We start from the raw sequence: 59358 nt of genomic DNA, 5'->3' as shown, positions 1-59358 counted from the left end.
TCGGGGTTTTGGTTCTGTCGGTGTCTGAAACTCGTGCTACAGTGCTAGGACTTCGAGAAGGCTCTAGGGGTAACTCATGGTCCCAGCCTTGAGAAGCTAGGGTTAGGGGTAGATCCCTTCCGTGGCGAGGAACAGGACCATGCCTGGACGGAGTGATGGAGGACGCACCTGGTCATACTCCCTATCTCTCATTGGTCTCTCTCCCCAGTGCACAGCAAGAGAGGGTTCCCCAGGCCACCGGAGCAGAATGGAACATTACCGGAGGGCTGGCTCTGTCGAGCTGCCGGCCCCGATCCTCCCCGATACCCCAGCTACCTCCCGACACCCTGGAAATGAGAGTCCGAGATGGAAGCAAAATCCGAAATCTGCTCGGACGGCGCTGGGTCGGCTGGAGGGGGGAAGCACAAGGCACGTGGTGTTCTCAGGCTCCGGCCGGGCTGCGGGAAAGGCCGTCAGCTGTGCGGAGATTGTTAAAAACCGGCGGGTTCCCGGCCTGCACCAACTCACACAAGCTTCGCTTCCTGCAGACTGAGGACAAGCTGGGTCCCAACCTCACCAGGACACGGGCCTAGACCCGCTTACAGTTCGACGTCATGTGCCGGCAGTGTGGGTACATGCTCAGTCGGGACCCCTTGGACCCCAGTGAATGTGGCTACCAACCTCCGGCGAGCAACCCCCCGGCCTGGGCTCCATACCCTAGTTCCAGCTGTGGTCCCAGACCCCGAAGAAGGGCTCGGGACACCCGGTCCTGAAGACCGGCCTGGACCTGACTGGACTCTAGACCTGAATATCTGTGCCTTCTCTCGGAAGCACTTGTGTGGACATGCCAGCAAGGCTTGCGACCACTGAAGTCCTGCCTCCCTTCCCCTGGAATGTGGGGTGGCACTGCGGTGAAGGGCGGGTGGTGGGGTCAGCGCGGAGTTAAAGGACTTGCCCTGAGGAGGGCTTCTTCTGTCTCATCTGCAGTATGTCTGACTTGCCTGTTTGGACATCAGTCTAGGCAAGGGAAATAAAGATTGTGCTCATGTGTCTGGCCTGCTCTGTGTACGTGGGATTGAAGGAGTGTGGGGCCCGCCTTTCCCCGGAGCTCCTGGGATGGAGGCAGAAGGGCTAGCTAGAGGCTGGTGCTGGGTGGATCTGGTATCAATAAACTTCAGGCAGTAGCCTGGATGGCTTTTTGCCACCTGCTTTAAGCTGGTCTGGGACTCGGCCAGGTCAGGCATTTCTCCCATCTGTGATGTAGGCTTTAGTATAGTGGATCGTGAAACTCAGGCTTTGCCTGTCACGGTTTAATTCTAATTCTGGCTCTCCCACTCACAAGTTACTGCTTTGTGTTTCGGATAAAGTTACTTAGTGGGCCTTAGTGTTCTTGTCTGCAAAATGGGGATATAGGGTGTGCTTACCTCATTAAGGTTTCTTTCTTAATAATTTATTTAAATTATTTTATGTGCATTGGTGTGGAGGTGTCAGATCCCTGAAACTGGAGTTACAGGACAGTTGTGAGCTGCCATGTGGGTGCTGGGAATTGAATTTGTGTCCCCCTGGAAGAGCAGTCAGTGCTCTTAACTGCTGAGCCATCTCTCCAGCCTTCTCATTAGCGTTCTTTTTTGTTTTCTTAATAAATTATTTATTATGTATACATATTCTGTCTGTGTGTATGCCTCTGCTGTCCTGTCTGGGTGAAGGCCAGAAGGAGCACCAGACCCCATTACAGATGGTTGTGAGCCACCATGTAGTTGCTGGGAAATTGAATTCAGAACCTTTGGAAGAGCAGGCAATGCTCTTTAACCGCTGAGCCATCTCTCCAGCCCCATCATTAGCATTCTTATAAAGAGGCGTACATATTGGACACTTAGACATCAATCTGAGCACCTGGTGGCTATATAAATGTCATAAGTGACTTAAGTTTACAAACATGCTGTTGTTCTCTTATCTTAAAAGTAGACCTCAAGAGGGCCGGGCAAGTGGTGGTGTTACAACACCTTTAATCCAAGCACTTGATGGCAGAGGGCAGGAGGATCTCTGTGAGTTCGAGACCAGCCTGGTCTACAAGAGCTAGTTCCAGGACAGGCTCCAAAGCTACAGAGAAAACCCTGTCTTAAAAAAAAAATGGAGAGAGATGGCTCTGAGGTTAAGAGCACTGGCTGCTCATCCAGAGGTCCTGAGTTCAATTTCCTGTACCACATGGTGATTCAACCATCCAGAATGAGATCTGGCCGCCCTCTTCTGGCAGAACACTATACACAATTTTTTTTTTAAAGGCCTCAGTCCCACATCTTTGTCTGGGTAGCACTCTTTCCTTTCTTCCCATTGCTGTTTCTTCTGCCTCACTTTGCCTTAGGTTCAGATTTACCGCAGGAGAGAGATTGGTTATATTGGTAGTCAGCTGGCTACAAGTCATAGAGTGGGATCGTAAGCAGCAGAGGTCTCGAGAATGATCAGCTACACTAACTGTGAGTCAAGGTTTTCTCCAGTGTGTCTGGTAATCTGGATGTCCAATTACGAAACAGATAGAATTGGGGCTCTTCTGGGTTCCTGTAGCAGTCTGGGCAGGAGAGATGGCATGACGGGGAGTTGGGGAATTCAGGACTCGATATGGATTTCAAGGAGGGATGAGTGACCATAAGACCATCGACTGTGACCTGGACTTTAACACCTCCATCCTTTGCTTTTCAATAGGCTGTCCCGCGGTGAGGAGGAGGGCGCTAGGAATGGGGCAAGACGATGATCCTGGGCTGTTGGAGAGGTAAATCTCAGGAGCTACACTCTCAGGTCCTTTAAATACAGAGGGTCCGAGCCATCTGACATAACTGGCCAAAAACAGTTAAAGCTGCTGCCGTACGGCCAATAGACTGCTGGCCTCCATTCTCCTTGAGCTAAATCCAAGCCTCTGGCTCCTCAGCTCCTACCTCCTGCTCTCTTGTGACGTGTGTGTGTGTGTGTGTGTGTGATGACCACGCCTGCTCTGAATATCTTCACTTGTGTCTATTTTGCTATCTGCAGTTTCTACCGGAAATTTGGGCCGTGTCCTTTATAGGGTATCGGTATTTTTGACCTAGCCTCCAATCCTGATCACTCCATCTGGCGTGTTGAAGAGATCACATGTACCTAAAACAGACTATAGCTGGAGGGTGACTGAGCAGGATAGCTGCGAAGCTCTGGAGGTCAGGAAGGGATTTCCCAATTGGCTGTTTAATTAGAAATCATCCAGGAGGACCAGAATGCTGGAGAGGGAAACACTTGTAGTAAGAAGCCTTTAGGACAAGTGCTAGGGTGCTTTCCCTAACCTTTGGCCTCTAGAGAGTCTGCCTGACTCTGTCATCTTCAGGAAATGGAACCAGAGGTGAGGCCTGGGGAGTGAGCTCAACCTTAGGAGAAAACCTGAGCATTGTACGTGACTCTCTCCCGATTCCTCCTTAATCCGCTATTGTGACACTTGCTTCCATAATGTCTTACAAAAGCTTTCCCTTGGGACAGAAGGGGAGGTTGGGGAGTTGTGGGGATCTCTTTCAGGAGGTGAAGCAGGCCCAGGGGGTTGCTCTGCTCTGCCGGAGGACCCCAAGTTCAATTCCCAGCGGCTACACGGCACCTTACAACCAGCTTTAACTATAGAACCGTAAGACCCGGCGCCCTGTTCTGGTGTTCAGATGTACAAGCAGACAAGACAGACACATACATAAATAAGGAAAACAAAGCCAAAAAGCACAAAGTCAGCTCACAACTGCAACTCCGATCCCAGGGCATCTGATGTCCTCTCCTGACCTCAGCAGGCACCCAGGCACCTGTGATTCCCATACAGGCTGGAGCAGGGGTCAGTGAGATAGCTCAGAGGATGGACTCTTTGTTCATCATCGATCTTAACCTGGTTTCGACCCCGCCGGCACCCACGTGGAGGAGGAAGACTGACGCCCACAGGTTTGTTCTCTAGCCTCATCCCCACGCACACACGGGCACATTTAAACAAACAAACAAACAAACAAACAAAATGTTTAAGTAGGAACAAGGATTGATTTCCTGTATCAGAAGGGAAAGAGTTGAGGGCAAGCAAGCTTGCAGATGGTGTGGTGGCTATGGGAGAAGCTCAGAGTCCTTTCTCGTGAGGCAGGAGGGTTTTCACGGATGGGAAGGAAGCCTGAGATCGTTGCAAGAGGAGAGATGCACAGTCCTGCGAGGCTCTAAACCCAGTGTGGGCTGGTGACCCTGAGCTTGGAGTGTCAATAGCAGGATGTGGGCTCCAGTAGCATCTGAGAGGACAGGCGAGGATGCCCATTTTCCACCAGGAGCCAGTGAAGGAGGAATAGTAACAGAGAGTAGGGCCAGGTGCCCACGCTGAGTGGGAAGGAAAGCTAAAAGAGCACAGGCTTCTGTTGCCCGGAATCCCTGAGCTGCCTGGATGTGGCGAGGTGGAATACCACAAACCATGGAAAACACAGCTGTATAACTAAGTGCCATGAACAGTCAAAGGGCATTTTCTATTTACTATATATTTATTTATTGGACAGGCATGGACTGTGCCATAGCTCACAGAGGTCAGAGGTTCAACTTGCCAGAGTCATTTCTCTCCTCCCATCAAGTGAGGGCCTGGGAATCAAATCTAGGTCTTGGGCTTAGCAGCAAGTACCTTCCCCAGGGAGCAATCTTACCAACCCTGCCCCCCTTTATGTCGTGCTTTTTTTTTTTTTTTACCTTTTAAATATAATTTCCTTCTTTAAAATAGTATTGTGGGGACCTGGCAAGGTGACTCAGCAGGTAAGAGCACTGGCTGCTCTTTCGGAGGACCCTGACTTGATTCCTAGAACCACATGGTGGCTCAAAACCATCTGTAACTCCAGTGCTAGGGGGGTCTGACGCCCTCTTCTGGCCGCCTCAAGCACCAGTCATGTATGTGGTGCACTGATATAAAACACCAGTCGTGTATGTGGTGCACTGATATAAAGGCAAGGGGGAAAAGGCCATACATAAATTTTTTAAAAAGTAAAGCATAAATGAAATAAAATAGAACTTTTATTTATTGTCTGCTGCTTAGAGTGTGAGTCTAATGGTAAGATGTCTGCTTCATTTGCTGAGGTAACCTAGGAATCTTGTTTTTTTAAGATTTATTTATTTATTATGTATACAGTGTTCTGTCTGTATGTTTGCTGGCCAGAAGAGTCACTAGAGGTCACCAGATCTCATTATAGATGGCTGTGAGCCACCATGTGGTTGCTGGGATTGAACTCAGGACCTCTGGAAGAGCAGTCAGTGCTCTTAACCTCTGAGCCACTCTCTCCAGCCCCCAACCTAGGAATCTTGAATGTGATTTGTAGACAGTAGTTGTGCAATAATCATCCCATGAAGGGGTGAATGTTGAGCCCCAAGCGTGAAGACACACCTAGGCTCTGACTCTGTCACACCCTGTTTCCCTTGGCCCTCCTTCCCAGATGAGAGGACAAGACCCAGATTTATTCATGGACTAGCCTTAGGGACCCTTGCCTGCCGTCTTTGTCCTTTGTCTTGGTTCTTGCCCTCTGGGTTGAGCACACCGATACCCCGCCTCTTCCAAGCATCATTAGATTTTTTTTCCTCTGATCTCAGACATCCTCCCTTACCAAATTCAAGACTGTTCAAAATCAAGACTTGGAAGTCCAAACCCTAGCACTTGGAAAGCTGAATCAGGAGGATTGCCATCTGAGGCCATCTGGGCAACACAGTGATTGTCAGAGACAATGTCCCAAACTACCTGGAGAACTTTATCTATGGCCACAAGGTGGCAGCATTCACCAAGGGATAGGCCCAGCTAGCCTTTGTAAATCTACTTGCTTAGAAGCCCCCAAACAGAAACAAAACAATCTAGTCTGAAAATTGGTTCTTGTGTGACATCTCAACTGTTCAAAAAGACAGTAAATAAAAGTCCACAGGATTGCAAGCCTAGTCTCTGTGCTCATAACCTCCTGTCTTGTGTGATCTGTAGACCTGTTCCATGATTTCAGCATTTCACCTTTAGCTGAAATGTGACAGGCGTAAAAGGCACACAGGTTCAGGAACTTCTTCAGTGCAGAAATAAGAGCCCTAGTCCAGCACTTAGGGGCGGGAAAAATCTTGAAGGAAAAGGAGGTAATGCCTGGGGAGAAGCTTGGAGACCAATTGGCTGGGAGAGACACGGGAAGGACCGGGATGAAGGGAAGTCGTGAGCTGAGGTATAGGAGCAGACAGGAAGAATAAACAGAATTTGGTGAACGACGCTCAAGGAAGGGCCTGTGAGGAGTGGGTCTCAGGGACGGCTTGAGGCCTCACTGTATACAGAAGGAACCGCATGCCTGGCCATACCTGAGAGTAATGAGAGGTCCCAGAAAGTCCCTGAGAGGGCTGAGGTAAAATGCCAAACTGTTTTAGAATGAGACCTCTGGACGCTACGGACTTGCTGCATGGAGCAGGCACAGGGCTGAAATAGCAGCGAGGAAGCCAGGAAGATCGATATTAGGCACGCCAAAATTCTGACTGGGGTAGGCCCTAGGGAGTCGTTTCCAGCCCACAGCGCCTCTCAATGCCTGTTCGCTCTTCTGAAAGTGCTGTTACCCCCAAGCTCCCTCTGCCCCAGGCTAGGAGCTACTGTACCATCTGTTCTTTTGAACTCTGCCCTAGCTCTTCTGGCTATTTTGGCTAGAACCAGGGTCTTGGTCAGCTTCCATACTGAGAGGCCACGGCATCTCACATTCCTGCCCTTAGTAGATCTGTCGACTTTCAGCTCACTCTCAGTGACCCTCACAGTGCCTCAGTATGGCTAAGGGGCCTCCTCTACCAGGGAGCCAGAGTTCTAGCCACGCCCTGCCACCTTCGACCACCTTCTACCGGAATACACTCACAAGCCTGCGTGAGCATGCATACTGATGTCGAGGAGAGCTCCCCCCCAGGAAGAGGGGCACAAGCCTAAGAGAAATGCCCGGAAGTGGGAGAATAAAAGGCACATTTGGAGGGGGAAGTGGGAGGGAATGTCGTCTGCCAGGTCTCACAGGTTCAGGTCAGAGCCATAACCACGTACTTCCAGCAGGGGGCACCAGAGTCAGCCTGTGAGTTGGACTTGAGGAGTCACCTTCATTCCGTCTCATGAATATGCACAAACCTGTTGAATTATGCAGATAGGAAGGATGTAAATGTGTATGCAGATTGGTGCTGTCCTCGTGGTTGCTATGGAAACAAGTGAATAGCAAGGAGGGGCACACCCTGGGGAGACCTGGGCGGAGAGACTGAGACAGGAGGACTTTGCTGGGCCCCTTTCTTCCCCACCATAGTGCTTTTGATCTATTTCTTTGCTTCCTTCTGTCTTTGTCTCTCGGCCTGACTCTCCTTCCACTTCTCTACCTCTTTTGATCTCTCTCTCTCTCTCCTCGACTGTTTTTTTTCTTTCTCTGTGTTTCCCTGCCTGAGTTTCTCCATGCTGTTCTCTCTCTCTCTCTCTCTCTCTCTCTCTCTCTCTCTCTCTCTCTCTCTCTCTGTCTCTCTGACTTCCGGTCTCTGCATCTGGACTGCATGACTTTCCCTCCTGCGTCTCCTGTCAGCCTGCATTTGTTTCACTTCTCTGACCATGTCTCTGGTGTTTGTGCCTGGGTCTCTGTCTCCTTTCAATTGCTCTTGTCTGCCTTTCTGGACCTTGTGTCCCACAGCTTGTCTCTGATGGGAAAGACAGGATGCTGCACATTATGTCCTTGCCTGATGGGATGCACCACCCGGACCCAGCTGCCCACATGTCCAAGGATTCCTAAGCACTTTCTCCACATAAAATCCTGGTTTGGATCTGGCCCCCTGTCACAGCACTGCCACAAGATCCCGTGAACAGGCCTTGGCAGGCTGCCAGGATAGCAGGTCTTCTGTCCCCAGCCTTTGCCTGCTGTGTGACTGTACCCAGCAGCCCTGGCCTCTCTGGGTTTGTCTTCCCACATGTGCGCCTTGAAGCCGGTGGGCACCTTGAGACAATGATGTACTGAGAATAGGGAAATGAGATCTGGCCCTCTGCCCAAAAGCTGGACGTGAGGAGGCTGGCGTAGGCCCAGGTGTGGAGGGTGTCTGGGGCCAGTTGAGACCTATCCTGGTCCCAGTAAAGACTCCTGACTGAGCCACAAAACTGAGCGGCAGCCTCTCTGTGGGTCTGCCCATGCTCCCTGCCTGCTGTCCCTCGGTCATCCACTTCCTTATTTAGGGCCCTCTAAGCCTCTGTCAGTCACTTTACACCATGGCCCCTGCCTGTATAGGGGCCTCGGTTACACAGGTGAGACCTGCAGGTTTTGTGCCTCCACACTAAGAGGAGATCTTTGCCAGGTGAAGAGCCTCCCCCCCACACACACTTTGCCTCTCTCTGGCAGCCTGGTTTGGGAATATAACAATGCAGATGCAAAAGTCAGGAGCTGGAGAGATGGCTCGATGGTTAAGAGCACTGCCCGCTCTTCCAGAGGACCAGAGTTCAATTCCCAGCATCCACATGGCAGCTTACAACGTCTGTAACTCCAGTTTCCTGGGATCTGACACCTTCACACCAATGCACATAAAGTGAAATAGTTATTTCTTAAAAGTCGTTGGCTCAGATTTGAGAGACAAAAGAGGTCTAGGAGGGACACTTCCATCAGTGTTTGGAATGGAGAGTGGAAAGTTCCAGAATGTTTTGAGAGTAGGAAACCACTCTATCTGAAGGTAGAGGGCTTCCCCCTCAGCTCTGGGCAGGTTGCCCTTACCTCCAGGAAGGCACTAGTCGTGGGGATCTGGCCTGGACCCAGGTTGTGGGGGCGGCTGAAGCAGTCAGGGACAAGTCCCTCTCCTCCAAGAGGTGGTGGGGCCAAAGCCCCCATCTCTCCTACCCGTCCAGAAAGAACCATATTCTTGGGTACTCGAACCACCATGATTCACCCATGTTCAGGCCCAGGCGTGATTCTGCTACCAGGAATCCCATGACTGAAATTTTAAAAGTCCCCACCTTGCCCCAGTCCACCCGAGCTGTGCCAAGGGATACCAAGAGAGTCAGACAGGGCTATGGGTGGGTGGAGTAAACAGGTCTGTAGAGCCAGACATAGAAAAAGCAAAAGATCGGGAGAGGAGATGGAGAGATAGAGACAGAAACAGAGATGAGAGATAACAGACAGCCGAGAGAAAGATCGACAGAGGAGACAGGGATGACGTCACCTGTGGAAGGCTTCAGTAGTGGCCAAACCTAGTGCTAATCACCCGACCGGGCTGTCTCCTTTAACTGAATCTTTACAGCACTCTCAGAAAAGAGGGTGGTGCTGTTATGATCCCCATTTTATTCCTGGGGTAATTGAGGCTCATTTTCCTCCTAAAGTAATTGAGGCATTAAAGTCACTTGCCTGAGGCTTCAAAGCCAGAGAGCTGTTGATGCAGGTATTCGAATTTTTTAGCTTGCCTGAGAGCCAGGGAGAGAGACAGACATAGAGACAGAAGTGGGGACAGATAAACTCCCATACCAACCCTCTTGGGTAATCTGGGAATCCGGGAATCTTCAGGCAGCTGTAGGGGAGGGCGTTCCCACCAAGCTGACAAAAGGAAAAGCAACTCCGGGTCTTCTTGTCAGTGATGGAGGAAGGGAAGGAGGGAGGAGAGGAGGAGAGAGAAAGGAAAGGCCCTCACATCATGGGATTCCTTAGCTGACCCCTTCTCCTCCAGAGCTGCTTTAGAACAGCCAGCCAAAGCCTCCTTGCGAAGGGCCCCTGACTCTGGGAGTTCTTCCTTCTCCATGTATTTATTGAGCCACCTGCTGGCTGCAGGACACTCCTGTCCCCACACCCACATCTCCTTTCGCCTTTCCCCTTCACTCTAGAGAAACCCTTATTGTCTAACTTCACGCTGCTCCCAGCATAACCTCTGCAAAAAGCAATTAAGACTAGAATCTGGGACACCTCAAAACAGGAGGTTAACCTGGTATACACTAGGATTTCTTGAAGCACAGAGGAGAAGTCCCCAAGTCTGACTTGGGTGTCTCTGGTTGGAGGTCCCTTCTAGTTAGTTTGGAGAGGAGGGTCAACAGCCCAGCTGGTGGGGGCCTGAGAGAGCCAGCCTGTCAACAACAGGGGGGATCGGGGTGAGAAGAAAAACCAGGAGCTATCCTGGGGGAGCCCGGGAGTTGGCGTTATGGTTTCTAATGTCTTAGCCCTGGTTTCAATTACTCTCAAGGTCCCCAGGGTTTCTTCCACCACTGCAGACAGGCTCCTGAGCTTGAAGAAGGTTCAGGAGTCTCTTGGGAGGCTAAGAAAACTAGGGGCTCCGGGGTGTAGAAGCCCAGGCCTGGAGGGAGTGTTTTCATACTCTTCCACATGACTGTGTGAGGCCCTCAGACCACACAGGGCTCCCAGAAATAGTGGGAAGCTGGGGAGGAGCGGTAAACACGGTGCCTGTGAGCAGGGTCCAACTGGTTCCTTAGCTCCATCTTGGCCCTGCTGCCATCCAGCCCAGTCGTGCCGCTGCTGACAGCTAGGGCTCCGTCTCCCCAAGCTCTTTTTCAAGCCTCATAACGAACCCTCATCCCAGGCCATCACAACTCTTTTTTTTTTCTGGGAGTCCCACATCTTCCTCTTCCTTCCTTTTCCTTTTCTTTTTCATTGTTGTTGTTAAGTTGGTTGTGCTTTGCTCTTCTGATTTTTCAGGTAAGATCTCACTTTGTAGCCCAGACTGGCTTCGAATTCACAGCCATCCTCCTGCCGCAGCCTCTGGAGCACTGGTGGTTATCTATTCTGTGACATTTGTTTTAAGATGGGGCTCGTGTGGTCCAGGCTTGCCTCGGGACTCACTGTGTGGCTAAGGCTTGCCTTGAGTTTCTGATACTCCTTCCTTTACCATTCAAGTGCTAAGATTGCAGGTGTGCGCTACCATATGCGCACGCACGCGCGCGCACACACACACACACACACACACACAGAGAGAGAGAGAGAGAGAGAGAGAGAGAGAGAGAGAGACTCACTCTGTCTGTCTTTCTTGGTCTCTGTCTGTCTGTCTTTCTCTCTGTCTGTCTGTTAACCAAAGTTCACAGTTTCTATCTTAACCCTCCCCCATCTCTTGTCTCATTCCACGCCTGCTCCCCTTATTCAAATCTTGCCATCCCCAGCACTGCCATAATGGCCCAGGTCAGTCCAGGACTTCGGTGCATACCTAAGCCTTCCCATGAGCTGGCACAGAGGGCCCTGGGAACTGTGAGTTGGACCACACACCTCCAGCTAGCTTGCCCTCACTCAGCTCTGAGGACATTCTCTCCCTCCCTAGCTGTGTCCCTGCCTAGCCATCATTCCACAGACCCTTGGGCTGAACATGTCAAGCCTTGTGAATGGCACAGCATCTCCCAGTCACTCATGCCAAACGCCTGGGAGTCGTCTGGTGCTTTTGGACACAATGTTCCCCTCTGGGCCTGGCACACAGTAGGCGCTAATAAATGTCTGTTGAACTGAATTTAACCTCAATTTTCTCTCTTGGACTTCCTCTTCTGCCTCTGCCTAATCCCCTGGTACTTGGTATGTCGCATTAGAATAAGTCTCCAGATCTTTTAATTGCCTCGGTCTCCCTAATCACCATCATTGAATTTGGGGGGAGTCAGCGCTTCTTTCCCCCTTATTTTCTACCCAAGGAGTCACAGGCTCGTCAGGAATGAAGGGGAGGCGAAGGGAGAGAAACAGTCTTGAGGACCTCATTATCAGCAGTGGGGACTCACTGCAAGGGGACAGTCCCTTGAGGACAGATGATGTCTCCACTGTGAAAACTTGGAGGGGGGATCAGAGCCCACAGGGGCGGAGAGGCAATTTCTGAGTAGTGAGTTAGTTTCATGCGAATTTTTGCAAAATGAAAATTTCATCTGTGATTTTGCAAGTCTGTGTTGTGTCCCTGTTTTTGACTTCCAAAAAAGAAAGGAAAGAAAAGAAAAGAAAGAAAACAAAAATAACATGAAGTTCCCTGGTCTTAATTGTCCTTGCTCTCCTTGGTCCTCTCCATCTTCTCTTCTGGATCCTCTGCTCCCACCAGCTTCTCTTTCCAAACTTCCCAGACCCCAGGATCAATCACCGTGGGGAGGTCCTCAGGAGAGTTGGATTAGGAATCCAGGGGACCTGTCCTCCGTGTATACCTGACATGCCACCCCCCCCCCCAGGTTCATGGGGGAGATCCTCAGGAGAGCAGATACTGGATTAGGTATCCAGGGGACTTGTCCTCTGTGTATACCTGACATGTGACCCCCATGCCAGGTTCATGATAGAGGTAGGGAAGATATATGAGTGGCTTCTCCCCACCAAGGCCCTGACTGTCCTTTCTTTCCAGCCCCAGGCTCTTGTCCATGCCAGGAAATGTGACCTTGTACGCAACAGCTTCTAGATTCTCACTAGTCAGGAGCAGGAGAGACGGCTCAGTGGTTAAGAGCATTTACTGCTCTTTGCGGTAGATCTGGGTTCAGTTCTCAGCACCCCCACATGGTGACTCACAATCATATGCCACCAGTTCTAGGAGATCTGATGCCCTACTTCTGACCACCACAGGCTTCTGCATATGTTGTGGTACATGTACGTTCACTCAACACCACATACACAGATATAAAATTTCAGAAAGATCTAACTGTTCAAGTTCTATAGTCTATCTACTTTATGCCTTCCAGACCACCATGGGTCTTGGCACCAAAGGTATTTTAGGATGTGTCTCAGAACCACTGCTGCCTCAGCCTGCCTCCCAGGCCTCCTCTTAGTCCTCATTGAGGCTTACGAAGCCTGCTTCTCATCAGTGATGGCAAGAAGCCCTTACACCAAGGCTCGCACCCCCCCGTGCCACCTCTCACAGGTCAGAGCTGTCCCACTCCCCTCATGCCACACACTCATTTGATCTTATTTTGAAAGGATATTTCTGCATTTAAACATCGAATTAGATTATTTAATTTATTTCAAACGAGTCTGGGGGACTGCAAGATGCAAGTCCGTGATCCTGGCTACTTGGAAAGCAGAGACAGGAAGGTCCTGAGTTCAAGGCCAGACTAGAGAGTGACTTCAAAGCCAGGCTGAGCAATTTGGTGAGATTCCCAAAATGGAAAATTAAAAAGAAGAAATCTGAGGTGGAGCACACTTTTAATCCCAGCACTCAGGAAGCAGAACTGGAAGATCTCTGAGTTTGAGGCCATGCTAGTCTAACATAGTGAGTTTCCAGGATAGCCAGGTCTACATAGAGAAATGCTGTCTCATAATAAATAAATCATTAAATATAAATAAAAAGAGAACTGGGGGTATAACTCAGTGGTAGGCAGTTCCTCCAGGATAATACACACAGAATCCCCTGTTTTATGCCAGATCCAGCACTAGCCATAAAGGCTACAGGACCCACCCCACCAGAGTTCAGAGACATCACACAGTTTAACTAGGCAATTAGCTAGATGCCACATTAGGCATTAACTTAGGACTTTGCACTGACCATATTAGGCAAGGAATATGGTATCAGGAGAGGAAAGGAAGGGTCTTAGGCCATGCCTCTCTTAGGAGACATCGAGGCTTTGCTTCTTGTCTGAAGAAGCTGGAAGTTAGCACTGGGAATTTTGCATGGGCTAACTGTACAATTATCTATATTTTCTTTTTAAAATATCCATCTTTTTTGATTAGAATGTGAACCCCATGAGAATGGTAAATTAAAAACAAATTGAGGCAAAATGTAAACAGTAAAGGGCACAAATTTTAAGGATATATTGTTCAAATACAAGTTCACAACTCTAGCTTGCTTGTTCTCTGAGTCTTTTCTCCTCTTTGCTCGGCTTTTTGCCTGAGGTTTGCCCATGGTGTCGTGCATAGCTGTAGTTGGTACGTTTCCATTGCTGTGACCAGGACACTATGTATCTTTTGGGTTTGTCTCCAAATTTGGAATTAATGAATAAAACACATTTGATCCTTTCTTTGGGGCGTGTATCTGGAAACAGAATTGCCAGGTCCTGGGATCCTTGGCTTGTTTTAGTAGCTCCTGCCATTTTCTAAGATGTGCCGAGTATACCAGCAGGAACCATGCATGGAATCTACTACATCTTTCAGAGGACAGCACTTATACCAATGCCTGGCACACAGTAGGACACACACGCGCACTCAAGAAAAGGACGGTGCCGTCATCATTGCTTGTATGTTGCTCTGACTTTTTACTTGCCCAGTGGCTGGCAGCTGTCTCCCTGATTTCGGGATCTTTCCCTATCTGTAACAGAACAAACCGATACCAAGGGCCCCCACTGCCCAGTGCCAGCTGGGAGCTAGGAAAACTAGCTACCTGTTCATCCACTTATCTCACTTGTGCTGCTTAAGGATGCCATCTACTAAGTGCCAGCATGCAGAGGGGGGTGACCTGTGACATCCCACTGACGGCCTCTTTTGGGGTCACCCAGGGCCAGGGTCATTGCCTATCAAGTCCCTAACTCATCTTCCCAGAGCCGCCTTCTCCTTCCTGTCCAGCCCTGACCCCAGGCGGGGGGACGGGGTCTGGACTGAGTCTGTGGATGGAAAATGTGATTAATAATCAAAAAAACATCCAAGAGGAAGAGACCAGGAAAACAACTTCGGGAAGGCTCCTTGCCCAGGGGAGGGGGGCCATGTCCTGGGCCTTGGGACAGCTCCGGCCACCCTTTCTGGGAAGCAGCCACAGGAGTGGGTAATTTTAGCCAAAAGCAGAAAGAAAGGAAGAAAAAAAAGACATTTTAATGACTTATTTTGAAAGATGCCCCCAATGTAAGTTATGCTTCCTCTCGGAGCTTGCTCTCATTCTGAGCCCCTCCTAGTGGTCCCCAGCTCAGGCATATCGGGTGGGGGAGGGCAGAGACTCTGAACTGGGGATAGAGGAGGAATTTAAACATGAAATGTTTTGTTCATTAGCAGAGAACATGGGAGGAAATTCCCTTTCTTCTTGGGTCTGGGCAGCCCAATTGGACACTCAAAAGCTATTGTGAAAAACAGAGCCTTGGGCTGCAGGGTAGGGTAAGGGCTATATAGAAGACCTTAACAGGAGCGGACTCAGTCCTCCATTCAGATTTCTGGCTTCCTGGGGGTTCCTAGGCCTTAATCCTTCCTCCTTCCAGGGATTTGATTCCCAATGCTTCCATCTGTCCTCAGAATTCTTTCTTAGCGAAGCAGGAGGAACTATGATTAGACTGGAGTTAGAACTTCCTGACGGGAGCAAAGAAAGATTAAGGAGGCCTTGGGTCTATTGAATAATTTAGGATTTTGATAGGGTGTGTTGGAATTGGTAATTTGGTAGGTAAAAAGAAAAAAATCTGACCTGAGTTTAGGACAGTAGTAGAAGCCCATGTATCAGTGTGGATTTAAAGGCTCTAGTAGGGTGGGAAGGGAAGGTGGTTCCAGGGAATCTGGGTGATTTCACTTTGAATGCTTAGGTTCGCTACTGGGACTCCCGTCTCTCCCACCTCCACCTTCAGAGAGAGAATGCTTGCCCTTTTGAGGTACTAGAGATCGTAAGGGTAAGGGCCCAGAGGGGCAGCGGTCTCCACAGTAGGATTCCAGGAGGGGGGTGCTGTTGTGAGTGCGCTCCAGGTGCTGCCCCAAGATGGTGCTGGAGCTGTTTCAGGATCGGGGGGCGGTGAGTCGCCCATGGGGGTGGCTGGGCTGGTCCCTGACTTGGGGGGGGCTCTGGGCCCCCCTCCCTGGCTCGGCCCAGGGCTGTGTCGGGATCGGGTTTCTCGGCGCCTGGAGCCTCCGCGAGGCCGAGCTGTTCCCGGGCCCCGGCCAAGCCGCCCCGGGCGCTGGCACTGTGCGAGGAAGCAGGGGGGGGGGTAAGGGGGAGTGAGGGGGGGCTGCGAGGGCGTTTACGTAACTGCCTCCCAGAGCCCGCCCCGACCCGCCAACCCCAGTGTGATTGAGAGCGTGTGTGACACACAGCATACCATGGCTGTGCCTTCAATGCTATGCTGTGGGTTCAGTCCCATTCTTCCAAGCAAGGGTCCCACGACTCCTTCTGTACCACAGTGAGGTTGAACGTTCTGTGAGGCTGGGCGTGTGACTTTATGTGACCCCTTGTTTGGTTCTTTTAAAGTAGCCCGTGTGAGCATGGAGCTCTTAGCCAGGAGGCTGCCTCGCTATGGAACCTTCTGGTGCATAGCTGGTTAGAAAGAGGAAGGATATTCTGTAGAAGCACTTGGAAAGGTGAGACCACAGAAGTCGCCTTCCTTCCTGGAGACAGATCAATATAAATGGGAAAGTGTCAACGTCACCTAAAGGCCTGAGATGACATAGTCAACTCCAGCGGTGGGGGATTTTGCTTAGGTTGCTCTGCCAGGAGGGTGAAATCTAAAGACCCGGCCAAGTGCTCTATACACCCCAGGGAGGTGAGGGTAGCTCAGTGGTAAGATCACTTGCCTGCCTCCCTGGGTTCAGTCCCTACAAGGACAAGAGCAAAGACACCTAAAGTCAAGGAAAACTTCTCCAGTGTCCCAAGGCCTCTCAAGCTTACAGATTCTGGGGATATCACCCCCATTATTGTGGGGACTGTAGTCTGAGGGTATGACTTCCTGCCACTCTGTCACAGGTGAGGCAGATGGTGAAAATGGAAGGACAATGAGAATGGCTGAGGGAAGGTGTCCGTGAGTGCGGTCGACCTTAAGGATAAGAGAAGGGGCTGGCGGGGAGATGGGGTGGCTAACTCTTTTTCCAGGAGAGCTGGGAAGGGGGTGACCAGAGGTGAAGGCCTGTCCAAGCGCCTCAGGCTTTCACAAGGCCGAGGAAGCACAGAGGCTAGGGAGTAGACCGGGCATCCGAAACGGCAGTAGCGAAAAGCCACCAGTACTCTGCTGGCCCGGTTCAGAGGAAAGATCGTGGGTTCTGAGCTAGTCGACCACAAGATGGAAAGGGGATAGACCCTCCCTGGTTCCGTAGATCCCCAAGGCCTCAGCGCCCAGCCACAGTCGCAGCCCAAGAACGCACGCCCCGCTCTGCCCACCAGGTGTCGCTGCGGCCCCGGGGAAGCGAGCGCGGTTGCTGGTCCGGCTCCAGGAGCTGCCAGCCGACAGACGTCCCCCACTTCTACCACCCCGGGTCCGAGGTGCGTCCCTCCTCGTCCTCCCCCACACTGAGTCGTATTCCTGGACTCGTGACATCTGGTGCGAACCCTGACCCGCACCAGGTGGCTGCGGCAGTGATGACGGCAGCCTCCCTGTGCTCTGCTGTCGTTTGGGGACGTCTGTCGTCGGGGCGTAATTCCTGACTGCCCTCAACCTGCAGAAGGATTATCTGAAAAGCCAAGTCGGCCCACTCAGGACCCGCCGATCTCCGTGTCCGTTTATCTGCCTGTCCCGAGTCTGATAGCAGCGCATGAGTTCATCAGCAGTAGCCCCTTCTCCAGAACCTAACCTGATCCAGGCCTACCATCAGCACAGAAAGACATTCGTGTGTGTGTGTCCCCCATCTCCACCGCTCCGTGTTTCGTTGCACCTCCTGCGCTCCTTCCCTCAGCACACTATCTTGCCTGTCTGTAGCCTGGGGACCTGAGGTGGGCCCAGAGAAGTCAGGAAACATCTGCTGTCGTCGGTGGTTATGCTCTGACCTCAGCTTGGCTCGTCGTCGTCGCTGTGAGTCCTTAAGCCCTGGCCCACCCTCTCTGAGTTTAAGTCCTTCCTGAGTCCAGACTGCGGCACGGTGGAGCCGTGGAAGTGAAAGCGAAAAGCCCCAGCAGTGGCGGGAAGGTTTTTCCTCTGCAACAGAGTCTCTGAGGCATTTGTTGGGAAAGGGCCCGGGCGCTGTAGGCAGCCTGCTGGGGAAGGGTGTGAATAAACAGCGAGATCTTTCCCTCCCCTCGCCCTCAGCCGTGGAACAGTTCCCCGGAGGGGCAAGGCCCAGGGATTATGGGTCAAAGGCCACTTGAAAAATCCAAGGGGGTGGACCTCTGCTTCTCCGCCTCTGGCCTCCCTTTTCTATCGCGCTTTCGTGTGGCCTCAGAAGTTGATCAGGTTGTCTAACCTTAATCTCCCATATTGTAGCCAGAACAGAGGCCTAAGTCCAGGGAAGGGAACACCCTGCCCCCATCCCCAGGGCCCAGGGTGCAGGGGGGCAGGGGGAGATGCCAGAGCAAAGCTTAGCTAGCAGAGAGGTGTACCCTGCTCTGGAACTGTCCGGTCAGGCACTTAAATCACAGCCTCCCTACCTCTTTCTCGGAGGCTGCTCTCCAGGCCCGGTGTCCCGGGGACGCAGGACAAGAGTAGTGGTGATGACAAGGGCCTGGGCATCCATCCTGGTCCATTTCGAGTCATGGGAGCGTAAAGCCCGCAAACCCCCGGACGAGGGACTAGGAAGGAGGTCGTTGATGAGGGTGGTAGGACAGGGGAGGAGAGGGCTGGTTTCATGGGCACTGGGGGGCTCTGCCTCATACTCCTCTCGGGGATGCTAGAAGGACCCTGAAGTTGATCTCGGGTGTGCCAGAGTGTCGGTGCGAGACACCAAAGAGCAGAACGGACGAGAGTGTGTGCAGGAGAGACCTGGCCAAAGCTGAGTGTGCTGAGCGATCCCGGGGGTGGGTGCGCGCCCCGCCGCCCTAGGAGAGCGGGCGGAGTGGGTGTGGGTGTGTGCGCGCGCGTTTTCGAGACCCGCGGCCCGGGCTGCGCGTGAAGCTCGGGGTCCATAGGCGTCCTGAGGGCGCGCTGGAGAAAAGGCGAACGCGAAGGGGCCACGCGTGCCAGTGCGGGCGAGCGTGCCAGCGGGGGGTAGGACGCCTGCTTGCGCGGGGCTAGTGGGAGTGGGGGCTCACAGGCCTGCGCAGGCGAGCGTGCCCCCGCGAGCGTGCCGCGCGTGCCAGGCGCGGGAACGTGCCAAGGCGGGGGCGCGCGGGGGCCGAGGCGGGGAGGGGGGTCGTGGCGCGCTGCCGCGGGGAGACAAGGCGAGAGGGGGAGGGGAGCAAGGGCGCGCGCGGCCGAGCGGGCGCCCGCGGTCACATGGGCGAGGGAAGGAGGGAGGGAGCGCGCGAGGGAGGGAGGAGGATGGGGGGGGTTAAAGCCGCGGAGAGCCGAGGAGCCGGTGCAGAGCGGGCGGTGGCGGCGGCAGTGGAGGCGGCGGCTCCAGCCGGCGCGGCGCGGGGCTCGGCAGTGGGATCCGGCCGCGGTGCTAGCTCCGCGCTCCTGCCTCGCTCCCCGCCTGCAGCGGCCGAAGGGCGCGGCGCGGAGCCCGGGTGGCTCGAGGGCGCGGTGAGTGTTCCGTGGCCGTCTGCGCGAGGCTAGACCCTCGAACGCTCAGGCGGACGGACCCGCGGACCCGCGGCCCTCGTGCGCGCGGGTAGAGAGAGTGAGGGGACACGCGTGGACCCCGCGATCGGGGGAGGTAGGAAAGTTCATGAGAAACTTTGCCCGCAAACTCGGGGGCGGGGGCGCAAGAGCAGCAGCCCCCCACGTCCGGGCGCGCCAGGGGTTGGGCGTGGTGGTGGTGGTGGTGGTGAAGCTGGGCAATCGGCTGGAGGGAGGTGGCCGGGGCGGTTGGTCCTAGTGTCCCTGTTCTTCCCACCCTTGAGCAGCACGCACGGGGTCTGGGAAAATTCCAGAGCTGGGGGATCTCAGTGGCCCCCCACGCACCGAAAGCTTGCTTCTTTTTCGGAGAGAAAAAAAATCTGCACTTGAAAGTGCCCGGGAGTGTAAAAGGATGGCTGCGCTTCTTCCAGTGCCCGGGTCTCCGTGTGAATCCGCGTGTGTTTGTGTGTGTGTGTGTGTCGGTGTGATCCTGCTGTGGTTTTCTCATGAGTCCGCCTAGATGTATCTCCACGTAGTGGGTCCCCTTTAGTGTGTCTCTTTGTAAGTCCTGGTTTGTGTGATTCCATGCCTGTGGCATACCCCCAAGTGTCTCTTCTGTGAGTCTGCCCATGTGTGCCTTCTCCGGTGCGGCTGGGTGTCCCCAGGTTGTTCAGAGTAGTGTATCTCCCGGTGCGTGGGGGGCTGGGCCGCGAGGAGGTCACCAGACGGACAGCTCTCCTCGACTCCTCTCCTCTGCCGAGCTTCTCCAGCGTCTAGCTCGCTGGCTCCCTGGGCCCCCTCCCCCTCCAGTAGCTTCAGGCGGGCAGGACTATTTCACGCCTTGTTGAAAATCCAGGATTTTCTTTCTTTCTGTCTAGTCTCTCTGTTTGAGAATTCATCCCCCTCACCCCCGCATGTATGTATGTATGTGTGTGCAAGCGTGTCTGGCACCTTATCTTGTCGGCAACACTGGGTGTGGGTCTGTATTCTGTGTCTTTAACACAAGTTGTTTTGCCTGTGATATATTTGTGTCTGTGTCACAGGATGTATTTGTGTGCCATATTCACCGAGGTGGTAAGAGCTGGGAATACTGAGTGGGTTTGTGCATCAGTTGTGGGTCCTGGAGTGAAACATAGGGTGTATTTTTGTGCATCTAACCCAGGGTGTCTGTCATTACGTGGAGATGCAGGGCTAGCTTGGATCTGGGAGGTGACCAACCGGTGAGTCTCACGTTTTGCCCCAATCTCCACTCTCACAGCCCCACACAAATCCTTTCTGTCGGTTCCTGCAGCTCTAGGAAGGATTAAGATGGAGCTGAAGGTTCAGCCCCTGTCAGAACTGATACTCCAGTTGGGACTGAGTCTACCCAAAGAGTAAGAGTTTAAAGTTCACACTCAAGACTTCCTGGGGTTCTGGAATTCACACTGATTCACACTGGAACACTTTCCAGAGACTTGGGGATTACACTCATGGATTTGCATTCAGAATCACACCAGGATAGCAGGGTTCACGTTCAGATTTACATTTCCTTCCTGGGGTTTGCACTCCTATTGGGTCTGCTCTCATTTGGGGCTCATGTGTGCGTGTGTGTATCCTTTAGCTTGTAGGTTTACGTGGAGACCTAAGCTGGCTCACAGAAGCTCGCTGGGGCTCAAGGACTAGTACTTTGACTCCTCCTAAAACCATGGGGCTTCTTCAGATTGACGCTTTTATTCTGAGGTTCTGTCGCACAGAGGTTAGAGGCCCACATTCGTACTCACATAAAGAACATGGGACCCAGCCAGGCGGGGTGGTGCACGCCTTTAATCCCAGCAGAGGCAGATGCGTCTTTGTGAGTTCGAGGCCAGCCTGGTCCACAGAGCAAGTTCCAGGACATTGAGGGCTACACAAAGAAACCCTGTCAGGGGGTGCGGCGGGGTGTGGGGGGGACAGCCCATATGTGAACTCTAGGACTCTTTGGGGACTCTGCAGTTCCAGTCAGGCCCACATGCTCTGACTTTCATCTCTGCCAAATGGGCTAAGCGTTCAGATTCAGCAATGCTCACACTCAGATTCACGTGGGGGAATCGAAGCGTTGAACTTGAGGGGGTAGCCTTAGACTCGTTCCCTCCAGCTCAGGCGATCCTGACTCACACTCAGACCCACAGAAGGATCTGAGAGCTCCTACTCAGGCTCCTAATAGAACTCATGTGCCCACACTACGGATTCTCGTTTCTGTCCTGTAGATCGAGTAGAATGTAGCGCAGGGACTCCAGAACACTGGAATCTACAGAGACACCGTGGGGTTAACATTCATCCTTAAAAAGGGAAGCTTGGACTCACACCCAGACCGACCACCTCGAAGGCCAAGAGCTCACACTGTTTAACACGGAACTGTCTGGGGCTCCCAGGACTCAGTTAAACTCTCTGTGCTCACTTTCTGACCCCCTGGGGCCTACAGTCCAGCACACCTCAGGACCTTAGTTCTTGGGTCTTCAGCACTGCCAGAGAACCAGCCAAACAAATAAACAAAAGAAACCCACACTTGGGCTGCAGAGTTCTCACTCAGACTGACGCTAGAGCCTGGTGCTTACACAAAACTCATACTTCTGTCCTGTGGCTCGTATTCAGACCCTCACTAGGATCGCGATGTTCACAGTTCCGGTTTGGAACATAGACTTAGTCACGTGTGTGCTCGTGTCTTTCTTCGGGTAGTGGCGCTGCGTCAGGGCAATCGAGGCAGCGGAAACAGCCATCCTGAAGCCTGGAGGAAGATGGGGTATACTTTTGGTTATGGTGGTGAGAAACGCTGAGTGGTCAAGCCTCCCTAGCAGCCTTCCACAGCCAACTAAGCCCTCGGCAGGATGTCTGAGTGGTTTGTTGGTACAAGGGTCAGTGAACCGTCAGATTCCTCCATGTGCCATGTACATGCTCCACAAATAGTTGTGGGCACCATTTCCCTGGAAGAAAGGAGCAGGGTGAGGTGGGGGCAAATGAGGCTCACGTCCTCCCCAGACATCCCTCCCACAACCCACTCATCCTGGCGGGGGGATGGGGTGCACCAGGAAAGTTCCCAGGTGCTGCATTCGTGATGCTAAGAGAGGAGAGCTGCCCGTCCTTCTCTTCTTACCTCTGCTCGCTGGGAGAAGGGCAGGGGCCTTGTAAGTCTCGTGGCTCCAGTGTTTACGCAGGAACTCTCCCCCTCTCCCTCTCCCCCGCCACCGCCACCCGTGCACGCTCCCTCCCTGAAAGAACAGTAGCCCTAGGGAGTCTGAGTTGCAGCCAGCCCTGGGACTCTACCTGCCTTAGAGAAATGATCCTAGAATTCACAAGCCCACTGTGGAGGCGAGTGGGTGGGGCCACCTGAGGCATACTGCCCCCACCCCTAGGAGCTTATACAGTTGAGTCGTGGTCCCTGGAGGGGGACACATCAGGCTGAGGTGGTCAGGCTTTAACTGCTCCACAGCCTTGAAGGACGTGCCCCTTTGGACACGTGCTCTCCAGCTCCCCTATAGGGGGAGGGGGCTCGGAGGCGAGGCGTCCTGCACTCTGCCCCCCCATGGCGAGTTGAAGTGTAAATGAATCGGAAACATATGGAGTGGATTTTCTTTGAAATGCAGATTGGTTGTGGGGGGGACCATGTGTTCTTGGTTGGGGGGGGGGTCCCAGAAAGCAAGAAGGCTGAAGTGAACTGACCCCTCCTCCAGAACTCTTACCGTGTGGGGGAACTCCCGTGGCCCTGGGTGACCACACCCACATAGGTTCTGGTTTCCTCTGGGAAGGGACTATGGGTGGAGGGCAAGGGGTCATTGTCCCCCCTTTATCTTTGCAACAGGCAAGGGGAGCCCCTTAAGTATGGGCTGGGGGTCCCCAGAGGCAGGATCTCTGGCTGCCAAAGGGTGAAAGGAGGGGTTGGGGCTGGAGCTATGGCAGAAGCAACTGAAGTCAGACCATGGTGGTGAATTACCAGGACCTGTGTGGCGAGGAGAATGGGCTGAAGAGCCCATGAACCTGTGGGACAGATCTCCACAGAGCATGTCCAGCCAAACCCCTGTGTATTCTTTCCTTGCGTAGCTCAGCGAGGTGGTAGTGTTGCCTGTGAACTTGGTGGGCTCTGGGTCTGGCTGCTTCTGTACTGTACCTACTGTGATACAGATGTGTATATAGTAGGAGAACAGTATCTTTTCTCTTAGGTCTAACAAGGTGCTTCTTGTGAGCAGCACCGTATTTGCTGGAAATAGGTTCTTAATAAATGATGAGGCCTGATTATGGGGAGAAGAGTTTGGGGTTCGAGGCCCAGCAGCTCCTTTTTACAGCCCTCTTTGGTCCAAAGGTTCTATGAGTGACTTGCAAGTTAGAAATAGGAAAAGCTTCCCTTTACTTAAAGAATGAGGGTGGAAATTAGCCTCTTCTTTCATTAGGTCTGGTTGAGAGCAACAGGACAAATCAAAGGCTCCGTCTCTCCTGCATTTCCCACCCAAGCACGCCTGGTCCCGAGGCGCTGATTGGAGGTCATTCTGCCCCCTCCCCACCTAGGCAATTTTTCTGATGATGGGATAGAGTTGAATGTATCCCTCACTCCCTGTAAGTCCAGAGAATGGAGCCCAGATCCGAGTCACCAAAACTTGGCTCTGAAGCCTGGTAGCTGCTTCAGGCGGGGTGGACTGTCCATATTGATCATTAATGTCTGAGAACACAGCATTTAGACCGTAGAAGTATTCAGTCCTCCTGGATCCTGCGAGTTACAGGGGGTGGTGTGAGCATAGCTGCACCTTAGTTGGAGAGAGAAAAGGAGAGACACACACACCCAAGTCACAGTGAGAGTCTCCTAGGGAAAGCTAGGGGTGGGTGTGAGCGTGGGGAAACCGAGCGTGCTCGGGTGGGCAATGCAGGAGAGACGGAGCCTTTGATTTGTATGGAGCAAAAGTTTATAAAATCAGTTGTGTGAATTAGTCAGGCTGTGGCAGCTTTCAGGGCACTTGGCGGTCGTAAACACCGCAGGACTCCCTCCTTAGCAGGCCGAGAGCACCCAGAACTAAACATTAAGTTGTCAGTAGGCACCTTTTCAAGTTCTGAGCAAGTGTGTGGTAAGTAAACAGACTCCCTAAGTACCCTCTTCTGAGGCGTTGAGCATCCCTGGCCCTCTGCTCAGGAGGAACTACTCTGCATGGTGGTCCCAAAGAAAGGAAAGAGGAGTCCAGTATCAGAAGGCAGATGCCACGTGACCTTGGCCCGTGACCTTTCCAGGCCCCTCCGTGAAATTGCAGGATGGGGGGGCTGGGCCCTGGCCCAGGCCTGGAGAGAAGGCGGTTTTGGCACCCATCCAGGCCCCTGACGTCAATGTCTCTCCAAATAATGGAATCAATATTGGGGTGGGGGGGCAAGCGTGAACCAGGCCCCAGCGATTAGAAACAGATCAGCACAGACCCGCAGCTGATTCTGATAGACATGCTTTGGAGCTTTAGGGTAGGAGGCCTGTAAGGAGGTAGACTGGGGTGGGGGGCATAGGGAAGCACTGAGGAGTGGGGAGCCAGAGCCACCCAGCATTCAAAGCTGGAGGGTATACAAGTGGGCCGAGTGCTGGTGTGGAGTGGGGAGGTCCCTTGTCCTGGTGCCTCTTTCCTTTGAGCCTTCCAAAAGTTTCCAAGACCAAGTGTGGGTGGTGCCGCCTGTCTTTAAACCTATGCCTATGGTAGGCGTGAGAATTCACCTGCCTGCATCTCAGCCAGGGCCCCTTGGCCACATTAGCATCAGGGTTCTAACACAGGTGTGGGGGAGGTGCGCGTGAAACTAAGTGGGATGACGTCTGCCTTGGCACCTGAGGGCATTCGGCCAAGTTAGAGAGATGGGTGGCCCCCTGCAGAGCGGGAATCTGGCCTGTCAGCTCACATTCTCAGTCTCCTCCTCGAAAGCTGCAGGTGAGGCTGGAGAGGGTCAGGGGTCCGCGGCGGGAGGGAGGGGGCTGGCCTGGCGGCAGCTGACAAAAAACAGGAAGAAGGGCTGGGGGAGCAGCTGTAATTACAGGGCATTTATTATTAATCAGATGAAATTGCTGGAAGCAGCTGGTGTAATGTGCGTTGCGATACTGCATGCTTCTCCCAACACGCACACACGCACATACATGCCACACACAGGCAGCTTGAGCCTAGCTGGCTTTTTTTTTTCTAGTGAAGGTCAGATGGCTCTATATTTGTCTGTGTCTGTATATCAGTGCGTATCAGTCTTTGTTTTCATGTTAGCCTGTCCCCTCTGTGCTATTGTCTCTTTGTCAAGCTACCTGTCGTTCTTCAGCTTGCTGTCTCCCTGTCTTCCTTCCATCTCCCTCTCTTTGGGCCTTGGTGTGTTGGTATCTGTCACCACCAGCCAGCCTGTCTCTCTAACACACTGTTTTAGTTACTGGCCTTTTCTGGTTAGTGATGTTTCTGGTTTCTGGGCAGGATTCCATGACAGAGTCCTTTTCCTCACGAGCGTGCATTTAGGCCCCTAATCATACCTTTGGCAGATTTATTCTGGAACCTGTTGAGGAAGCAGTCAGACCCTGGATATCTCCTGGGAACTTGTAGAAGGCCAGGGGTCTATTGAGTGGCTGGATTTCATGGAAGCTTTTCGATAACCCTGAACTCCAGGGCCCTTGCAGTGGCCAGTCATGCAATCTGGGACAAGCTGCCTTTGCTGTCTCAGGGTTCTCACGATAGAATAGGAATAAGGTTGTCGCCGAATGCTGTTTTGATGATTCAGCACAAAAATCTAAGTTAAGGGGCTTGTGAGATGACTCAGCCATGAAGAGCTCCTTCCTGATCTTGCAGAGGATCCGGGTTCAGGTCCCAGCACCCACATGGCTTGTGACTTCCGTTAAGGGAATCTGATGCCTCTGCTGATTTCTGCAGCCTCCTGCATGCATGTGATGCGCGCACACACACACACACACACACACACACACACACACACGACATAAGTTAAGGGCTGAGACAGGACTCAGTGGTTATTAAAAGCATTGGTGCTCTCACAAAAGACCCAGGACCCACATGGTGGCTCATGTGTCCCTGGAACTCCAGTCCCAAGGGATCTTCCGAGCTCCAGAAATATGCACACTCACATGGTGTGCACAAATGCAGGCAGGATACTCACACACATGAAACAATAAAGCAGACAGCTCTACAAAAAGTAAAGGGAAAATACAGGCCAGTGGTGGTGCACGCCGTTAATACCAGCGCTCGGGAGGCAGAGGCGGTCGGATCTCTGTGAGTTCGAGGCCAGCCTGGTCTACAGAGTGAGTTCCAGGACAGCTAAAGCGACATAGAGAAACCCTGTCTTGAGAAACCCAAAAGACAAAAAATTATAAAAAGGAAGAATATCTGTAAGTTAAGCTGGGTGTAGTGGCACACACTTTTGGGGGGCAGAGGCAGGAAGCTCTCTTGAGAGTTTTAGACCAGCCTGGTCTGTATAGTAAGAGCCTGTCTGAAAAACCAGGAGTCAGTTAAGGACTTAATATAAAGTCTTAGCTGACGGGTCGTGGGTGTAGCTCGGTGAGTGTCCGTCCTAGCACGGGTTCCCCGGCACTGCAGGCATGAAGAACTAATCCTAGCGGTTTGTGGCTCTGGAAAGGCACTGTGTAAGTGGGTGGGAGCCAGAGAGGCAAGCTGGTAGAAGTAAGGCTTCAGAAGGGGTGCCTAGGCTCCAGGAGCGGTCAGCTCGACAGTTATTTAACATCTTTGAACACCATGTTACTTTTTAGCTGTCAAGTGGCAAGACACTTTAGCACCTAGCTCGTGAGAGATCACCAAGAGGGGATGGTGCAGATGAACGTAACCTTTCCTGGCACTTGGTAGATGCTCAGCAAATTGTGGTGGGCATGGGGAGGGTATCAGAATGATGCCCATGGTGCTCGCTGTCTGTCAGTCTCCCTTTCTGTCGTGTGTGTGTGTATGTGTGTGTGTGTGTGTGTGTGTGTGTTAGGGTGCGCGCACATGTGTATCTGCACAGGCACGTGTGGCGGGGAGCCCTGCATTTGTGGGAATTTGTGGTATGTATCTATGAGTGGTGTCAGGCCTGTCTTGTGCCCTTTATTTGCCCCTGTGGTTTAGAACTGAAGTCAGCGAGGAAGCGGTAGAGGAACACTATACTGTTTTCTTCTCTTCCAGGCATATCTGCTTCTTGCAGATATATGATAATAACAGCTAGCTTGCGGGGATGGGCAGTGCTGGGGAACCCACGCTAGGTACACATTCTCACCGAGCTGTAGCCCCAGCTCATCCACTGGCAAACGCTCAGGCTCTTGTTTCAGCAGACATCCCAAGTCCTACGGTTACATTTTTGTGCTGAATCACTAAAACAGTGCTCCAAGGAAACTCTGCTTCCCTTTCCCAGATAAGAACCCTGAGATGGCCTGTCTCCCCCTCAGTGGGCCTTTGAGGATGGAAGGAGCTCCCTGAGACCTGTGGCTTCCCTGTGACCTGACCTGTGTCCTTTGCCCTTCTAGAGACCCGCCACACCATCTTGTCCTCTTGGTGTTGGAAGTCCCCAGAAGAGTTTGGTCTGGAGAGGAGGATAATATTGGTGTGCTTGCAGTACAACTGGTGTTAAAGAGGTAGGTGCTGAGAGCCCAGGCAGGGCTGGAGTCCCCGTTTTAGACCCCCGAGAAGGAAAGGGCACCACCAGGTCAGAATACACTTCTGCGCCAGGGGAGCCGAAGGCCAGATTTAGGACCGCTTGTTGCTGTCTCCGTGTCTTCCACATCCTTCTCCCCGCTCAAGCATCTCCCTGGCCCTCAGGGAGCAGCTGAACTAGGAGGAGGTGGACCAGCAGGTGGGAAGGCCCCAAATCTTCTGAACCTGACTCCCCTTGCCTCTCATTCAAGCCCGGCATGGCCCCTGGATTGGCAGCCCCGGGGTGGGGGCATCTGAGGAATTGAGGCACTGGAGCGGAACGGAAGGGCCTATTGTCCAAAACCCGCCAAAGGCCCACAAAGGCCAGAAGCCCACAAAGGCCGGCTAGGCTTTTCATCTCAGTTCCCAAACAGACTGGCCATTTTCCCGGCTTGGGGCACTGGGGGTGGGGAGGTCCCCGGGGAGGTTGCTTGTGTGTTGGGGGGGGAGTGGACACCAACCCTTCAAAACCAGGAGTTCATGTTAAGGATGCTCTTAAGTGGGGTGGGGTAGCCCAATGTGGCGGGACATTTGCTCGCACTGCAGTTCAGCATGGCACATGGCCTTACAGGGAACTTAGGTGGTTCAGAGGCCCAGAAGAGGAAGGAAGATGGCTGTAGTGTTAGGATCCAAGGAAGTGGGTGAAGTCTGTGTTAGCAGCTCGAATCGGGAGGGGCTAGGAAATGGACTTGCAGAATTAATAGGTGATGTTTTGGGTGTACCCGGGAATCTGATGTCCTGTTAGGACAACAGGCTGCTGGGCCACCAGAGGACATAATTCATACCCCTCCCAATTGGGAGCACTGTAGAAAGCTAGGAGAGAGCCTTGAGGAGTAGATGGTGGTGCTCAGGAGAAAGAATGAGCTCCCTGCAGCAAGAGGGACTGAGGCCAGACAGCAGGAAGGACTTCCTGCCAGTGAACAGTAGCTCAGATGCCCTGACCCTGTCCCTGGGGATCTCAGAGGATCGCAGAGAGCAGGGGAGCTGGAGACACCCCAGGGGCTCAGGCTGCAGCAGCTTCTGTGGGGCTGAGGAGGCTGAGGAGGGAGGGCTTGGCAGTTCTCTCCACCCTCCCCCAGCAGCACCTCCAGCACCGCTTTAAAAACAGTTTTCTAATTTAACAAAGTGGATGAAAAACTGTTTTTGGAAATAAAAGATATGTGCTGTCTCCCAGGCTAGCACTCAGCCCTTGCAGAGAGCCTCTCCCTGGGTCTCCACCACTGCTGGTGCCTGCTTTCCTCTCTGTCTTTTTGTGTTTGTTTCTGCTAGGCGGCCCCCACCTTTGCTTTGGCCTCCCATCACCTCTCTCCATCTTGGCCTCCACAGGAGTCTTACCCTCAGTCTCCCCTCTCAGTTCTCTGCATCTCCTCTCTCTCTCTCTCTCTCTCTCTCTCTCTCTCTCTCTCTCTCTCTCTCTCTCTCTCTCTCTCTCTCTCTCCTCCCTGTCTCTCTCTTCCGGGCGTCTCTCCCCCTATTTGTCTCTGTCTCCCTGCCCGTCTCAATCTCTGTCTCACTCCACCCCCCCTTCTTCTCCCCCAACCCGAGCTCTAAATGGGTCTATTTAAAACGCCCGACGCTGCCAAGTCAGAAAAACGTCTCCTGATAAAGCGCATTAGGCGGAGGGAGGGAGGAGGGGGGAAGGAGGGAGCGGCAGGCGGACAGATTGATCCAAGCCCGTAACCCCATTAATCAGGCAGCGTGGATCCCCCTCCCTCTCCCGACTTCAGCCCCTTCTAAGCTAAAAGCCCCTTAAATATTTATCACCCCTCCCCCACGGGGGCGAGGGGAGGGGCATGTGGCCCTTGGTGAGCATCCCCGGCTGCCTGGTCCGTCCCGTGCCAGTGTGTGCAAATGTGTTCATGTGCTCCCGTGTACATGCGTGGGTGTGCGAGCTGACCGGCCCAAGGCCTAGTTGCTGTCTTGGCCCGCTACTATGTGAGTAGCTGAGTCCTTTGGGTAGCTTTCTGGTACCCCAGGAGGTTGGCCCTGCTTGGCCCTCCTGAATGAGGCTTGGGCAAGTAGAGCAAGAAGTGTGTGTGTGTGTGTGGGGGGTGTCATTGGAGTAGAAGTCCGGTGGCCTTTGCACTGTCCTTCCAGAGTGCAAAGCAGTCAATAGGGCTCAATTTCCCCACTCCATCAGATTCCCAGTGCAGGTAGTTAACTTGGGAGAACAGTCCCAGGCCCAGTTTTCTGAAGTGCACAGTGGAAAGCAGGCTGAAGGCTGAAATCTCCCCTTCTTCGAGGGCAGAATTATGGCTGGGAGTTGGGGGGTGTCTGCCATTTCCTAAAAAATGTGGAAAGATGACCCGGGCTTCGGCAGGTCCCCATCACTCCCAAGAGAATAGGAAGGTGGCCCTGAGCTGGGGTGAGTCGCGCGCCTCCCGGCTAGCTGATACCCGGGCAGCAGGGGTCAGTCCCGAGCCCCCACATCCACGCCGCGATTGGGGGGAGCGGGACCCGCCACCCCCGGCTGTGCCGAGGGTCCCCTTCCCACCCCTCCCCCAGCATCAAGTGCCACATCTCCTCCTGACTCAGACAATTAGATTCAAAGGATGACCTCACTGCATGCCGTCCCTCACTTGCTGCCTCGGCTCGCTTGCTCGGCTCCCCGCGCGCTGCCTCCCCCTCCCGGCCCGCTCGCCGCCCCGCTCGCCCTCTCGCCCTCTCGCTCGCCCGCTGGCTCCGGAGTGGCCGTGGCGCTCCTGCCCGGCCCCTCGCGGGTGGGGAAGCCCCGGGGACCGATGCCCGCGGGCTGTCGGGCGGACCCACGGAGCGCCGAGCACCGGCCGGGCGCCTGCGCGGGGACCCAGGTCAGTGCGCGCGGCCGCGGGGCCGAGAACTTGTCACCCCGCCGCCCCGCCGCGGCGAAGACGCCCCCGCCCGCGCCAGCCCGCTGCGGCGCTTCCCGCTCCTTCCTCGGCCCCCGCCCCCCGCGGCTGCTCGGCGCTCCCCCTGCCAAGCTGTCTCTCTTCTCTGCGCTTTCTCCCCAGCCCCCCTGCCTCAGCAGCCGGTGGGAGGGACTGGGACTTCCTGAGGTCTCAGGGATGGGGCCGGGGCCCATTGGCTGCAGGCGGACCAGGCCTCTGAGAGGGGAGGGGGCTCTGGCTGCTTCCATCGGCCTGGGGGAGGGGGCTACCGAGAGGGAGGCCTAGGCTGTGGGGGTGACATCTAGACAGGGGATGAGTTCCTGATATCTCTCTTCTCTCACATCCTGTGGGCCTCTTGCCTAGTTTCATTTGATCCCCGAAGCCTGGCTTCATTCGTCCACACCTCCCAGCTCACTGTTAGTCCCCAGTGCCTGGCCTCATTTGTCCACACCTCCTAGCTCGGTGAAGTCCTTAGTACCTGTCTTCATTTGGCCCCGGTGGCTACCTTCTTGGACACCCTGCCCCCATGACTCCCTTATACCCCACTGCCTGATTTCTTTTGTGCCTCGTTCCTTCTGCTTTCCTCAATTGGTGATCACCTGGCCTTTGTGGGATTGCCCTGCCTTGCTGGTTTCCTTTGGTATTGTATTGCCCTGGTGTCTGCTCTCATGCCTAGCTAGGGACCATTGCAGGCTTGTCACGGGATGGGATGCAAGCCTCAGGGCCACTGCCACAGTTAGAGTGGCAAGTGCTAGGAATGTCAGCAGCATCCCTGCTTGTTCCAGAATGGGGACTGGCCAGCTCAGCCTGGATTCCATTCTGCCTGGGCTGTGACTTAAGACCTGGTGTCAACTCCAGTGATAGGAGTTGAGGGTGGAACTCCCATGCCCAAGATCACTTTAGGACTCTTGTTCTCAGTGGTTGGTTGGGCGAGCACCCAGGTTGCTGCTGAGCACCTGTCTCCACCTCACTTTGGGCTTCCTGACAGTCAGAAGAAAGCTTGGGTGTGATTGTTTAGGTAAAGACATTTCATTTCCTTCCCCCTCTCCTCCTCTCATGGAGGCCAGCTCTTTGGATGCTTAGCGACAGGTAGGGAGCACCGTGTGCGGACCGGGGAAGGGATGGATCCTTAGAGGGAGACCTGTTGCTCCTTAGCTTGGAGAAGTCCTGGAGGCAGGAGGGCCTGAGGCACACGCAGCCTTCTTGGTTCTCCCTCCATCCCAGAATGCTGTGGAGAGCTGGGCTGGAGGAAGAGGAGCTGGCTGGGAAATAACTCTCAGCCTTCACCTTTTTAAAGAAGGGAATACCTTCCCTTTTCACCTCCTGACTTCAGCCACTTTGCTTTCTCTCGTCCGACCAAGCACCTCCAGGGTCCAGTGTGTGTGTCTGCCCATGAGCGTCTGTGTGTTTCCCATTGTGAAGACAGCAGGCTGGGGGTGGCTGGGGAGCTCTGGGTTTCTGGAGGTAAGGGGGCATCTGCGCGGAAGGTTGGCAGCTCTGAGTGTGATGGCATCCATGTGTGAAAGGGGGGGAGGTTGTTCTGTGTGAGGGAGTCTCTGTGTGCAACTGTGACTTTAGTGTGTGTGTGTGTGTGTATGGGGGGGAGTGGAGTAGTGTATGAGGCTGTGGCAGTGGGTGTCCACAGGAAGGCCATGATATGCGGTTGTGGTAGCAGACTGAATGTCTCTGTGTGTGTGTGTGTGTGTGTGTGTGTGCGCGCGCACGCACGCGCGCACATGTGTGGCTCCTGGGAATGTCTGCAGGGTGCTGGCTGTGTGTATGTGGAGATGGGGCCTTGGGGAGTTCTGGGGGTGACTTTGAGAGCCCTCTAGCATGTGTTTTGTCTTGGGATGGGGTGAACACTGGGTCCTGTGTCACCCTGCACTGCTGGTGTGTGTGAACATGTGGGTGTGTGTATTCATGCCTGTGTTTACCATCAGGAACAGATTGTGAGGAGTAGGGAGGGGGAGGGAGGGTGGCTTGCTCTTACCCAGCAGACCAGAAGGTTCCTCAGAAGGAGCATGCATGGTACACGTGCATGCAAAGGGGGCAGAGAAAACAGAACATTGTTCCGTAAGGAAAAAGAAACTTCTCCCCCCACCAACTCTGGCTCTGCCAAAAACACCATCCTCAGTTCTTCCTGTTAAAAATTCCTGCTTCACATGCCCTGCTGGGGTGTGCGTGTGTGTGTGTGTGTGTGCGCGTGTGTGTGTCTGTGCGTGTGTGAGATGTACATGCTTACTTACATGGACTTCTTTTCTGAGAGGGAGTGGGTTTTGTTGTTGTTGGTTTTGTTTTTTGTGTTGATGTAGGGTCTCTCTACCTAGTCCCGCCTGTCCTGGAACTTACTATGCAGACCAGGCTGGTCTCTAACTCAGTGGAGATCCGCCTGCCTCTGCTTCCCCAGTGCAGGGATTAAAGGTGTGCGCCACCATGCTCGTGTGTGTGTGTGTGTGTGTGTGTGTATGTGTGTGTGTGTGTGTGTACTATAACAGTGATCTGGCAGGGGTGAGGGTGGGGGATGGTAGAGATGCTGAAGCAAACAGGTCTATGAACTCGGCTCCAAGTCTGAAGGGCTGTTTTGTTCTTCCTGCCTCCATGGAGGGCACTGCCTGCGGTCTCCTTCCTGTTGCCACACTTGCTGTAGACCCTTTCCCACCTCCTGCCCGGGCTACAGAGTCTCCCTCCCCCCTACTGCTTTGCCCATCCCCCAGGGATCATGGCGTTCTGACCATCTAACCTCCTACTGCTACACTGTCTCTCCGAAGGAACAACACCCCACCCCTCACCCCACCCCTCACAGCCCTTCACCCGACCTACCATGGGCCTTTCCTAGGTAGAGGGGTCCCCTTGATTCTTCTGGGATCCATAGGCTGGATGGGCTTGTGGAATAGGGAGTTTGTCACCTGTGCCTCAGGTTCAGTGAAGCCGTCCAGAGCATGTGCCCAAAGAAAGGACATGAATTCACCTGCCCTGTGTTGCTCTCCATGTGAGAGGCAGAGGCTGGAGCCGTTGACTCCCGAAGGAAAGAGCTCAGCCCGTCTGCACCTAGAGAGCTGTTTGAGCGTGGCTCCCAGGGCTCGAAGTGGACCTCTGCATGTGGGTACGGGCTGGTGGTTGGATTCCCATCTTCCCGAGACATATCCAGCTGCTCAGCCAGGCTCATCATGTGAGGGCCCCAGGCTCCCCCAACACGCCTGCACACACGTGCAGCTAGCAGGGCACGCACATGCTGAACTCAGGGTCCCCACGGTACAAAAGGCTTGGGGGGGGGAGCACTTAGAGTCCAGGCTGCTGCCAAAATCCATCGAAATCTGTGTGTCGCCCCCCCGCCCCAGGCCCTCATCTCCGGCTGTGGAGGTCACAACAGCAGGTGTGGATACCCACCCCCCAACTCACTCACGTTGGGCCGCCTCCTTTGCTACCTCAGCCAGCGGCTGGGGCTGGGGGATTGCTCCCCCTGCCTCCTTCCTGCCCTACCACCCCCCTTGCACTGGTGTTCAGCTTATCCTGCCCCTGCTAAGGAGGAGGAGGGCATTTGTAATGGTGTGGCATCTCCCCCCCCCCAGTACTGACGCTTACTCCATAGTGGGAGGGGGTGTGGTAGCCCAGAAGGAGAATTCCAACCTCAGTCACAGCTTCTGGGTCCTGTGTCCTTTGAGTTGGAAGCCCTAAGAGATGAGAGGAAGAAGAGGTCTAGATTCAAAAGGAGGGGAAAAGACAGAGACAAGAGAGTCAGAAAGACAGGAGGGAGACAGGCTGTGTTGAGCTGGCCCCTGACCTGTGCCCTCCTCTTCCCTGATGAGGGGACCTGCAGACCAACTGCCAGGAGCCAGGCCTCCTTCCTTGACCTAGTCCCGCCCCCGCCCCCCAGCCTGTGAACCATTCAGGCCTCCACACTAGCCCCACCGCCCACACTGTCCTGGTTGTCTAGGCCTGGTGGGATCTGGGGCCTCCCAGCCCCAACTCCTCCTTCCCCTCCCAGAGCTTCCTGCCCTGTCTCTCCCAAGCTCCCCCTTGTCCAGGCCAGGGCTCGTTTTCCCTGCTCACCCTATCCCTGTCCCTGTGTCTACTCTCTTCCTTGCCCCACCCTAATGTCTCCACAGGTCGGAGGCTTACTGACTCCCAGGCGTTTGAATCAGTGTCTCATGTGTTTGACTCATAGGTATACATAGGACTTTTAGGGCTGTTGCAAGAAGATGAGGCAGAAATGGAGAACCAGGGTACCCTTCCTGCTCATGCTGTGGGAGTTTGGAGTCTGGAGTTGTCGAAGGGGACAGGAGGCTGTGAGAGAGTCTTTCAGCCCTGTACTGGGCACTGAAAGGAGTCCTGGCCAGTGACCACTGAATCTCAATTACCCAACTTGGAGATGGATTGGTAACCTTGCTTTGAGGTCACTGCAGGAGACCGCCCTTCCTCACTGTCAAGGCCAGAACGAACATTCCTGACCCTCCTGCCAGCCTCCACCCAAAGCTTAGGACACGCTACTGCAGATCAGCACTTACAACTGAAGCTGAGACCCAGTCAGCGGTGCTCCTAACCCCCACCCCAACCTGTTTTTGGCAGGGATTCCCCAAAGTTCTGGCTGTGGCTCTACAGGCATAATAGGGGCTTTCCAAAGGACCTCCCCGAGATTGTACCTTTAACTAGGTAACAAGTGAGATAGGGGCATAGGACAACTGGGACATTGCTGGGGCTGGTAAGAGTGGTCTTGGGGTCCTGGATCCTAAGCCACACTCCAAAACTGGGTAATTGAGATCCCCAGGGTGGAGCTTGTCACTGTGTCTGGCAGTATTACTAATGGTGACTGTCAGCCTCCATGAGCGCTAACATTTCTGTGAACTGGTATCATTCCGTATGTCACTGAGTCTGTCAACATCCCTGTGTCACCATGTGCTACTCTGTGTGACTGTATCCATCTTAGCAGGTGTCAGTGCATTGTTGGTATCCTTGTGATTGTCACTCACTGCAACATTGTTACTGTGATGCCTGTCAGCGTCCTTGTGTGTCATTGTGAACAGTGCAATTGTATCATTTTCACTGGTTCATTATCACTGTATGATAGTATCTTGTGTCCCAGTGGGGCAGTGACACTAAAGTGGGCCCTGGGATTTGTCTTATATGTCATTTGTATGTATAAATAATGATGACACTGGGGTTCCATGGGAGAAGAAGTGCTGGGAACCTGTTCATTCTGTTAGAACACTCTGTCCATTTTTATCTGGGGCTGACCTCTTCAAGTGATCCATAAGGGAGCCTAGTCCAGTGTCCTTCCTTCCCTGGGGATGTATGACATTTATCATCTACATTGATCCTAGACGCAGGGAGTATGGACTTGGAAATTTCCTGGGAAAGAGCAGGTGGTGTTACATTCTGGATGCCTCTGGCTTCAGTCTCCCCATTTGGAGAGTGGGCCTTCCTGGGACTTTGAGGAAAGGTGGGAGCGGAACTTTCTTGAGTCGTTTTGTTGTTTTGTATCAGCAGAAGCAGAGGGATGAGGGTTTATTTCACCCGTTTCCTAGAGGCTAGGCTTCTAGATCCCCAGTGGGAATCCTTCCAACCCGAGAAAGAACCTGTTCTGGCTGCTGCATTGACTGCCTGCCCCCTTCCAGCTTTAGGAGTGACGCAGGCTCCTCCAGATGATCTAGGGTGGGCATAGAGAGCCTTCGCGCCTGTCTTTCCTTTGTGGTGGAGTATCTGCAGTTCCCAGTGTGCCCTGTCTTCCTCCCTCTATCTCTTCTTCCACGCCAGCCTCCGTTCCTTGTCTGTTGAAGTATCCGCTCAGCACTTTGTCTCACCATGCCTGTTCCCCTACCCAAGGCTTTCCCATTTCGGTGTGCCCAGACCCTGCAGTGTCTGTCTTGGTACCCCACCCCCACTCTCTGCAGCACTAGCTTGTTCACTAGCTCTCAGCAGCACCCGTCTCCTGTGGCTGCAGCCCCGTTGGCCCAGGGCCCGGCCCTTACAGTAACTCATCGGGCTGATGGAGGCGACTTTGATGAAGAAGTCTCCCCTCCCCCTGTGGGGGCCTGAAAGTGTGTGTGTGTGTGTGTGTGTGTGTGTGTGTGTGTACATGCTGGGGAGGATGCATGTGTGCCTGTCCTGAATATCTTCCCCCTCCAGCCTGAAGGAGTAGGGAGTAGAGGTTTCCCTCACCATGCTCCAACCCTCCCTCTGGCTCTACCCTCTCTGCCCACTCTGCCTGCCTGCCTGTGTCCTGGTTCTCGTTCCCAGGTGGTGGTCAGTGAACTGGCACCGAGGCAGAGGACCTAGGAGAAAAGCATGGACAGATGGCAGAGATGGAGGGGGAGGGTCTGAAGGTTACTTTCCAAGGCTGCATGAGGGTTGTCGCAGGGGGGACCAGGTAGGATTCCAGCCTGTCTCTTTCTCTAGAACCAGCTCTGAACTCTAGCTGACTGGGTTACTTTTGTAACTTGCTAGTTATGTATCTTTGGTCATTGTCTTAACCTCCTAGGCCTAAGGAGTGGCTGAAAATGAGGCAGGCTGAGGGTCATAAGGAACCTGGCCAAAAGGTAACCAAGGCTCTAGGAGTCACCGATGTGGAAAAGGGGTCAAGACCACACCGTCAAAGTGTGCCTGTCGCTATGACAAGGACAAGCAGGCTCAGAGGAGTTGAACAGTCTTGGGTGGGTTAGCGTAGCAGAAGGCAAGTGGGAGCGTTTCCTGTAAAGGGGCTCCCAGGAAGTCAGGTTTACTTCCACCCTCATTACATCAGCTAATGCCCACCGTCCTCTCCCTTGTTATAGCTGTGGTCTCTCTCGCTCTTCCTCTGGGTGTCTCTGGCAGTATTTCTGATGCTATCTCTGGCTGTGTCCCTGACAGTGTCTCTGGCAGTGTTTTCAGTGGTGCGGATACTTCCTGACTGAGCATCCGGCTGTGGCTCTGGTTCTTTCTCTAGCTTTTTGTCTGAGTGTATGCCTGTTTGTGTCTAGCAATTTCTCTGCTTGTGTGTCAGAGTTTCCCTGGCTGTGTTTCTGACGGTGTCTCTGGCACTGACTGTGTCGCTGCTGCTGGTTTCTTTGCCTGAGCTCTTGCTCTTCCTCGGCTGGGGTCTGGCTGAGCAGCTTGCTGTGTTTTTGGCTGCTTCTCTGGTTGTGCTGGCTATACTCTGATCACTTCTCTGTCTGGTTATCTGGCTGTATGCATCGTCTGATGCTCTCGCTGACAGTTCTAGTGTGGAGCTGATTGTTTGGGGCTACGCCTGGTTGTTTGGGCAGTGTTTCTGGCCAAGGTCTACTGTGAGGCTGCCTGGACCAGACAGCAGCCATGGTTAAATATCTCATAGTATCTGCTGGTGTCTGTCTTTGGGTCTCTACTTCTGCATGGTTGACAGCTCCTTGGTTTCTCTCCTTGCTTTCCAAAAGGGAGGTTATCACACTGAGAGCCTGTCCTACAGGAAATGGTTATTTCCCGGCCTCAGATCTGAGCATGTGCTGTGGTGGGGAAACTGGACTGATTCCAGGGGCAGGACGTTAAGTGGGGGACCACTAGATTCTGCCTGGTTTCTGGGGACGTGTCCTGGATGTACTTTGTGTACCTACTTAAGTACATGTAGACACTCATTCTCCTGGGCTGGGGGGTCCCTGGCTACTGAGATACGAACAGACTTCATTTTCTTTTGATCACTGATACACAATAAAGCCTAAGCTACCTCTGGCTTGGCTCGTGTGACACTGTTTGTACCCTGAGTTTCCCAGAGCCCAGTAGGAGTCTGGGTGGAGGCCAGTGATAGATCCAAGGGGCTCTTGGACATCCAGGTTTCTGGCTCCCCCCACCCAGGAGTACAGCAGGGGGGCTTATATTCAAGGCAATTTGGAGAAGTACAGACCTTCAATTAAGCTAAAGCATCGCCCTTGCAGTTTGTGGTGTGGATACCTAATTAGCTAAGCTCACTGGTAGAGATATGTTTTTTAATTTTGAAGAATGGCCCTGGCATTACCGATGCTCCATAACTCATCCGTGGTTGACTACATTCTGCAGTCAGCACTCTTATATTGAATGACAAACCACTGTAGCTGTCTTCTACTGTTTTAGCAACCCCCTCCCACATTGCTGGAAAGGGGACCCCGAGCCCCATTAAGAAGGGTGTTTGGTGTCAAGGTGCTCCTGCCCCAGGGCTGAGATTTACCAGCCTTCCAAGCAGCACCCTCAGTCCCACCAGGGGCTTCCTGCCTGGGCTGATGCTGCCCCTCCACAATCCATTTCTCCCAACAGATGGCTGCTTCTGTCCCATGGGCCTGCTGTGCTGTGCTTGCTGCTGCCGCCGCCGCTGTCTACACCCAGAAACACAGTCCACAGGGTGAGTGTTTGGGAGAGCTGCTTGCCAGTTCCTCAAGAACGGTGCATGAGTCCTTGTTGGCACAGCCGCACACGGATGCCCCCCAGAATCACACTGGTGCACAGCTGCACGGTCACACACGCGTCGCCCAAAGGACATGCAGACATGTGATAGTGATAAGCTGGTGTCTCATAGGCACAGCCCCCCACAGTCACACCTGGATTTTCACATGCTGACTGTGTCTCTGGCTTGGAATAATTTGTTCTGTAGGGAAGGTAGAGGATACAGGCAGGTGGGATAGGACTTGGGAATGGAGGTAGGGGCAGGGCCTCTGGGTGGTATTTAGGTAAATTTTGTAGGCATGTAGGGGGCATTTAAGAGACTAGACAAAACTGCTGTAGGTTACTTCCTGATGTCACTGAAGGATAGTGACGGAGATTAAGACAGGTGAGGGGGCTGGTGCACTAAGGGTGGGCCCTGGCTGAGGAGGGCGGGATTGTTGCAGCTGGGTGGTTGGTCGGTAGCTTCTCTACCCATCTCCCACCTGTTTGTCTAGTGAGGTCTGAGTCCCCATAGCTTCTGCTGGGGAACCATGTGCTCTTTTAACACGACTATCGGCTCTTTAGCCAGCCACCCCAAAGTCTGAACTTGCAAGTTGTCTCCAGTAATGTTTCTCCCGTTTCTCCTTGGCTGGGGGAGGCAGACGCAGAGCACGAGAGGGAGTAACTCCAGGCATTGAACAGACCTTAAGGACTGAGCACCTCTGTCCTCAAGACTGTAGGTTGAACAGGTAGTAGGGTCAAGGAATCCGTGGCCTCTTCCTTCTGAGACTAACAACTGAGGCCCAGAGAGCCCGATCAGTCCCAGAGCTCCTGGCTGGATCAGCACAGGGCCTGCCAGGCGCCTCTGCTGTTGTGTGTAAAGATCTCCGCTTACACGTAAAGGCAGGGCTGCGAATGGCCAGGGCCCTGGCAGAGGATCACAATTCAGAGTGCGTGAGACTTCTTTTGTGTAGGGGAGAGCATGGCTCTGTTGGGTGTCTCCGTGCGGTTGTGTCTTTATGGGCTGTGCATCACCTGGGTGACTGCCCTTTAGGTGCTGTATCATTGTAGTTGAGACTGTATCTTGTTTGCGAGAGCATGTATTTCTTCGTATGTTTTTTTCCCTTGCTGAGATTCACCCTGTCAATGAGACCCTGTCCCCGTGAATAACCGAGCCTCTAGGTGATGGCTCCCTTTCCATACATGCCTGTGATCTTGTGTAAGGCGTTCCCATCCCTGAAAGGGCGTAGTGTCCCTGTGCGGTTGAACCTGCGTGTGACTGTAACCTTGTGATGAATGCCCGCTGTTGCTTTCTTTGTGGGTGACTGTCCTCCTCCTGCATGTGTGGTGATACGAAGTTGCTTAGGACACCCGGGGGGACTGTTTCCGGCATGTAGTCCCCATGTGAGTCTGTGTGTGCAGGTGTGAGGGAGCCGTCAGCTCTGTCCCTCTGTGTTCTCCATGTCCATGACCTCATCCTGTCTCTGTCTCTCATCCTGGCTTCTAACAACCTTTTCACAGCTGATTCCTTTGGAGCGTTTGTCACTGCGTCAGGGCCAAGAACCCCATCCTCCCCCTGCTGCTTGATTTAATTTCTGAAATGGACAGCACATCAGGAGGGGCACCTGCAGGGCTGTCCAGAGACAGGCTATTAAACCAGTGCCATTTCTGAAGCTGTTGCACGGCCATGCACAGCCGTGCGTATTGTTGTTGATAGTGACACCGTCATGGCACTGTGTGATTGTCATGTTGTGTTGCTCCTGTCTCTGCACCGTGGCCTGCAGTTGCCTTCTGCGGCTGCATGGCTCTTCTGCCCTTCCTTTGTCATTGCTCCCAGCTTGTGGCTCCATGGTTTGGTTTTGAGGCAGACAGTGTGTGATGGGGCGGGGAAGCATTCGTCCACTGCTGTGGCATTACTTGTCAGATGTTTCCTCCTCTGTGGCTGTGCCACCCTGCCCCAACACTAAAGGGCCATACTGCGTCCATGTTTGTTCCAAGCGGCTTTTGGTCAGTGTTGATGTGTTGCCGCTGGGACCCTGACGGCCACGCCCCCTCCCCAACGGTCAGTTTTCAACCTCCTCCTCAGGCAGCTGGATGCAGAGTCTCTGTTGGGGGGGCTGTGTGGAGAGAGGGGCTTGGCATGTTTCCTGGAAGCTCCAGGTTTTTGGAAGGGAGGTTGGAAGGGGGCTCAGTGGCCGGAGCTATTTGATTGAGGGGGGGCTCAATGGCCTGAGCCTTGGACACTGGGCCTCTGATCAGGGGGAGGCCTCCATTCAGCCTCTGGTCCAGCCTCACAGCTGTGGCCTCCAAGGCCCCCAGCCACCGCCCTTCCGCCTGTTCATCCTCTGTTCGGCTGGTCCCAAGCCCCACAGACAAGTGGTCAGGGCTGGCTCTGTTCCCTGCTTCCCCCTCCTCTGGACAGGGACAGAGAGGCTCAAAGAGGGGCAAGGCAGAGACAGACAGCAAGGGACACAGACCTGGAGAGATGGAGACCCTGGCCAGGGAGGGCCGCAGGCAGCAAACTGGACAGATGTTCCTGCCCAGAGGAAAGCAGTCCTGGGGAAGGGGGCTACGTTGAGGAGGGTGACTGAGGGGCCCTTGAGGGGTCCCTCCCCCTCCCCTCGAAGTCCTGGTGGTGTTAACAAGTCTAATTAAGAGGCCACTGGCCCAACTTAATTGGCTCGTTAACAGGAATTGCCTCTGAAAATCCCCCAACTCAGCGGGGTGGCTCTCTGGAGGGGAGATGTGAGCGAGTGTTAACGAGGGATCCCGCAGCCCCCCCTCCCTGCTGCCCCTTCCTCCCCCCTTCTTCCCTCCCACCCTCACTACACAGATCTGGCTGGGATGAGGGAAGCATCTGTCCTTCCAGGCTCAGGGGGCAGGAGGTGGGGGTGTCTGAAGATTCCGATTCTGCATGCCTGCCCCTCCGCTGCTGCCTGGAGAGCTGCCTCTCTGACTCCGTCCTCCACCTGGCGCTGCCTCCCGACAGGTGCTCCCTTCTCCCCTTCAAGCTCCAGTCTCCTGGGTTCAGTCCATCACGCCTCGGTTGGCCTGGGCTGCCAGGACCAGGGCAGGAGTTTGGTTTTAGTTCTGACAGGCTCCTCCTGGGGGCAGTGGAGGAATGGACAGAGCACTTCTTGAGTCCCAGCCCTCACCCCACCACAAGCGGTCTCTGCTTCACAAAGTTGACAGTTGCCAGGAGTCCCCAGGGCTTCCTTCTTCAAGGCCTGCCTGCTCTCTCCCTGCTGCCACTACCCAAGCCCTGGATGGTTAAGGTGGGGGCAGGGACTTTGTGTGGAGTGGACAGAGTTGGGGGTCGGGGCAGGGGGACTAGAAGAAAGGTAAGGGAAAGACAACAGGACAGAAAGACAAGGATGAGGGAGATAAATGAGGCAGAGAAAAGAGTCCAGCAGGGGCACCCCCTGAACCATTGTAATGTCAGTGAAGGAGACAGACCTGGAGGCACAGACTTTGGCACAGGGAGAGTGGCAGAGGCAGCCAGCAGGACAGATGTTCCAGTCCAAAGAATAGTGGTCGGGGGAGTGATGGGCTGACAATAAGTTAGAGTCAGCAAGGCAGAGGTGGCGCATGCCTTTAATTCCAGGACTCAGGAGGCAGAGGTATCTTTGAGTTTGAATCTAGCCTGGTCTACAGAGCAAATTTCAGGGCAGCCAGGTTCTACACAAAAAACCCTGTCTTGAACCACGTCCTCCTTCCCCCCCCCCCCAAAAAAAAAAAGAAAAGAAAAAGGAAAAGAAAGGAAAAGGAAGTAGCTATCGTAGTTAGTTAGGGTCATAAGGGTCAGGAAACCCTTGTAAAAGATGCATAATCTGAAGAGGAACCAAAATCTCACTGAGACTAGATCCTTCCAAAGCCGCACAGCACCTGCCTTCCCTCTCCCCACAGAGAGACTGCCTCCTGTGCGTACCAGAAGGAAAACACCCAGGCACTTGCACAGACACAGCCAAGTTCCGCACAGGCCCCATGTCCAGCGACACTCACCCTCTCACTCCGGCCCCTTCCGTCTCTCCTGCCCATGTTCTCCGGGGGTTGTCAGGCAGGACTCTATCTAACCTGCGCCTTTCCTTTCTGCCCTCCCTGGCCCTACAGAGGCACCCCACGTGCAGTATGAGCGCCTGGGCTCAGATGTGATGCTGCCGTGTGGGACTGCAAGCTGGGACGCAACTGTCACATGGAGGGTGAACGGGACAGATCTGGCCCCTGACCTGCTCAATGGCTCTCAGCTGGTATTACGGAGCCTAGAACTGGGCCACAGTGGCCTGTACGCCTGTTTCCACCGTGACTCCTGGCACCTGCGCCACCAAGTCCTTCTACATGTGGGCTGTAAGTATTACCCTAGCCTGTGACCTCGGATGCTTTACCTTCCTGTTGGGAGGGAAGGAGAGAGGCTGCAGCCTGACCTTTGCTTTCTGATCCTACCTAACCTATTCTTCTGACCTCTGGGTCTCATCGTGCTCAACGAGTCTAAACCCTGGTCATTTTATGTAGTCTACACATATCCATGAAGGTCTTCAAGTCCCGAAGTCCTTTTGTCCCCTACGACATAGTGGGTAGAAGAGGGCTGACAAGGCTTAGTTGGTGGAAAGGGATCCTAGGGTCACACAGCTCTGATCTGGAGTGGTCTCCCCACGTCTGCTTCCACAGGAGACAGTCAACATGCTGGAGGGAAGGAAATTGGACATAAGGTTATTACACGTAGGAGCAGCTGGGAGGCCCCAGGGAGGGAAGAAGGCTTCCTACGGTAGGCGACACATGGAGACTCCAGATTTAGAAGATACACGGGATCAGAATTTATTTCTTTTTCTTTTTATTTATAGTTTTGTTGTTGTTTGTTTGTTTGAGACAGGGTCTAACTATGCCACCTTGACTGGTCTCAAACTCACAGAGATCTGCCTGCCTTTGCCTTTGCCCTTTGAATGCTGAGATTAAAGGCATGCACCACCCCTCCCCAGATGGAAACATTGTTTCTGACCGAAAGCTGACCAGGCCTCAAAGTCACTTGGGTTGATGACTGTGGAGACAGGGCACTAAGGGAAGTGACAGAGTCCAGATCGTGATCCTGGTCCTGGGAACTGGCGCGTGATACGGTCGGAATCAGGTTCAGGCAGTGAAGGGAAGTATACTGGAGGGGACCAGGCAAGGGCAGAAAGGAGGCCTTAGAAGATGCAGGAGACACAGTGAGGACCTGGGAGCAGAGGATGGAGTAGAAGATGTAGGAACTGGTGATGAGCTGGAGGTGGAAAAAGCTAGAGAATTGGGGGCGGAAAGGTAGTGAGGGCTGGTGGCATGGTCACTGCCACACGCCTGTGACAGGAAGGAACGAGAGAAAAAGTATGTTCTGTTTGGGCAGTGTCTGGACTTGGGTCTCTCTAGATTCAGACTGAAAATGAGACTCTAAAGACAAGTATTTTATTTTGCACGGGATAGACACCTCTTAGAGTGGAAAAGAGACATAGAAAAGGGAAGTGGTTATTTAATAAGAAATGAGTTGTCAGGAAGATGAAATGGCTCAGCAAATAAATCCCGTGTCTTCCAATTCCTGCAAGCTGTCTTCTGGTCTCCAAACATACATGCTATGGCAAGAATGGATCATCCCCCCCCACACACACTAAATGTAATAATTAGAAACAAAAAGAATAAGTAATTAGTGGGCATAATGGCACATACATATATTCCCAACATTCCGGAGGCAAAAACAGGAGAATTGCAGGTTTAAGAGCCACCAGTGAGGAAACTCTGGGTGGGTTGACAGAAGAGTCATCCTCCTGAGAAGTAAGGAAACTTAGAATTCTTAAAAATAATTTATTTATTCTTACTTTATGTGCATTGGTGTTTGGCCTGCAGGTATGTCCATGTAAGGGATCCAGATCCCCTAGAATAGAGTTACAGACAGTTGTGAGCTGCCTTGTGGGCTTGGGTCCTCTGGAAGAGCAGATAGCTCTTCAGCCCTGGGAACTGGAGTGTTTAACCCTTTCCTGCCATCAGTGATAGAGGATTTTCCTGGCGGAGTCTGTATCTGAGCGAAAGAGTCAAGCTTCTTTGGCCATGTCACATTTGGATTTAATTTGCCCCACAGCCAACAGATAGTTCTTTTTATCCTCTGGAAGCTACCTGGGAGCAGGCCCTTGTTCACTATCAGGGGACCAGTGTGGACAGCCATGTGAAATGTTAGGCTGAAAAGTTGCTCAGGGATGACCACAAAAAGTACCTTCACTGGGCTCGAGTGAGTGTGAGAGGACATTAGTGGAGATGTCCTTTCCTGTGGACAAACCTTTTTCTTTTTCGAGATGGTTTCTTCTGTGTCCTGGAACTTGCTGTGTAGACTATACTGGCCTCAAACTCAGAGCTCCACCTGCCTCTGCCTCCTAAGTTCTGGGATTTGAAAGGAAAAGGATCAGTCAGGACATACCAAGGCCAAGTTCTCAGCACAAAGAAGATTTATTTACCCCAGAGGAACAGAGGGGATAAGAGACAAAAGCAGGAGATAGAAGACAGGGAGAAGGGGAAGGGAACAAGGGAGAGGGGGCAGGGGTATTTGTCCTGGGGAGGGGGACAACAACAAAGAACTGGCTCTGGATAGAGGGGACGGATGTGGCATATAGGAAAATGATGGTATAAAGGTACAAGGGAGCCAGGCGGTGGTGGTGCGCGCCTTTAATCCCAGCACTCGGGAGACAGAGGCAGGCAGATCTCTGTGAATTCGAGGCCAGCCTGGTCTACAAGAGCTAGTTCCAGGACAGGCTCCAAAGCAACACAGAGAAACCCTGTCTCGAAAAACAAACAAACAAAGGTACAAGGGGAAACTGCATGTTAGGATGAGGTGTTTAATTTTAGTTGGGCATGTTAATTAAGTGAGCCAAAGGGGGCTTCTGATTGCTAGACTCTAGTACTTTGATAGATGAATCTTGGCCAAATAAGGGAATGGACCTCGGGGGCTAGCTTCAGAATGTAATCTTAACAGTTTTTAGCAAGGCAGAGGGAATTGAGAAGGGCAGGGTCTGCCAGAGCCACATACTCGGTTGGTCTAGAGTCCCCTCAGGATTAAAGGTGTGTGCAGCTACTGCCTGGCGGCTGGAAAGAAATGTTTTCAGACTGTTTAATCTGAAGAGATGACATTCAGGCCCGATGTTTTAAGTGTGAGCCAAAGATGGAGTGACCCCTGTTGTCCTTATGGAGAAATGCAGGGCCAGCACAACCAGAGCCTCCTTGGTTTATAGCACAAAGTAACAGTGGAAATCAGATGAGAGGCTGTTTGTTGTCTTCCTCAGTTGCCCACTCTCCTTATTTCTCAGTTTGGCTCCCTAAATGATGCAGAAGACTGGTGGAAATGACTGGTGTCTGGTAGCCCTTAACTCGATTTCTGGAGCTGTGATCTTTGAGAGGCCTGTGGAGGAAAACTGAGTTTTGAAGTAACATCCACAGTCTTCACCAATAGGGCATGGCCACAGCATCTCTCTTGTGATCAGGGTCCAGACCATTTTAGATCTCCCTTGCCCTTGCCCCTCGGGGGAGGGCTGGACATGAACCGGTTGTAACATCTGTAACAGGTAGTTATCTCTCATTGCCTTATTTCCGTCTAGAGGAACGGGATATTAATTACGATCATCTCGGTCACTGTGTAATAACAAGAGACAGAGTTCAACAACGCTCAGTGTGCAGGCGTTCCTCTCGCCAGTGCCCCAAGGCCATGGCGACACTACCGGTGGTTTGTGGGCCCTTCAGACCGAGAATTATTATTGAATGTTTATCCTAAACATATGTGATCTTTATTCCCAAGTCTCCAAAGGGTCTTGGTCATAGCGATACTCTGGAGGAGGACTCCCTCACCAGGCAGCTCCGCTCCTGACCACTGCCCTTCCCGCAGGTGAACCCCTCACACAGCAGCGAGGCAGAGCCTGCGGATGTGTTAGGAAATGGGATCACAATGTTCCTTTTAGGAGCATCTTTTTTTTGTTTACTGGACACTGCCTATCATTCCGATCTTAAGCTAAAACAAACCAGAGATTAAAATAATTTTTAAATGGACAGTTTCTTGTTCGGCCCCTCCCACCGAGAGTCATCAGAGAGGAGCTCCTGGTTCAGCATTGCTGCCCCCAGCTCTGTTTGTCTGGGAAGAAAAGAGTAGCTCACGGGACTGTGGTTAAGAGATGTCAGGGAGACGTGCGTGGGAGGAAGGAGGGGGTGTTTGGGAGTCCAGAACTTGGGGTACCTCAAGAGATCCCACAAGCAAAGGTTAAGACAGGCCATGAGCCTTGAATGCCAGGCAGGAGGAGTGTGGGTGTGGTGTGGGCAGGGCTGTAGTGGAAGGGTCAGTGCGCCCCACCCTGGCCTGATCTGGCCTGGCTCAGGGTGTGGGCAGCCTGCCTCTCCTCCTCTCTAGGCCAGCGGGCAGACCTCATGCGTGCTGGGGGCTCCAGCCCAGGCGGGCTGGCTAGATGAGAGGAAAAACATGCGGTTTGGTGGGCTGGACATGGAAAAACAAGCCAATTAGGAGGAAAACAAACAAACCCCAGGCCAGCAGAGGCACACGCACACATGCACACGCACACGGCCCTGTATGGGACTCAGACACTGTCCCAGCTGACACAGTCACTTCGGCATCTCAGTCACCCCCGCGAGGGGGGTCTTAGGCTGCCTGCTGCCTGCGCATCTAAGAGCACGCTGCATGTCCAGGTGCCCATCAGTGGACTTCCTGGGAATTCAGGGTATCTTCTCATACCCTTGGTTTGAAAAGTACAGGCAGAACCAGGGTGTAGCAGCGCGCACCTTTAATCCCAGCACTCGGAGGCAGAGGCCCATGGATCTCTTGAGTTTGAGGCCAGCCTGGCCTGCAGAGTGAGTTCTAGGCCGGTCAGGGTTATGTGAGACTTGTCTCCGGGTGGGGGGGGGTGGCGGGGGGAAGCACTCAGACTTAAGCTTCATCACATCTACAGTGTAGCTGGCTGGCTGTGTTTCAGGCACAATGACACACTGGGGACATAAGATACCAATCCTTGCCCTCATAGACAACCTCTGACCAACAGTCTCACTCCAAGTCAGCTTGTCCCACACAGCCTCCACTCTGCACCACCAAGAGCTGCGCGTGAAGCCCCCTCGCAGCCACAGTGACTTAAAAACAGGTTTCCCGAGCTTACACTCAACAACAGGGCCTCCCAGTCCCACACTGTCCCACAGGCTCACACTTGGTCTCTCTCGGCACCCCCATCCCCGCCTACCCGGCCCCTCAGCTGGGCTCCAGCTGCAGCAAGTCAACTCCTTTTCTTCCTTTTCTTTGTTTTTCTTTCCTCCTTTTCCCTCTGAGAAACCTGGTCCCTGTCAGGGAACCCAAATCCTCCTCTTCTCAGGGCCCTGGGCCAGGCAGGAGTAGCCAGATGACAGACCAAACCCCTGCTTGGCCCCTACCCCCTGTGACCTGCCCATTCAGGGAGGGGAGCTGGTTTGAGGGGAGGACAGCAGGAAAGGGTGGAGAGAGGTCCCCCTGTCCAGGGGAGGGGGCCGTGAGTCCAGTGTCATGGCCTGCTCTGCCCTCCACACCCTGGGCAGGCAGCGGGGCGCTGACTCTGCAGCTTCACCCCCCTCCCCAGCGCTCTTCTCCTTTGAAGCTGGGGGTAAGGGGGGGGCGGCAGCAGGAGCGGGGAGTGGAGGTTTCTCGGCGACCTCAGAATGTCCTTTCCTCCTCGAGCCTGCTGCCAACTCTGGCCTGGCCCACAGGCCCCCAGAAGGCACTTCCTGTGTCCTTGGCCACCCCTGTGCAGCACTCTATACCCCTGGGGCAGAGAGGGCAGGAACACCACAGGCACACGGGATGATGCGAGACCAACATACGACGGGCAGGTTCCCCAGGAAGGGTGAACCGGGAACGGTGGTGGGCAGATGCAAGGCCTGTGTGCTCTCCCCTGCTCTGCCCACTGTGTCTCCACCTGGTGCTCTTCCTGCTCCTCATCTCCTCCAGCCTGGGTTTGCACTCCCGGGCTTGTGTCTCAGACTCATCCACATCTTCACACAGACTTCTCATACTACATGTGTGCAGGAAGTCACCCCAATTCATGGACACTGTGGAAACCTCAGCTCCCCGAGGGTCACCGCAGCCAGCCTACAGACATAGACACGTACTCTGCTTCACTGTCCCTGGCCTGTTGAGTTACCCCTCCCATTTCCTGTCCACCTGTCAGGCAGGAGGCGGGGAGGGGAGAGGCACAGAAGGGAGGTGTCAGTGTCCCTGGGGCCACAGACAGACATTCCTTGCCTGGGTCAGATCACAGAGGCTGCCTCCTTCCAGGAACTTGAGCCGCCTGTCCTCACGCCTTGCCCAATGCCTGGGCTAAATGCTCACAGCAGCAAAAACACAGACAACAGAAAGAAATTCCCCCAGTGTAGTCTTGTGGGTGAGTGATACCTTTATGAGATGGATTTCAGTTCTGGTTTTCTGTGTGAGCTCAAGCAAAACAGTGTCCTCCCCGAATCTCCTTACCCAGTTGAGGGCGGCCACCGTTCATGTCACAGTCTTTCTCAAGGTGACAGAACATTTGGAGCCGGGAGCCGGGGGGCGCCCATCGGTGGAGCAGCCGCTGTCCTCCAGCAGACACTTTGTACACATAAATATTCACATATGGCCGTGCATGACCAAGAGACGTGGGCGCTTTATGCTACCAGTCACTCCTTCGTGTCAGAGAAATGTGCTCACATGCGCTGGTACACGCAGATATGTGCACGCGTGGACGTGCTCGTGGCTAGCCGGCTTGTACTCCTGTGCAGCTACCAAGTCTGCCCTGACAGCAGTCCACAGATGGGAAGCCCGAGAGAGGGGTCTCTTCTCCAGAAGGTGCACAGGTCACCCTGGAGGACCACTCGGATCCCTTCAGTGTCCAGGGCACTTCTTTGGAAGTGAACACATTTATGACAGGAGACAGGGGCGGGGACAAGTCCTTGAGACATCGCCTCCATGCTGTGATGGATGAGCTGGGACTCGCAGCCCCCTCCCCCTCCCCACCTCCTCCCTGCCGCCCCCTCCTCAGTTCCTGCCTCCGTGGAGCAGGTGGGGGGGGGGAATCCTCCATGAAGCCTTGTTTTTCTTTAATTAAACATCTGGCTCTCTGTGGCCTGGGAAGCCTCAGACCCTTGCTGACAGCGCCCCCCCCACCTTTGGCATCGATGATAGGTAAGGGGGGGGCTGAGGGGCCCACCTGTCCCCAAACTAGTACAGGGGACTAGAGACTTCAGGGAAGCCCTGACCTCCGTCTCCTCACCCCTAGTGCCGCCGCGGGAGCCTGTGCTCAGCTGCCGCTCCAACACTTACCCCAAGGGCTTCTACTGCAGCTGGCATCTGCCCACCCCCACCTACATCCCCAATACCTTCAATGTGACTGTGCTGTGAGTAACTGCGCTCTTGACCCGGTTCCAGCCCTGACCTTTGACCTCTCCCTCTCCTCATCATGTCCCGAGTCCAAGACCCCGGCCCAGCCTTGGGGCTTCACCTTCCCCCAGCCTGCCCCGACCTGACCCTTGATGTTGGTAACAGTACCTGGGCCTCGTTCCTTTCCAGGCATGGCTCCAAAATTATGGTCTGTGAGAAGGACCCAGCCCTCAAGAACCGCTGCCACATTCGCTACATGCACCTGTTCTCGACCATCAAGTACAAGGTCTCCATAAGTGTCAGCAATGCCTTGGGCCACAACGCCACCGCCATCACCTTCGACGAGTTCACCATCGGTGTGTGTGGTGGTGATGGGGGGGGGGGGCTGCATACTCTGGGATGTGAAGGTGTGTCAGAGGTGTACATGAGCATGGGGGGATGCTCACATGTGCAGAACGGCAAAACATGCCTTCATAAACACCTGTGATCGTACGAGTGGCTAGCCTTACCCGCAGGGAGGAGACCTCTCTCTCCAGCGGCTCTTTTCGTTGTCTCTCTGGCTCAAAGAACATTCAACAGGGGGGAGGGGGAGGACTGGGCCAGACTCCTGTGCAGCTGCAGCCCCCCCCCCCATGCTAATGGCTTCCTTACGGTCTGTGATAAATGAGGCGTCAGTACAGGAGACAGGAGTGAGACAGACACCGCCCTCACCCACCCCTTACCCCATCCAGACCCTCTGCTTGCCCTTGCCCTGTGCCAGACAGGCTTTGCCTGCTCTACCCACATCCCAGTCAGACCCTTTCTTGGTCTCTGAGACTGTCTCCTGCCTTCCTCTGCTCCATCTTCCCCAAAAGCCTTGCAGCTGGGTCTTTAGTCCGATTAGTTCTGTATGAGCTGAGTTCTCAGACGCCGCCACCATCACACCCCAGCTTACCTCTAACCCACAGAGCATCTTCAAGTCTAGACCCTAATGAGGGTGTCCAATCTCAGTTTAGAACTGAAAAGGAAAAAACTGAGGGACAGCCGTCGGGCTCTGGCATAAGAGGGGTGATCTATGTGGTAACAGAGGTAACGGGCATCCTAGACAGCCTGAGGATGGAGTTGTGATGGAGGTGGGTTGGGATGTAGGATGTTGGTGCCAAGAGCTGGTGACTTTTGACTGTAGCAGCAGCCAGGGACGATGATGGGGAGGTCAGAGCTGGTAATTAGAAGGTTGTTCATCGCAGTTGCCAGAGCTGACAACGGGAAAGAGAGATGGTGTTTGGCAACACAGATAGAGGATCGGAGGCTGGAGTTGACAGTATGGTGCTGTTCCCAGGGATTAGCACACTAATGAAGCAATGTCTCCTTAATAGTGAAGCCCGATCCTCCAGAAAACGTGGTAGCCAGGCCAGTGCCCAGCAACCCTCGTCGGCTGGAGGTGACATGGCAGACGCCCTCAACCTGGCCTGATCCCGAGTCCTTTCCTCTCAAGTTCTTCCTGCGCTACCGGCCTCTCATCCTGGACCAGTGGCAGCATGTGAGTGTCCGGCCTTGCCCAGATCCTGGTGTCTGAGTGTGCAGTAGGGTGAGAGAAGAGACCGCCTCAGGGAGTGTCAGCGCCAGTGAGGGACCCGATGGTGGTCTAAGAGGCCTGCCACAGGGAGAAAGGGATCAGGTAGGCTGGGGAAAGTGGATGGAGCTGAGGGAGGCGTCCTCATCAGAACGTGTCTCTCGGGGCTCCCAGTGGAGGGAAGACATACTTAGAGGGAGGCGACAGGGTCCCCTAGCCTGTTCCTGATGTCCCCTATTCCTAATCTCTGGCTGTCAGCCCTGACCAGGTGCCTCCCATCCCACAGTGGGTCTATGATGGACCCAAAGACCAGGATGGCCCCACCCCTCAGAGATTGGCAGATGGGCCCAAAGGGTTAGGACCAGACCCTGGTCACATTTGGTCTAGGGGCTGAGTTTAGATCATGATGGCTATTCAGGCCCCAAAGTTAGGCCTAGTTTAAAGGTCAGTTTAATGTTACAGGTCAGGTAGTAGCCTGGGCTGGGAACCAAACAGTGGACAATCCGGGGCGAGGCTATGGTCTGGATATCCGTCAAGCTGTGACAGAGAACTCTAGGAAACAGCCAGGATGTGAAGACTTCTGGGTGTTCTCATATAGAGAGCCCATGGCCTATTTAGCTGTGGGCACTCTGGGTGGCCCTTGAGCTCTGGGCTAGGACCGTTTGGGAGTGTTGCATGAGGCAAGCCAGCCTGTCTGCTGGGGTCAGCTTGAACCCCCACCAGACTCCAGTGCCATCTCCTCCTGCCTTTCTCCTGTCTGGCCTTTAAAGTACGTAATTTGATTCCTAGGTGCCTGTCCTGGTTGTAGGCCTGGCCCCCACAAAGGCTACTCACACTCTCACGTGCTCCCTGACAGAGTCCGGAGTCCCTCCTGCCTGGCCAGCTGCCCGCGCCTAATGCATTGCTAATAACCAGGGTCTGGTTTCACAAGCCCCCTCCCCCGCTAACGAGCTACAGGCAGCAGCTCTGCGCGTCGCAGTGCACACGCCTTGCAGTGGACCTGGCACACTGCCCACCCCACACACGGGAACATGCACGCACACACACACGTGGCTCCCAGCAGGAACCATGCTGCGTACATGTGTGGGACCAACATGCCAGGGACCGTACATTGGCCTGTACCGTGGGCAGAACATACCTCTACACTGAGAACATGCATGTCCTATGGCACATGTACCCTAGTCCATGTCTCATAATCGCTGGAACAGGTTAGGTCTGTGGCTCTTTTCAGCCTGAATTTTGTATAGAACATCTTCCCTGTCCTTGGTTTTGGGGAGTAGCAGGTGTATGTCTGCAAGAGGAGAGCAGAGAAAAACACCACTTGGATTTTCGGGGACAATGTAGTTTAGGAATATATAAATAAGAACAGGAACCAGGAGGTAAAGCAGAGGCTGTCTCAGCACGGACGAGGGAGGAAGGCAAGAACTGGAACCCAGTGTGGGTCCCTTTGTCACCTGCTGTGGCCCTAACTCCACCTAATCCGTATCTGACATTTGCCGCCGACTGAGGAGAGGGTCTCAAGGCCAGTGAGCGGCAGTGACAGCTCTGTTAATCGAAAAGCTCTTCTCTTAAGGGTTAGTGACAACCTCTCAAGGAGGGTCCAGCCTAGGATTGTCACTGCCCAGAGATCATTGGCAAAAAGCATAGTGTCATGAGTCCACCAGTGACCTACCCACCTTGGCTCTCTCCTTTGTCTTTGGGGAGGTCTATAGGCCAAGAAGGAAGGAGAGGTGAGCTAATCAGCCCGAGGGGATCTTTATAGACAGAGGAGACTGTGGCCCCACCTCCATGAGAGGACGACTTTTGGTGCCCACCCATATTCCAGGTCTGGGAATGGGATTGACTGCGCCAGGGATTGAGTGCATTTCAGCATGACCCTGACCTTTCCCAGGGTCTCCAGCGTCAGGATCACAGAGGCTTCCTGTTCTACATGGGCCTGCCAGCCTGTGGATAGGTGCACGTACATGCACACGCACACGCACACGCACGCAGGCATATCACAGACCAGCATGTCAGGTGGCCTAGGTCTTATTTTTCTGTGGAGAATATTGGAACGGGAACCAAAAGGCCCTAAAGCCAGACATGGCCCAGAGCAGCCCCCTCCTTCACCCCCACCGGCTGCCCCTGTTTACGAGGCGGCTTAATGAGGCAGCGGGTGCTGCTGAGATGAACCAGAGCCCAGCCTGGGCCTGGGAGGGGCGCTGGACAGGCAGGCCGCCCTGGAGAGTCGAGGGGAGACCAGGAGGATGAGGCCAGCAAACGGGGGTGGGGTGGTGATGCCTTGCCTCCAGGGAGGAATGGAGCAGCAATCCTGTCACCCTAGGGGCAGAGTGATAACACATGGAAGCCTTCCTGGGAGAGGCCCTGCCGGAGCTGGGTGGTGGGTACACTGGCTCTGGCTAAAACCCACAGTGACAGTGTCGGCTGAAGCCTGATTGGCAGTCTCTTCATAGTTTAGTCCTCATTATAACGCTGAGGTAGACCTGTCATGAACACCAGTTTATGGATAGGAACACAAAGCCAATGGAGGCTAAGTAGCTTGATCTCCAAGTTAGCAAGAGATGGAGCCAAAATTTTATCTTAGGCATCTCTCCAGTATCAGTGCTTGTGACCTTTCCCCCGTGGTTCCCTGAGAGGAGGTAGCCTACCAGCACGCTGCTTGCCGTTAGCCTTCTTCTTGGCACCATGGCATCTTGGACAACAGCATCACAGCTATTGAGCAAAGTCACTCTGGGAGCCTGAGGTCCCCTCCTCTAAGCCAGGTCTTCTTCCAGATGTCTTTACTCTCCTGTAGACAGGAAAGGTCGCTCATTATGGCCCCTCTCCCCACAGGAGGCCCTCACTTCCTCCAGGGGTCCAATCATGTTCCCCTCCCCAGATGTATCTTTGCTTCTTTTGGTGTGTGTGTGTGTGTGTGTGTCTGTCTGTCTGTCTGTCTGTCTGTCTGTCTCACTTGTCACCCCGAAGGTGTCTCTTCTTAACCCATCCCACCACCGGGCTTGCAGGTGGAGCTGTCAGATGGCACAGCGCACACCATCACGGACGCCTATGCTGGGAAGGAGTACATCATCCAGGTGGCAGCTAAGGACAACGAGATTGGGACGTGGAGTGACTGGAGCGTGGCTGCTCACGCCACACCCTGGACAGAGGAGCCACGACATCTCACCACTGAAGCCCAGGCCCCCGGTGAGCCTGCCTGCCCCTTGCCCTGTCCTCTGCACACACACCCCTCCAGCTCCTCCTCGTAGCACAGCCTCTGAGACGCATCCTTCCTGACTGCCACAGAACCACCCATCTGCCCAATACCTGTGTTCCTGGGTCTTGTTCTCTAGATGTCCTTGGTTGGGGTTACTGGGTGCAGTGGTACCTATGCGTCCTGGGAAGCAGGATGGGTGGGAAAGGCAACACTAATCTCTTGAGGAAGTAAGGACAATGTACCTCAGGAAACCTCTGCTTCTGGGTGGGACCCAGTCCTGGCCCTGCCCTGAGTTTCCCCCATGCTCCCCAGAGACCACGACCAGCACCACCAGCTCCTTGGCACCCCCACCCACCACGAAGATCTGTGACCCTGGAGAGCTAGGCAGCGGCGGAGGACCCTCCATACCCTTCTTGACGGGTGTCCCTGTCACTCTGGCCCTGGCTGCCGCTGCTGTCACAGCCAACAGTCTCCTGATCTGGTAGGTGGAGTGAGGCTGGGCAGCCGTGGAAGGGAGGGCCTTAGGGACCTCCATCCCAGCCTCAGCCCTCACAGCCCCACCCCCCGCCTCCCACGTGTCTCCCCAGAGCCGGGCATCCCATGAGGACATGCCAGAGCGCCTGCAGAGGAGCAGGAGGCCGGAGCTGAGCCTGCAGACCCCGGCTTCTATTTTGCACACGGGCAGGAGGATCTTTTGCATTCTCTTCAGACACAATTTGTAGAGACCCCGGCAGGCCCGGGCCTGCCGTCACCTAGCCCCACCACACCGAGCCGGCCCTCCTTTCTATCCGCAGAGGAGGACCATGCAGCTAACCCACCCACCAAAGACCCCTCTCATCTTGCCCCCCTCGGGCTGGACCCTCCAACGCCAGCGACTCCCAGGAGCCCTTGGGGGACCTAAGGGGAGCTCCCCCCCCCATATCTACAGTTTTCTCCTCCTGCCCCAGCCTCCTGTCTGTCCCAGGGTCTCTGTTGCCACCATCAGATTATAAGCTCCTGACACTGGGGGGGCCCAGCCATCCCCTTCCCCCCAGTGCCCACACTTTTCAGTCCCCTCCACCTCTGCCCCTGTTTTGTACGATCCTCCATTGACCCTTTCCTCCCCCCAGTATTTAATGTCCTGTCAGTCCCTTCTAGTCTGACTCAATGGTAACTTGCTGTATTTGAATTTTTTATAGATGTATATACAGGGGTGGGGGGTAGGGGTTCTCATTAAACGTCACCATTTCATGAGACCTTGGAACAGAACCGCTTTGGGAGGGAACCACTCTTCTGAGGACCTCTGCCCAGCAGGCACGGAAGGAGAGAGAGAGAGAGAGAGAGAGAGAGAGAGAGAGAGAGAGAGAGAGAGAGAGAGAGAGAGAGAGAGAGAGCGCCAGGTTGGGGAAGTTGGAAAATGGTTCAGCCTTCAGGCCACAGTCACGTGTCCTGCTTCTTAAGGGCTTGGGCTTCCCTGGAGCGTGCATCCAAGGACAAACTTGTGGGAAATGGGCCCAAGTGCAAGCTGGATCCATGTTGGGTACCAGTTACTTGTAGAGGCTGCTGAAGTTCTGGCTGGCTGCCTATGGATCATCCCCAGAGATACCTTCTAGAAGTGCCCAGATAAGGGGCATAGTCCAGATGGATCAGCAGGGATTCAGCCAGGCTACAGAGGCTCAGAACGCAATGTCCTGGGTCTGGCCAAGCAAGAAGGCAGCCTGAAGGCAGAGGCTTCCTGGAGCATGGATAGGAACTGTCCCTGGGCTTCAGAACTGGCATTATACAGTGTTAAGCCTCAGACTTAGATTATATTCCAGCCAGATGTGGTAGCACATTCTTCTAATCCTAGCACCCAGGAGGCAGAGGCAGGAAGATCTCTGAGTCTGAGGCTAGTCTGGTCTGTATAATGAGTTCTAGGACAACCAGGGCTATGTAGAGAGAGACCCAGTTTCTCTTACAGAAACCACCTTACCAGAGCTTTGCTGGAAATACCCAGGGCTAGAGTCAGGTTGACAGACTTTTGAGGTGGAGTGGGAAGAGGCCAGAGTCCTAGCCTGAAAGCCAGGCTGTTCTGTGTACGTAAAGGGAGGTGTCGTCAAAGCCCCACACACCAGTGTGTTACTGTAACCCGCACCTGCCGTAGCAGGTGGGTGCTAGACACCACCAACAATCCTCCTGATGGCGACACAACCCCGCCCTCTCAGACCAGGCCCTTGTGAGGCCATGCCTTGGGAGGGAGATCCCAGAACCTGGAGTGTTGGTGCATCAGGCCTAGACTAGACAAGGTCCGGACCGAGTTAGTCCCTGAGCCGGGACTGCAGAGTGAAGGAGAGAAGCTGGCGGAGAGAGAATGTTTCCGGTGGAGACTTGTGGGTAGAAAAGACCTGGCACAGGGCAAACTGTGGCTTTTCTGTTACAGGATCTCACTATGCAGCTCTGGGTGCCCTAGAACTCACTTATGTAGACCAGGCTGGCCTCAAACTCACAGATTCACCTGTCTCTGCCTCCCAAGTGCTGGGAGTAAAGGCGTGTGCCACTATGCCTGGCTAACCTGTGACTTTTCAGACCATGGGAACTGTGCCTCCTTGGGCACAGGAAGAGACTTCCAGAGTGGGCATCCTGAGAAGTAACTGTGGACCTGCATCTGCACTCTGTACTCCCAGTTCTGCCTGTTGGTTTGGGCTCGGCGAGGTGTGGCTCAGGCTGGAGCCTGCATCCTAGGTCCAGCAGGCTTAGAGAGGTCAGGGGTTACCAGCTCCCTTGCCAAGAACAGCAGGGTTAGAGAGATCAGGGGTTACCGGTTCCCTTGCCAAGAATATCATATTCCTGCAGTGTGTTAGAACCTTGCCTATCTTTAAGGTGGGTGGGCTGAAGTGAGGGGGTCTCTGACTTGTGCTGCCTTTCTGCCTTGAGAGCCTTGGTCAGCCCTGACCCACCCACCGCCCACCCAGGGCTTGGGCATCAGCAATCTGGCCTCCATTAGCAACATGGGAAAGCAATTATGTTGGGCCTGGGAAGGAGGGGGCAGAACGAGGAGAGGGGGCCTGCTAAAGCCTTAGAGGCTGGTGGCAGGGAGAACTGGGGTATCAGCCTTGTCCCAAGCCCTTCTGGTTAGTGTCATTGACTCTGGCGATGGGTATCCCTCCTTTCAGGTCCTCACCCCTTAGCCCCGGAGAACATTCACTTTGGAGGGTCTTGGCTGCCTTCCTGAGCACCATCTCTCCACAGCCTTTTGCAGGGGCCGTTCTCAAGAGCCTAGGCTGAGGACAGGCATCGGTTCTTGGAGCTGGAACAGAACTCAGAGAGTCAGAATATTTCTGAGGGGCCAGGGGAGCATGGGGTCAGATCTGCAGCCTGGGTAGCAGCAGCCCAGACTTTCAGTCCATTAGTTCTCTTTGCACCCCCAAAGTGCACTGGGTGTGGGGTACCCTCTGTGTCTTGAACTATCAGCAACCTGGCCACAGGATCCCTCCTCAGTGTGGCTGTTGTATGCTTAGAACATTAAGCCCCTTCATTCCTCTCCTCTCTGACCTAACCCGACTCCTTTCTCTATATTTGTCTCCCTCTATCCTACGCCTATCTCTGGATCAGTGTTTGTACTGGTCCCATTCTTTAAAGATTTATTTTATTTTAATTAAGTGTATATCTGTGGAGTACTGTCTGTGGAGTCAGATCCCTGGAACTGGAGTCACAGGCAGTGTGTGCTGCCTGGCATGAATGCTGGGAAGTGAACTCAGGTCCTCTGGAAGATCAGTACACACTCTAACTGCTGAACCTTCTCTGTATCTCCTGGTCCCAGTCTTTGTATCTCTGTACATCTCTCTGTCTTTCCTCCTCTGTCTTTTATATTCTTTTCCCTCTTTATTCATCTCTTGCCCTTAGACTCCTTCCTTTTCCCAGGGTCTCTCTGCCTGGTCCCTCTCTTTTCTCTTTGCCTTTCTCCCCATCTCCTGCCTCCAACCCTATCTGGTCTGTCTCTTCATATCTCCATCCCCGTCTCTGTGTACATGTGTCGTTCTCTACCATCACCTCCATCCCTACGTCCGTCTCAGTCTTGGCCCCTCTTCCCAGACTCAATCCCTCTTCCTTGGCCTCCCTCTGAGTTCCTGCCACACATCTAGACCCTAGTCTGTGGCCTTTGCTCCTTCTGACCTGAGCCAGGGTCTGTCCTAGATTCTGCTGCCCCCTCTCGGCCACCTGCCTGCCCTTCATTCCTGTTCCGAGGCAGGACTCCTTCCAGACT

General features: G+C 53.9%; 2 protein-coding genes across 4 annotated transcripts; both read left to right on the top strand.

Annotated features, from left to right (window-relative positions):
* The first annotated feature begins 47 nt into the window (after positions 1-47).
* Positions 48-1027, top strand: Rpp25l (ribonuclease P/MRP subunit p25 like). The gene is given in 7 exon segments (XM_038348065.2): positions 48-295; positions 297-372; positions 375-508; positions 510-536; positions 538-558; positions 560-613; positions 615-1027. Coding segments are annotated over 7 exon segments (606 nt in total). The 5' UTR covers positions 48-139; the 3' UTR covers positions 753-1027.
* A 17970-nt stretch (positions 1028-18997) lies between these two features.
* Cntfr (ciliary neurotrophic factor receptor) lies at positions 18998-56369 on the top strand. Of its 3 annotated transcripts, none has more exons than XM_038347714.1 (10): positions 18998-19147; positions 27642-27749; positions 38910-38994; positions 43125-43358; positions 50288-50405; positions 50578-50744; positions 51744-51907; positions 54946-55126; positions 55449-55617; positions 55724-56369. In XM_038347714.1, coding segments are annotated over exons 3-10 (1119 nt in total). In that variant the 5' UTR covers positions 18998-19147; positions 27642-27749; the 3' UTR covers positions 55725-56369. The 3 variants fall into 3 exon arrangements, with proteins under 3 accessions (XP_038203642.1, XP_038203641.1, XP_038203643.1); XM_038347713.1 differs by having other exon boundaries at positions 18998-19280; XM_038347715.1 differs by lacking the exon at positions 18998-19147 and adding an exon at positions 25064-25080.
* Positions 56370-59358: the final 2989 nt, after the last annotated feature.

Source organism: Arvicola amphibius, chromosome 11 (genome assembly GCF_903992535.2).
Source record: "Arvicola amphibius chromosome 11, mArvAmp1.2, whole genome shotgun sequence".
Classification (NCBI taxonomy): domain Eukaryota; kingdom Metazoa; phylum Chordata; class Mammalia; order Rodentia; family Cricetidae; genus Arvicola; species Arvicola amphibius.
Note: the sequence above shows the minus strand (reverse complement) of the source record. Positions and strands in the feature narration are given on the sequence as shown.

Bases quoted from the DNA above. Each gene is read 5' to 3' on its own strand.
- Cntfr (XM_038347714.1), top strand. From the start codon at position 38,910: ATGGCTGCTTCTGTCCCATGGGCCTGCTGTGCTGTGCTTGCTGCTGCC. The intron at 43,359-50,287 runs GTAAGTATTACC...CCTCACCCCTAG, and splicing joins AGTCCTTCTACATGTGGGCT to TGCCGCCGCGGGAGCCTGTG. The intron at 51,908-54,945 runs GTGAGTGTCCGG...CCGGGCTTGCAG, and splicing joins TCCTGGACCAGTGGCAGCAT to GTGGAGCTGTCAGATGGCAC.